The 72,089-nt window shown below is 40.4% G+C and overlaps 1 protein-coding gene across 4 annotated transcripts; it reads right to left on the minus strand.

The window, feature by feature from the left end:
• Positions 1-888: 888 nt before the first annotated feature.
• ECI2 (enoyl-CoA delta isomerase 2) lies at positions 889-33,454 on the minus strand. 4 transcript variants are annotated; one of them, XM_054191504.1, is made up of 11 exons: positions 33,327-33,409; positions 19,490-19,544; positions 15,201-15,363; positions 13,833-13,931; positions 12,094-12,285; positions 11,196-11,265; positions 9,423-9,525; positions 7,658-7,778; positions 4,423-4,512; positions 2,227-2,370; positions 889-1,407 (listed from the first exon to the last, which is right to left on the minus strand). In XM_054191504.1, the coding sequence occupies exons 3-11, from the start codon at positions 15,321-15,323 to the stop codon at positions 1,252-1,254; spliced, it is 1,098 nt and encodes a 365-aa protein (XP_054047479.1). In that variant the 5' UTR covers positions 15,324-15,363; positions 19,490-19,544; positions 33,327-33,409; the 3' UTR covers positions 889-1,251. The 4 variants fall into 4 exon arrangements, with proteins under 4 accessions (XP_054047479.1, XP_054047478.1, XP_054047481.1 ...); XM_054191503.1 differs by lacking the exon at positions 19,490-19,544 and having other exon boundaries at positions 33,327-33,454; XM_054191506.1 differs by lacking the exon at positions 19,490-19,544 and having other exon boundaries at positions 33,217-33,369.
• Positions 33,455-72,089: the final 38,635 nt, after the last annotated feature.

A 72,089-nucleotide genomic window follows, 5' to 3' on the forward strand; every position in this document is an offset into this window, starting at 1 on the left:
CCATTTATCCTTTTCTTTTCTCAGGAGTTAAATCCCGAGGGTCAGGTACCACCTTGACGGCAAAAGCCTGGATTTTAAGACCTGCTTACCATGCAAGGCAGCGGTGCCACGGCCGAGCAGCCATCCTGCACGTCCTTTCCAACAAGCAGCAGCAGCGCAAGTCACAGCACCCAAACCCGTCCATTTCTGGTGGCTCGCTGCTCTGCTCCCGCATCTCCCAGCCCCGAGCTGCACCCCAGCGCTCGCACCCGAACGAGAAAGGGGCATCCACCTCAAGTTCCTCTGCACCTGCGCCAGCCCCTCTTTGCGTTGCCCATAGGCAGCTGCTGCACCCCTGCTTTCACGTACACACCTCCCTGTGCAGGCAGGGCCAGGACCTTGTGTGTTTCTCACTGTCACCAAGTCTAGAGTACTGAAATTAAAGATTTTTTTCTGCAGCAGTCAGCTCCTTGTCATTGAGAGGCTTTTCTTGAGGAGTAACCGCTGCTTCTCCATCATTTCCTTTCATTGGTATGAGCTAAATGCCTACCTACTTCCCGCAGCACCACCCTGGCCTCCGCAGTGCCTGCTACACTCTCTACCCCAAGGCACCCACAAAGAGTGGATAAATTTTCTGTTGGAAAAATAATCGTTTTGTTAATTTAACTCCAAAATAGCTACAAGTAAAAGGTCATACTCTCTTTAATGGGATTTTTCACAGAAAAAGGGCAACACGAAGCAATTTATGGAAAAATAAGATTAGAACCATAAAGCTCACAAACATCTTTGAGAATTTTCAAGTTAGTTAAGTGAATACTTTTTGTAAGACTATTATATTAATACACCTCTGGGAACCACTTCCTGTCTCACCAAGGATGTTTAACAGAAGGAGTAAGAATCAGCACAACAGTAATTAAATATTTCTATTTATTTTTTCATTAATACAGTATTTCCTTCCCCACAGATGAATAAAAAGAATCACATGTAAGATTTATTGAAGAGCTATCAAAATATGGTGCTATTGACAATCTGCTTCAGAATTATTCAGAAACATCATTGCTGCCTACAGAATAATGAACCTTTTTTCCTCCAACCTAAATATCCATGATGGATGCAAGGCACATAACACTGTATAAATTTTATGAACTAGTTTTAACCCAGTACTCAGAAGCATATCAAAAGGTGTCAGAATTATCACTTGAAGAGAACGTTTATTAACGATAAAGGCAAATTAAGCTATTGCCAGAAGGTGAGTTATTCTACTGGTGAAGATTAGAGTTTTGATTTCTTCTGAAAAAAGCTGACAATAGCATTTATACATTCATCAGATATCCACCTCTCCTTCAAGACTTCACACTCTTTACTGTTGACTTCATGGAGCTTCTCCTTTTCCGTACTTCGTAACAGTTGCTTTGACACTGCCAAGGACTAAAGGAGAAAGAGATGAACATTAGGAAGTTATGTTTTCTATATCTTAATTTAACGTTTCAGAAAATAACACAATAAACACACTGGAATTCAAACAGAGTTGTATTAACATTGTACATTTCAGCTTTTACTCAACCTTTTCGCTGCAAGTAATTATTGCATTTAATTACTAAGACTGCTAATAAGGTGGAGGAGATTCATAGGAAGTGAAACAGCAGTCCACTAAGTGCTCATAATCACAGTAGATGGGCGTAAGTAGTGAAACCGCTTGAGCTGTCTGCAGTGCCAAATGCAACCTACGCTATCAGCAGCTGGCACGAGTGTCTCCTCTTGTCCAATGCAACATTAATACCATTGTGACTCAAGTAGTTTTGCAAAACCTAAACCAGTGAGCGGGATAAATCAATTCAGCAAAAAGTAAAGCCACCCAGCATCATCTTGTGCACCCGCAGTGCACAGAGTACAACTGACATTGTAGAACCTGCGGCAAGGCTCTTAAACCTTAACTATTGCCAAATTAAAAGGCACCCAAGGCACACACACAGAGACTGCAAGTGGATTAATTAGTTAATTTTTAAGGCTTTTCAGCCACTGAATCTCTGTGTACGGTGCGTTGTCTTAGATTCAGCCAGGGTAGAAGAGATGTTTCTGTTTCACAGCAGCAGAGGGACAGGGGCAGATCTGTGCTTGAAGGAAAATATGTTGAGCCTTGCTATTCTAATTAAGGATGAAGTGAAACCAAGTAACAAGATAGGTTTGGCAGGAGGACTCTGGGAGTGCTACAGGCTTACAAGGTGGAGAAAAATTTAAAATACTGACATTTCTGGGGAGGCTTGCATATGCTTCTAATCTTTCCCAAACTTCCTTCTGAAAAGTCCTGTCGGGGAAGACTTCAGTCACAAGTCCCTGGGCACAGGCTTCCTCTGCAGTCAGCTTTTTATTGAAAAGCAACATCTCACTTGCCTATATAAAGAAAAATAGAAAGTGTGATTCAACAAGACTTGAGTAATCCGACAGGAAAGGTACAAGCTTCTAAGTCACATTTATTTTACCCTCTTGCTCATCAATGTCTGCCCTCTAAAAAGAACAGAAAAAAGACAAGGTTGGAAGGGACCTCCAGATACTGTCTAGTTCAAACCCCTGCTCAAGCAGGGGTAGCTGGAGCAGGTTGCCCAGGACTGCAACCTGTTGGGTTTTGGGTATCTCCAAGGATGAAGACAGTTCTCCAGGGATGAAGACTTCACAGCATCTCTGCACACCCTGTTCCCATGTTTCACCACCTTCACTATAAAATTGGGGTTTTTTACGTTCAGAGGGAGTTCCCTGTGTTTCAATTTGTACCCCTTTCCTCTTGTCCTGTCACTGGGCACCATTGACAAGAATCTGTCTGTCTTCTTCACACCATCCCATCAGGTATTTATAAACGTTGGCAAGATTCCCCCAAGCCTGTCCTGTTCCAGGAAATACAGTCCCAGCTCTCTCAGCCTCTTCTCATAAGTAATATGCTCCAGTGTCTTAATTATCTTTACGGCTCTCTGCTGGGCCTGCTCCAGTATGCCCACGTCACTCCTGTAGCCAGAGCCCCAACCTGAACCCAACACTCCAGCTGTGGTCTCACCAGTGTTGAGCAGAGGGGAAAAGTCACCCCTCTCAACCTGCTGGCAACGCTCCATCTAATTCAACCCAGGATACTGTTGCTGCAAGGGTGCATTGCTGGCTCATGGGCAATGTGTTGTCCACCAGGACACACAGGTCCTTCTCCGCACAGCTGCTTTCCAGCCAGTAAGCCCCCAGCATACACTGGTGCATGGGATTATTTCTTCCCAGGTACAGGACTTTGCTTTTTCCTTTGATGAAGCCAATGAGATTCTCCAATTCCCCAGACTGTCCAGGTCCCTTTGAATGGCAACACATCTGGTGTATCAACAATTCCTCTCAGTTTTGTATCACCTGCTGAGGGTGTACTCAGTCCCATCATCCAGGCCATAATGAAGCTGTTAAGTAAGTATTAGATCCAGTAATAACCCCTAGGCTACATGACTAGTGATGGGCCTCCAGCCCCTATCGTTCACCAAGGGTCTACATGTCTTTTTGAGCAGAGATCCAATGTTGTTGCATGAAATTACCTCGTCATAAACGTGTTTGTTCACTTCTTGCAGTGACTCCAAGATTTCTAGAACATGTACTGGTAGCTTATATCTCACTGAATAGAGTACCCTTGATAAATGGATGTTTATGAAGCACTTGCTCTACTCCTTACAGGTTTAAACCCCACTCAACAAAACCACATTGTATGAACACAGGCAATAATATTGCATAAGTATTTGAAACTATACAGTTTTTTTTCTGTGGGATATCAAAAGAAGCAGAAAGGGAATCACCCCGTTCTATGAAAATTTAGATTCTGCTGTCTCTCCTTTTTTTTTTTTCCATTTTTTTTTAATCACTATTATTTAGTTTCCTTATTTCTAGAGTAGACAGAGAAAATAAGAGTATGGACAGAAGACCAACATATATTAGAACAAAATAGATAATCTAAAAGGTCTGGAAGTAAATACATAAATGGATTGCTTCACACTTGCATTTGGAAGACTCGCTGAATATAAGTTTCCCCAGGGCTGGCAGAAACCACTGCAACACTTGCTCCCTTGCCTGATAGAGGTAGCCTACCAAGACATTTCTTAGGAATGTTCTTATTGCCTTTTTTTATTCCTTCTTTACATCATTCCCTCACATTGTTGGAAGAAAGATACAACCAGAAATTGTCTCAAGAAGGTGGAGGAAGCCATGAGAAAAAAACCCCTTCATCAGTGTCGCAGCATGGCTTTAAAGTGGTCACTGTTCCGTTATGGTGCCTGTGCTGACATTGTCATTACATTTTTTGATCCTTGTTTCAAAAGATGCAAACAGGAGCTTTCTTTGAGGACTCTTGCTGTGATTCTACTTGCTCTTACAGTTGGAGGATACCAACACACAAAGGTCACATGGTCCCACATACAGTGCAGACATTCTTACCTTAGCTGATCCCATGATCTTCGGAAACAGATAAGAGGAACATCCTTCTGGGCTCTGTCCAAGTTGACTAAATGGGCTGTGAAACGTAGCCTGGAAAAAAAAACAAAACAACCAAACAAAAAGAACAAATCAAAGCAAGTCTCACAACAGAGCACAAGACTAAAGTACTAGGATTTAGTTTTCATTTTAAAGATTCTACTGTGACAGAGTTCACCAGAAATACATCTGAACCATTACCATAATAGTCTTTAAAATACTATCTGGTAACACTGCTTCATCCTCTCAATGCACCTAAGAGCTGACTTCGTATAATTCAATTCCTTTATAACGACTCCACTGAAGTTACCTTATTTGAATACAGTGCTTAGAGAAACTAATTTGCATGTGCAGAATCTGTACAGAAGAGATGTTCACACACATCTGCGCTAACAGTTATTAAATACATAGCCCAAATAACTGAAGAGGTAAAGAGCAAATTGCTTTCGGAAGACACACTAAATTTACTCTGCTCCTGAAAAATTCAAGTAATTGAATCTCATTTCCTCAAATTTTACGCAAATTTAAAACAAACCTGTGTCAGAAATGCATCATAGGATCATACAAAACGATATCCTAACTGCAAGTTAGAACTAAACTGCAGAATTTTGTTTTGACAACTTACATCAACTTAAACAAGGAAGACAAAACACTTGCTTTTATTTCCATTTAAAAATATGAACTGATACACAAAGAGTGCACGAGTTGCCAACGCAGCTTTCGCTGTAATAGTAGGTAATAATCTCTTACTGTATTGCAGATGGCCACACAGTAAGAGACATCAACAGACTTTCTGAGAAGAAAGTGACAATTATATCACTGTAAAAAAAGAACGGGCAACATCTGCCAGGACACAGGTCAGTGTAATTAGTCCTGCTTTAGCGAGGGGAGATGAACTATACCAGGGGTACAAACTGGTGCCCCAGAAACCAGAGCAAAATCCAATGCAGAAGGCAATGTTAACTGACCACCCAAAATGCTGATCTGTTGTCAGACTGGGCTGTGCAGTGTCCTCTAAGCTTTAAGTGTGGATGGTAATGATCTGCTCTGGGAATACCTGGCTGAGAATAAAACCAGATCCTGGACATAGCAAAGCTGGCCACTTCTGGAGTAGCTAGTCAATGCCTAAGGCACCCCAACCAAACTACTGAAGAATGTGAAATTAAGTTGTAATTTGGATGAGAATGATGTTACTGCATGGGAGTTCATAGTCCTGGAGAGGGAAGAATAGAGAACAATCACCTTTGAGAAGGCTTCAATAAACTTCAAGTTAATAGGAAAGTTCTCATGAAGACTAATCTAAATGAAAAGCTAAGTTAGACCCTACAGAAATCCTCAAAGAACTGTTACCCAGGGCACAAGCAAAAGCTGTCCCAGTGCAAGCAGGAAGGTACTAACAGACTGTCTCATCTAAATTATCGTCACTGACTTTAAATACATGTACCCAGAAAGTGAAAACGACATCAGACAGCTAGGTATGAAATGAATTTAAGCATGCAGAGATTAAAAAAATAGAAATATAAGGCAAAAATAAGATGCATTTACCAATGATTATGTATATGAGTAGTAAAAGGAAGTTCAAGTATGAATCTCAAAGTATGAAGTATGAATCCTTCAAGAAAGAAGGATACTATTAACAGGACGACACACTAAATGCTTATTTGGATTAACCTTCAACTCAATCTATACTATCTTATGGCTGTAGGAGATACTATGTTGAGGGGGAAGTGATAAGAATTCAAAACAGCCTTGTTTTGAAAACAGTCTCACAAAGTGGAGAGGTATGACTAAGAAGCTGCTATTTAATATGGACAAGTTGAAGTCTGGCATGAATAACTTGGTATACAGTATATGATAGGGACAACTGTTTAACTGGCAATGGTACAGTAAGGGACCCAGGTGCTACAGCAGATCAGAAGTATGTAAATTAAGTAACATTGTGGGATGTCAAAACAGAAATACAATCTGTAGAATGTGGAGAAGCTCTCCTGCTCTACTTCACATCAGTAAGACATGAGTTGGAGTGACGTGTCCAGTTTGTACCACTATGTTTAAAGAGACGCAGAACAACTGGAAGGAGCCAGAGGAACGTGACTGCAGGCAAAAGAAAGCACATGAGGAAAAACTGAAAGAAATGCAGCTGTTTAGCTCAAAAAAAGAAAAGATTGAGAGAGTGGATGTAAAACTGAGATATATCTAACAGTCTAAGTACACTGATGGCTAAGCACAGTGATGGCTATTGTAAAGGAGGATGAAAATAGTCTGTTCTTATAGTCCAGGAACAAGAAACAATAGGTTCACCCTGCAGCAAAAAAAAAATATCAGACGGGAGGGGAGGACGAGGGAGAACCCAACAATTTTCTAGTGAAAGAAGAGATCAAGGGACCGGAACAGACGGCATAAATTGCGCATATTATACAAGCATATGTCAGGAGTGACATGGTTCTAGCTAATCCTGTTACGGGGCAAGCAGAAGGAGTTGGTCCCTTGCAGCTCAATTTTCTTAAGTCTCACAGTGACAAAACCAATCCATCAGGGACTTTGAGGAAAAATGTGACACAGTGCTGAAGCAGGAACCAAAGTACCACCAATCACAGACACTTCTGCAAGCAAAAGCTTGCCTAAAATTAATTAAGACCTTGGGTAAAGTTCTGTATCTGTTTAACAACCTTATACAAATGAACAGCAGAGAATATAAAAAATAAGCCATATAACAGGATTCTCTGCTATGTCTTAATATAGCTTTTGGTTACGTATTTGGCAAGTTACCTTAAAAGGAATCTTAAGTTGAACAAATCAAAGCTTTTCCAAAGTTATCTTGGACCACAGATTAGACAAAATGCCAGTTACTGCACTTCCATTCCATAGTAAATTTTTGCTCCCCCTCCCACACCTGAAAGGGGCCTTACAACCATCATTTCACACCAGCTACTCTTTACTTTACCCACTGATACAGTAAAGAGTTTCTAAACTGGAGTTAGTAACTCGATAGCCATAACTACAGCAGGGAAATTCCATGCATGCTAACGACTGGCTGATACACCCCTGTGCTGGTAACTAATACAGGTTTTCCTTGATGTGACATAAGAAGCCTTTACATTTATGTGTCCTTTTTTGTCAGATTACCCCAAACCAAGTAGTATTTCCTACAGAAAGAGGCTTAAATACTGCCTTGGGATCAGCTATGTGATGTACTTACCCTGTCAGAAGCATAGACGATATCACACAATCCAAGGACTGTTACACAGATTCCAATAGCCGGGCCGTTTACCACTGCAATCAGTGGTTTGGGAAAATCAATAAAACAACCCACAAACTCTCTAAAGAGAAGGAAAAGCAGAATTTGAGAGACACATCCTAGTCTTTTTCATCAAATATAAACAACTTTCAAACATGTGATTAGATACTGCATAACAAAAACCATGAGCTAGATTCTACATAGCATACATTTTTGTCCCTTTCCCAAATAAATTCTGACAAAGAAAATGAAGAACTGTTTGAAATACCTGCATTTCCTTACCCGCTGAGAATCAAACATGTACATGTCAGCAGAGCTTTCCTAGTTCCTGTAGTCAAGTTATGAAAGTGCTGTCCTCTTCAGCTAGTTACTGGATACAGCTCACTAACGAGAATAGTCTTTTGCCCTGTCTATCTATCTGCCGATACATCCATCCCAACTCCAGCCATGGGATATCCATTCGCTTCACAGATTCTGTTCTGCGATGAAGCCCCAGCACCAAAATCGTGACGCTACCACAACACAAGTTTCCCAAGTATTCTTCCTGGCTTTGAGAAACAGTGTTTTGTTTCGCTTGACAGCGATTTCTCCATCCAAGAAGTGCAAAATACATTCCCAAAATACAATATTTTTCAAAAGGGAGCAGTGTTGTGTTGTAAGAACTCAACTTCTCTGGCATCTCTGTGCATCAGCTATAATGAAGTACTGTGCTTGTGTAATAGTAACAGGATAGCAGATACGGTCTTCTCACAAGAGCAAGATGAAAGACCATAAAGCACACATGAAACTATGCATCATGCTGAACACTGCGGGCAAGCTGGAACGCTTGCCAGATACCATTGAATAACTTCTTTGCAACAGATTCGGACCGCATGATTATCACTTTGTAAGGGCAACTGTGATCCACAGACAGCTTGCCTAAGTAAAAGCTGCAAAACTGAGTACTTTACTTGCAGTTCATCTTTAAAATATAAATCAAAAACATTGTTTGCTTTTCTGTGTGTTTTAGATTTTCCATCAATTGCAAGTGCTTGAGGAAGCTATCCAACTTGGAAGCATCTTTCAGATGTAATCATCACATACAGAAGTAAAAAAGACAAAATCTGCTTCAATGGGGAAGAAACATGTTGTCTGTCCAAAAAAAAAAAAAACCAAACCAAAAACCATTTCAGCCACTGTGTCAGATAATGCCCCTGATCTTCTTAGTTTAACAGGTCAATTCAGACTCAAAGATGGAACCAAGATCTTGGTTCGTGAGCAAATTCCTGAGCAATTTTGAACACTTTCATTACACCTCATCTCTATTCAAAGAGGTCTGACAGTGAAGGTATTTTGGCATGTCCTGCTAGTGCAGACACTGTTGGATATCAAAAAACACACAAGTTTTTCATTACAGCTTACAAACTATACAGTCAAAATCATGGTTTTGTCATTATATCTGCATGTACTTTGGGGACTAAAAAGAATAAAGCCAAGTCTTTAGCTTCACTGTTCTTAAAAAGATTTATAATATTAATCTCATCTCCCCATTTATTTCACACAATTAATACTACTTCTCCCACATGATCTTTGTGTTTATGCACATAGTGAGGCCTTAGACACAGTCATCCCAATGGATGTATTACAGCACAAATGGGTCCCTGCTCTTGTGTTTTCTAACAGTGCTTGCAAATCATATTTTACCCATTACAGTAACTTATGCATATATGAAGCCAAGATGCTCTACTTGAGTAATACTGCTCCATCGCTTGCCATCTTCTTCATTTCACCAGGCTGGATATTAGTAAAATTATTCAGATCATTTCCACTACTATAGTAGTCTCCATTGCCTGCAGAGAACACATATGAATAAATGCACCAATGATTTCTGAGTAGGTAAGAGAAGAGATGCTTCCATTTATTACATTTATGAAACAATTTCATTCAAGTGTCTAACATTACTAAGTAATTAGAGGGACTGTCTCAAAATATACACACTACCATAAAGGACATCTACAGTTTAAAAATAAGTTTTGACTGACAATTCACTGAAAAGCAATGGGTACAAGGCCAAAGAATATTAAATTTGAAAGATTGGAGGGGGGGGGAGAAGATTTTTTTTTTCACGCCATAACAGTGTCAGATAAAAAAATAAAGTTTTATTTCTTTTCTTTCTTTCCCTCCATATTTGCTCAGGTTTTCTTTCTGTCAATTCACAGTCATTCACACAGTAAGATGTATTCCTCAATAAGAAGGAGATAAACTGGCTTATACATTCACTAACAGGTTGAGGCAAAGAAAGCAAGGAGTATTTGAAAGCTAGACTGCATGATTTAATTGTCTAAATTATCCTGTGTTCCATGAGAACGTGGGACCTTTCACTGGTTAGCACATCCATTACTTTACGCTGCACTGCTCTTACTATGTAAAATGGAACAGAAAGGTTCGTGCAGGGGTGTTTGCTATTTACTCTTAACTATACATGTGTTAAGACACTCCAGTTGTGTGAACTTCCCTTCTCATTTTGTCAGGCTGTGCCCAGTCATTGCTACTGAATGGAAATTAAGCACCCTGAGAATACAAGGTGCTGGTAAAGAAGACAGTGGAGAAGAATATGTATGCACTTATCTCAGAAGTAATGCGTAAATGGGCTTAAGCCCAAATTCATTTTGCATCCACACTACTTAACTGCCAGCCAAAGCTCAAGCTTTGGCTAATTTCCTAAATGCACATTTATCTGCAACAAGGATGGGGCAGGCAGGCAGCACATCCCCTCGGCCATTTTTTCCCTTCCACCTGCTCTTGCCACTTTGTTGTTCAGTCAGCATCAGAGACAGACCAAAGGGTCCTCTAGAGGTTCCAAGTGACATGTCCCCAGAGCAGCTAGACTTTACAGGAAGCATGAGTTTGGGCTGCCCTTTTACGTTGTTGCTGCAGTCATCCAGCTGCACACATCTGGTGACTGGGATGTATACAGCTGGGCCAGGCTGCAGCTTGCCTGCCCAATCCTTTCCTATGGCAGCCACAGGAAAAAAATAAATCAACGTAAAGTATCATTTTTCTCCAATGATCATAGGTAAATATGCAGTGTAAACCTTCTTACTGGCCATGCCAGTGGCGGATTTGAGGGGCTTGTTTTTAGTATGTTCCAATGTATCGTGGAGGTAGAGAAAATTGACTAAACCCATACCAATGAACTTCAAAAGCAGTAGCGAAGATGCAGTGGAGCAGATATATAAGCTAGTCAAGAGTAATAAAGCCCTTAGGAGTATTCCAAGTCTATCTTCTCATCTCAGAAAGATGTTCTGATGTAACAACAAGCTTGCTAAAGATTTTGAAACATCACTTTGAAAGAATTTTGCCAAAACGCTTTGGAAAAATCTTTGGTCTATACTGGAAGAACGAATTTCATTCACTTACACATTCTATCTTAGTCTAAATACAGGTAGATAGTTCTCATCAGTACTGTACTTTGGCATAATATAAAACAAAATTAAGAGAGGCATATCAAGTGTGGTACCAGTAATAACTGCTATGGTAGAATCATCTTTTCCAGCTTCTTGAAGTGCTTTGATAATTTCTCTGTACATCTGCATAAGAGGAAAATCAAAGTACAAATGTGATGCTGCAAAAGATCATAAAAAGGAGATTCACATTGACAACAAGGAATTTGAGAGACAAATTAACTATGGTCCTTTTAAGTATGAAAAAAAATTTGCATCCACAGAAAGTTAAGTATTACACGTGAGGTATTTCTGACTACAAAGACACATGGTTTCAATACTCAAGACTTCTGATGCAAATCTAAAGGACAAAACAAGGTCCTTTGGAAAACAGACATTAACTGGGAACAGCTAGTTCTAAAAACTGAGAAGCAGTTTAAGTGGGCAAAATAATATATTAAAGAATTAGCAGCAGTGGGGTGAAGTCCTTGTTCTGGTGTCTTTGCAGTTGTGAAACAGGATGATCATGTTTCCAACAGGATGGATTTCCTCAGGAAGGCAGCTATGGGATCCGGAAGACTATCTAGACACACACAACAGTACTGAGCCAAAGTAGGCTGCACACATGCTTTGTTACACATAAGCCTACAGTCAAAATTTTTACCCACAAAACAGGCTAGTCTTCCTCCAGTTTGCCGTTTTAGTTTAGTGTAGACTGTAATCCTATAACAAGTTTGCAAAAAACCCAGACGACACAGAAAAGCCCAATCCATAAAATTTTAGCTAAGTGGTTTATTTTTGTATTGGATATTTATTCCTTAGGTTGTCAGCGGACTCAAGATACCAAGCACTCATAAAATTCAGACCATCACACTTCAGTCAGTTCTGCTAGACTTGCAGTAATGATTCTTCAAAAAATGAAGTAGCTTAAACAGGAAAGAAAAATTTATTAATCCTCCCAGTTAATTTCTTTACCTTGTGGTTGATGGCATTTTTCCTATCAGGTCGGTTAAACATTATCTTTGTGATATTGTTTTTGGTGGTAACTATTATTGTTTCATAGCCATCATGTCTGCCCTCTTCTGGAGAGGCATCTTCTTTCTGGACAGCAGACTCTGCAGAGACCAGACTTGAGACAAGTTCAGTATATTTCTGTCTGGCATTATCCTGTAAGGAAAGAAAAGAAAAAAGATCATCACAGGCTGAAATGGAAATCCATTTGTTGTGCTATTCATAAAATCGGTACTGGGAGAGGGAACGGGACTGTGCTTCAGGACAAAAGAAAAAAATAAACTCCATTAGAAAGCATTCCAATAAGGATGAGAAGAAGAGGAACACGCTGTATTTAAACACTGCAGATCATGCTTAAAGTCATCTGGAAAGCAGCAGCAATGGATCTGCAAAATAGAAGTGTATAGATGCGGAGATGATGACATTTATTTTGTTGGAGAAGTGCCCCCATCCATGCCTACAATTACCAGAGAGACCTTTGTCATATTCCCAGCATTTACACATTTCTATGGATCCTTTGTTTCTGCTTTCCAGTTGGACATTTCTCCAACCAAACAAAAGCTTTTATTTTAGAACATGTGTTGCAGAAAATAAGAGTGTTGAAATGGATCTATTGCATTTTGAAATTGCTTGAAGACACTAGTTTTCATTTAGCACAAACATGACATGCTCAGGCTTAAAGAATCCCGCCACCCTGTTTCTACAGTAAGCAGTGATTTAAAAGAATTGTAAGTTCTTGGTTGTTACAAGCTATTTTCTTGAAAGGATAATCTACTTTGAACAATTCTATAATCCATAAATCTCTAACACATGAAATTCTTTATTCCCTCTCCACTATGAAACTTAAAGAACAGATTCTTTTCCTTAAGTGTTTGTTGGATATTCCAAAAAACTGCAGAGCCTTCTCAAAAACAAAACAAAACCCAAAACACATGTCAAAAAAACCCAAAGCAGCACAAGAATATGTTATGTTCATGAAATTATGCAAAAAACAACCCCTCTGTATTAAGTAATATCTTTGACTGACCTCAGACACTACTCCTGAATAGCAAGCCTAACGCGGCAATGACACATCTGGTTTGTCAATCTTATGCTTCCTTCATTTAGTAGTAGCTGAAGAAACTGTGGTAGCTATATGCGATGTCAGACTTAATACAGTCTGCATGAAAAAAGAATGCTGAAGTAAAGACTTCTCTAAAGGTTATGAAAGATATTAAAGATGTCAAGATATACCGAGAAATAACAGAGAGATGCTCTCAATACACCACTTTTTTCTAGTCTTTTAGTCAGTGGCATAAGACTGACTTTTTAAAATGACAAAGTTATCAATACACTGGATTCACAAATTTGCTTTTTGTTGTAAGAGCTGAGAAACTCAATCCATCTTTCTTAAAGGGAAAAGCAGAATAGAGCATAGTGTGAAAACCCCAATTTTTATTGAAAGTCAACACATATGCAAGATATCTTACACTGGTACAAGCTGGTAGTAAAAACGTAGAACTAGGCTTACATAGTAAAAAAAGCCTCCAAACACTGAATCAGTGAAATGACTGTAGAATACAGCGCAAAACGTTTTGGTGTCGGAAGCAGAGTTGCTCAACAAGCATGTAATATGCTTGGACATCAGCCATTCACTTACAGACCAGGCATTTCAAGGTAGAGTAATCTACAAAGTATCTAAGTGAAATTATAGGTACTGTTACCTGAGACAAATCGCCAAGAGAATTCCACGCATCCCACTTGGCTTTCTTGACAAAGTCCAGCATACCCGGTTTTGGAGAATTGCAGGGACCTTCAGTAGCCTGAAAAGAGAGTGAAACAAAACTTATGTAAACCTTCGATTAAAGTCCAGTCAATGACTGTTAGGAATATCTATCTGATCAGGATACAGAATTCAATTCTGAGACAGATGGAATACCTAGTGGTTGGGCAATATTCAGACAGTTCACATACCATGAAGTTTTCAGTGCCTGCTATTTCCTAGTACCTCTTGTTGGGCTTTCAGAAGCACCTAACCAATATGAGACACCAGGTTCCAAAACACCCACGCATGTTAAGTTCTCCTATCTCAAAAATTGCGGAAGTTTTATATTTAAAAACAAAGTTAAAGACTTTAAACTGCATGAACAAAGAAACCATTGCATAGGATCTATTAAGCTGGATCTTACTTCAAAGTTGGCCCTATTATGAGTAAGGGCATTGGACCAGTTGAACTGCAAGAGTCTGAGCTATCCTGAAGTATTCTACAACCAGTTTTCCAGAAGAAAAGTACACTATCAGAGAGAAGTATTTCAAGTGGGAGGCAGGAAAGAAAGAATACATTTCTGAGCTTATTATTATTAATTAGTAAAACTACCTGGAATAGTTAGCTGTTTAAGTTCTATTTAAAGGAGCAACTGATTGCCACAGTCTCTACTGACCCTGCAGCCAATCTTGATCCACAAATACTTCCCCAAATATCAGTACAAACCCTGCTAAGGACTTGCAGCTATTTCTACAAAGGTCTTCTTCCATGCTGTAGTAAAGAATAACTTTCATTCTAGGTGTGGAACAGTTCCTTGAATTTAAAAAACAAACCCCAAACCCAACAAACTATACCACCACTACAATGGCCGCACAAAAAAAGAAAGAAAGAAAAAATAACCCAGAAATCAACCTTCAAATGTCAACATTTTATTATAGGCCCAGCTGCCTGACTGTAGATACAACAAATTTAAGAGGAAGCATGTAGCATACTCTTTTTTCCTAGGCATAAGCAATCTTCCAGAGCCGCATCAAGATATGCTATATTACATGGAAGGCATCACACAATTGATGTAAATTGGCTCTATTCCTTTGAATAAAGGTTTCAATTCAAAGCGTGATTTATAAGTTGAAACAGGTTTGGCTTCCCTCAGAATTCAGGCAGGGTTCGAGGGGCTGGCATTTCAAGAACAGAATTTGAGCACTTGAAATGAAGAGCTTGTTAAGACACAATACACTTGAACAATTTCTATTTTAAGTAAATATTTTACAGGTCCATCCCCTTGTATTATAAATGCCCCTTACGGAACAAAGTAAATCAAGGCTACCTGTTTAAATAAAGCGTAGAGCTTCAACTTCGTTTCATTCCCAGGATCCTTTTTCAAAAGCTTCAGTTGTTGTTGAGCTTTTTCAAAGTCTTTCTGGCTGACTTGCATGGTGGCTGCAGTCATGTGCAGGTGAATCGCTGGAATGCAAACAGCTTGCGCTTGCCTGGTAATAAGTGGAAATAAAATCCCTTTACTTGGTTTTTGAGTAAGACCAGAGGAGAAACAAATATGCTGCTTTTTAAAGACATTTAAAGTAAACATAAAATATTCAATATTTGCATCTGCGCTGATTAAAACAACAACAAAACACAAGATACTAAACATTACAAGAAAGTTGCTTTAGAAGTTTGCTTTAGCTGCAACATAATTAACCTTTGGAGAACATGACATTATCTCTCTCTAGTATGTAAAGTGCTGGATTTAATGCTGCCAGATGACAAAGAAACTATGCAGTAATACAGCAGATGATCATATACAGACCACTAAAATGCAGTCGTGGTAAACTAATGTTTTACTGTTTCTGGAATAAATCAGAGCCCTACAGGTTCTGTCCATGACAAACAAATAAGAAACACAGAACATTTTTATGAATGGTTTAAATACCTGTATGCAACATTAACAGCTGTATACGTCTATGAATTAAAATGAGCATGCAGCCTGTCTGTTTTTTGTGATCTTTTGAAGTTTGTGTGCTTCTACCTAGAAATACTTCAATCTGAAAGCCTGGTTCTCCAACGAGGACAGCACAAGTGAAGGTTAATTTCAAAACATACTGTGGAAAAGGACTACCTGTAAAACAGCCTGTAGACACTTGGCGGGGGGGGGGGAGCGTGGAATTAAAAAAAAAGAAACCGCGCGGTGGTCAAAATATTCTAAGAGAACTCTCCACTGGAAAAAAAGAAAGGTAATTCCACCAAAAAAAAACCCCAAAACCAAAACAAAACCCCAAACCCCACTCCAAAAAAACAAATGTAAGCCAACCCTATAAGGTTTTGTAAAAGCAGGTTTATGCCAGAGTTTGGAACCAAAAGCCAAGAAAGCCTAATAACTTTGGCTTGTTTTAATAAGGCAAAAACATGTTGTCTTGGCTTTCTTTGGTTAAATTGCTCTCTTGTTAAACATCATATATGTTAGATTTCATAACCAGTCACATTTGAAAAATCAATGATTAGCTCAAATGCAAACTGACAGAATGTTTAATTATTAATTTAATCTGTTAACATTTCAGTTACAGAACCATCATTTAAAAATCACACCTAACATGAAAATTCTGCCTTTTTATACACACCTAATGAAAATTTTAGAGAAATTCTGCTGCCTACTTCAAAAACATCCTCATTGGTCTTATTCCTTAAATAAAATTTATTTTCTGTCACAAGTCTAAAAGCTGCAGGCAGGAAGTGCGAAGAATGCCAATCATGTCCAGCTAATTTTATTTTTCATTTCATGAAGATAGAAGGTTTTGGTTGTTTTGTAAAAAAGTTTGTAAGATTTATTGGGTTTATGTCCTATTTTACAGCCCTTCTCTATTAATAAAATCTAAGTCCCTGGTATTTTATGGCTACTGAGTTTGAATGACAGAAATGGAAAGAATATTTTCTGTTATATAAAGAAATTCTTTCAAAAAGAAAGAATTCCAGAATCTGCTTCAAAATCTTATGCTAGTAAAAAGAAATCTATCTGAACAATACAAGATGGAATAGGCTATCAAAAAAGGCTGCAGGAACAGAAAGTCTTCTTACTTAAATTGATTGGCTGTAGCCCTTTATTAACATAGCAGTGCACCCAGACACATGTGGGTTAACCATCTGCCAGTTTAACCAATATTCAAACTGATGTGTTCAGAAGACTGTGTCAGAGTTTAACAAGTTTCTACAACTGGGAGGCTATTTAGCCAACTTGTGGACTTCACCTCCAGCATCCGTAAGTGTCCTTTGACAGGAAAAGCATACGTTAAATGGATACAGATACGAGTTTTTTTAATACTGAGCTCCTTTGATTATTCTGTCCTGGAGTCACAGAACATGATGCTCTCTTTCAGATCCTATCTCCCAAACGTGTTTTGAAAGTCACATTTACAGGAAGAAGAAAATGAGAGTGCAGGAAAGAGACTAGTGGTTTCTGTTGGTTTGGGGATTTTTTCCTCCAATCTTGATGGCCATCTTTGGAACTACTTGAATGCTGCTGTTCCCAAGACAATCCATGTATCTGGTACTAATTTTTTTTGTCAGTCTAGACAATGACCATACTGAAGTGGATTCAATGTTTAAAAAGGGAGATTTGGGTTTACAACATGTTCAACAATATGGACTTCACTCCAGCTTGGCTATGGTCAATATCATAAACAGGCTTTAAGAGTCTCTTTTTATATACAATTTGATAGTGACCATAAATTAACAAGACTTGAGGATGGGTGGCTGGTGAGAGCAGAACGGCATCACAGCCCGTCTGAAGGTATGTACACACATATGTTCCGGGTTAAGGGTTTTTGGCATTTAGCAGGTCACCAGTTCTCTTCCTTATTAAGGATGCAAAGTGGACAAGTTAGAAGAGGATGAGAAAATTAGGTGAATAAAAAAAAAAAAAAAAATCATCTGTCTGGGGAAAAGTGGAACGATCTTTCAGTAAGTCCACACTCAGAGCTACTTGCCTTTGCTGTTTGGTTATACCCAGTTTTACTTCTTAGCTACAAAAATGTTTGGGTAAAATACATTATCTATCCACTTACAAATACTCTCAAATACTTTAATTCTTCTTTTCCTCCTTACCTACTGCTTTGTAACAGGAGACTGTGCAACTTTGCTGTTTACTGAAGTCTATAAAGTTTATACGAAAAGGCCTCTTTAGTTCTTCCTTGCTGCTTGTAGCTCAGTCCTCTGCAGGATATCTATGATTCACTCCTTTCTTTCTGCCTTCTGATCTCAGAGGACATTTACTATACATTAGTGATGATCACCAGTCCTCAAAATGCTAAGGCTAAGCTGACTGCTACTATGTCTCTATTAAAATAACAAAGGATGAAAACGCAAAGGAAAAATTAAGGTATTTCACAATTTATTCATCTTGGGCAGGACCTCATTCTTCTGAGGGATACAGGAATAGCAGAAGCAGAGCTCCTTGACCCCAAGTAGATCACATAAAGAGTGAAGAGAAGATGACTTGCCATCTGTAAGCACGTGCAATGGCACTGTCATCTCTGGGATCACACAGGTATGTCATGCCACAATCCCAAAGACCAAGGAGCAGGAGAGGCTCCCCACTACGACAGGACTCGCTCCCTCCATCTGCTGCTCCCTTGCTGTGAGCACCGAACCCTTCTTACTCCCTCACTGAGCAAATCCATGCCCCATTTTAGCGGCCACGCTGAAACCACACAAGGCAGGCAGAAAGCCTAGAACTTGACCTACAAACTACTGATGAACCTGCACTTGTTTCAATCTAAGCAGAAAAAGAAGCCTGGGAAACGCAATCAAAAAATCCCCTCCATGTTCCCCGTTCTCACCTACTCACTGCAACAAAGTCAAATGATTTCCTTTGCAAAGCTTCCTCTTTATTGCCCTGCACCTTGTGGGCAATTAGCTGCCACTGTCCCACTGCTACAAATTATCTTTGTTGTACCTACACCCACGAAGAGATGTGAGGGCCCCGCAACCTCCCCCAGCTGGGTAAAAAGCCAGCTCCCACCAGAGAGAGAGAAGCAAGAAGAGTCACAACTTGGCAGAGCAGTCAGAGTCCACGACAAATGCCTGCACACTTCTGTAAGATCATTCACTTGGTACTTTGCAAGTTGTACTCTCTGAAAAAAGAAATAAATCCTGGGCATCACTGCCTGAACCTGAAACACCCAGGCTGACAGTCATTTCACATTTATTCCCTTGCCTCAGACATCTCTCTGTTGCCATTCAGGATATCTTGCAAGCCAGCCATTCATCCTATTCACTCTACCTGTTCACATAGATGTCTCTTATCGTGATAAACATTCAAACATAAGGCTCTTAATTAAGACTTTAAAAGTCAATTACACTGAAAGCAGCTTCTCACTGTTTAAATTATTAGCAAAGACTGCAAAGCCTGTTAAAGACAAGGCCTCTCACTACAGTGTAGTTCTGTCACTTGCATAAGGACTTTTATAGAGTTAAATATGACAACTTTTTGTAAAACGCTGTCTGTTCACTTTCTAACTTTTAAAGCAACTTAGCAGTTTCCTAATTAAGACTAAACAGAAGTGAAAAGATCTTTTTGCACAGGAAACATCAGACATGCTCAGCAAAAGAAAGGGACATATATACCTGAACTCCGTCTTCCATTTACTAATAAAGGTTTTCTTTTAAACATTAGTAGATCCTGGGAAATAAAGCACAGACAAAAGCAGTTAAAAATCCTATTTGGATTAAAAGCAGCGGGTGGTGCTAGAAACACATGGGTTTAAAACTCTTGACAGAACTGGAAAATGCTCATTTTGCATTACTATAACTAGCTTTAGAGAGACAAGGAAGAAAAAAAGAACAGGAAGTGTTATCAGACAGAAATACATTAAACTGCCACTCAGATGAATCCTGGAACATGTGTTTTAATAGAAGATGGGGATATCGTTTGCACATTATGTGTCATACTCCAGATAACGCATACGACATCTCTTCTTTGCGATGATCGCTATCTCAAGGTGCTGTGATCTTTTGTGCTGCTCTTTCCAGACGTTCCTCATGTACGACAGTGAGCAGCACAGTAACTGCCCCTTGCCATTTCACACAGACCTGGTATTACAGCACCATAAAGTGGCAATATTTCTGCTCATGTTCTTTCCACCTTAAGATAAAATTAGATAAAATCAAACAAAATACTGTTTTGTTTCTGCCACTGTAGGAAGAGTTGTATGGGTTGGTTTTTTTGTTTAGTTAGGATACAAAAAATCGATTCCCACAATTTCAAGGCACCAAGTGTTTGTTTATGACCTAAACCAAGCTTCTAATTTTGTGCCTCTCCAGGGTCCCGGCAAAGAGGAGACAGAACGCATTGCCCAGCCCAGCTCATAGCCACTTCTGAGGTGCCAGCCAGAGCCTCAATTGTTCTAGAAGATTCAGGAGTCCGAAATTTATCCCAAGCACTTCACTGGGTCCACTCCGGCACAAGCAACCACTGCTCTGAAAGGCTGCTCCAATGCCAAGCAGTGGAGCAACCAAGTGAGACCTCCTCACTCCCTGTCCTCCTGCTGTTGGGACACACACATCCACAGTGGAGGAACAATAAGCCCTCTCTCATGGGGTGACCGTGGTACTCCTTGCCTGATGGTGCCTGGGCACGGAGTATTCCCACTCCAAGCAGAGTCTCAAGCTTCAGTCCCCCTCTTTCAGTAGCACTTCTCCCATTTTGATCCTCCCTCAAAATTATCCCGATTTTTCCTCAACAGAAGAGAAAGAAAGGGATCTGGAGAAGGAATAGCAGCCTTTGATCATTAGTTCAGCTACATCAAGGGACGCAGGAGCAGAGTTGGCGAGAAAGGTTGCCACCGTTGGCAACTGCAGCAACTGTTAGGAAATGAGGCATGTGAGGGGAATAGAAACCAGTATTTAAACTGTAACCATGAGAAAATAAGTGGACCATCTCGAAAAAGAAATTCAACTCGTGAACCAATTTATCTTATTTTTTTTCCCCCCAAGACTTCATATCAGAATCTCTAAAAAGAAGATAAAAAAAGGAAAAAGAAAGGTTGATAACCAAATAATGACAATGAGCACAGCATTAGCAGTACCACTATGTCATAGCTTTCTCGGTAACTAGGAAAATAATGTTACTGTTTTCCATATTCACTTGCAGTATTTTCTGCATGCAATAAATTTAAAAGTTGTACTTCACTTTATTTTGCTGGGTGACATAAGCTACTGTTGACTGAGTGACAGTCTATACTGTTGACACAAAAATCATCAGAAATTTTAATCTGCAGGTTGCCCCAATCACCACTCATCATGCCATCGGTTATATACTACTGAATCCAAACAGAAATTTACTTACACAATAATGTAACACTAAGCATGACATGTAAGAGCTTTCTGCTTATAGCTGAAGGTGGAGAGGGCTAATGTCAAATTTCTGCTGTACCTCTCAGTCCTCCAGTTATTCTTTCCATACAAGCTACCTAGAGCCAAGCTGGGAAAAGAAGGAACACTTGACAGTGCTAAAGCAAACTGCGCAGCCTGTGGCATGTTTGGAGCAATCATTCCTCCCTTGATGCTGGAGGAAAAAAAGGAGTGGTGTGGATAATTACTTAATACAGGAATTCTGGGTGCAGGTTCTTCTGTCTGTAGAAGTAAGCAACCTTCTCTTTCTTTATGTCATCCTATTACAGGCTTCTCTCACAGAACTTTAGATTGTTTGATCCCACAGTATTTCTTGTCATACTCTCTTTTCAGGTTGCTGCTTTTTTTTTTCCCCTCATCGTTTTTTTTTTTTCCCCTGCAGAATTATTTTGTTTCTCATGAGTGTCTATCAAATGAATATGATGTCTGTTACAATATCTTGTCAGACTTTTAGGTGGAAAGCAGCAACTGTTTAAGTTGTACAGAGACTTTCTTACTGTGTAGTAGGCGGTGAATACTAAAGAAACCTCAGCTTTGCAGTTTTTACACTAATAAAGTCAAATTACTTCAGATGCTAATTTCTAGTCCTGTCGTTTTAAGTTTCTTCTCTTAAACTGGGAAATGTGGAGTAACCAAATTTGACACATGAACAGCCTGCATTTGTTTCCGCAACCATCCCATGTGAAAACTTACACTTCCCTTTATTTGTATGCACCTCTTTCAAGATCCTCTACCTCTAGTTTCTTTTTTAAAACTAAAACAATTCTGAACATGGGCAGATGAAATTCAGTCTTCCTTCAGAAGACAGAGAAGCAGAGACTGCCTCTAACAATTTTTGTCTGTTGAAATTTCAGTAACTGGTATATTTTCTAAATCTAGCAACTACAAAAGAAGGTAACTGCACACAAAGCAGCTTGTACTCTCCCCACTTAAGTTCACAGGCTCACTCTGTTAAGCCCTGCTTCGCTATTGACTGCTAACATGCACCATGGCAGTAGGTTAGTAGTAATCCAAGTTAGTAGGCCACAGCAGGTTAGCAGCACGTTAACACCAGCTTAGCAGCCAGAGTTGCTTTACTTCTTTGTGCAGTAAGAACTAATGCACAGGTCTGTTTGGTAAAGCAACACTGCTGTTCACCAGGCTCCTGCACAGACCTATTGTAACAAGCACATCACGTCTTAGACAAAAAAACAGTAGCCTAAGAAAGTCTAATCAGCACCAAGGTTTTTCTCTAGGAATCAATGGATTTGGTTCACTTGGGGAAATACAAAGTTTTATTAATCATGGTGATAACATGGAGGTGTTGATGACTCTAAAAAACATAAGAAAATAACTTTCCCTCCCTGTTCTACCAGCACAGTCCCTGGCAGTACCCCATTATACTGTAGCTAGTGCAGAGTAACTAAAATGTACTGCTATCGGGTAATAGAAATGCTTCTATTATGGTATTTCCAATATATCTAGCTAGCAGAAAAGATCAATGCAAATACTCTGTAAATCAATTCACTTACTGCTGGCTTTAATAAACAGAAAGAAATAAAAGTCAAATTATTTCTTCCTTTACATTAGAACATTTCAATAGTTGTTCTAAACACAACTTCGGTATACAAATCCTTATCAGCTTTTACTATTTAACACTCCTACGCTGTTTTGACACGTAAGAACTAGAAGATAATGATGTGTCTGTTGGCAAATTGAAGTGCTGAATCACTGTTGTTTAGTTTAAGTGGCTCAGCTGTGCTTGATAGGCTTGTTGGTTGTTTTTTTCCAATATTAAAGAATAGCTAAGAATCAAAGATCTAGATTACCATTCACTGAGATCTGACGTGGTCTGCTCTTCGTGCTCTGTGCAGCCACAGTTGATATTCTCTCATCACAGCTGCTGGGAGGAAAACTGGGATCATCTCCTGAACTCTCTGCAAGAGCTCTCTCTTTCCAGCAGTCTTAAGTTAACTGGAAATGGTGAATGACTAAAGCATGGGAGAATTTCCTGTACATCCTCAGTCCATGTAAGACATCTCTGCAAGCAGGAAGATTTACAGACAGATATCCTCTGAAGCACATTCAAAACTTACAAACGTGAATGTTAGCAAAAAAAACATTGAGCTCCGATACTCATAAATCTGACATTTGCTGAGAATAACTAAAAGTTTATTGTAGTATTTGGAGAACAAAAAACTCAAATAGGTTCTTTATACATCTTTATCTAAGGTGACTTTAACAAAACAGTTATGAACAAATACTCAAACTAATTTTGCTGCTAATGGAGAAAGGAAAAAGCCATTTTTATTTGGCTTCTGAGGACAAATGCTGCTGACTGTATGGAGAGCAAGAAAGTACACTTTGATGTTAATGGCTTTTGTCCAAGGTAGGTAGGTTTCTGACAAGGATGCAACCAGCTGCTGGAGCTCCCATCCACATTAGAAAACCCACCAACACTCCTGCTAGTTCAGTTGAACAAGTGAAAGGAGATAAACAATTTGTCTGAAGCTTACTTTCTCTCCTGAATCCATGACACCTAGATACAGGGGGGATGGACAAAAAGAATACTGAACAAGCTAAATGACAATACCAAAACAGTATCTGTCAATGGCTTACCCTGTCAAAATCCAGAATTCTTTCAGATAATTTAGAATTAAACAAATTGAGTCTAAACACAAAGTAACACACTGCTTTTAGGTTTGGCACTATTTCCAGCACCCACAACCAGACAAACTTACAGATGTCCTGTAAAGACCTAGGCCAATTTACTCTCTAGAAATCTTATGGTGGCTTGTTTCTTGATGGTTTACTTGTTTCTAAGCACAGTGATAATTTCCATTTAATCTTTGATTAAATTAGTGTTCATTCACTGACCAGATCACAGAAGTTTCCACTTGGTGTACTCCACGTTACCAGAAAAAAAGATAGCTTTCATATACACAGCAAAACAATAACATAACAAAACATTACATAAGTTCTCTCTGGCACAAATAAAGTCTGCCTCCCTACTGAATTTACTGCCATCTACTACTGTTATCCTTTCTGTAGGTATCTAGGTCAACATGAAAAGTCCGTAGATTATTAACAAAATTATTAATTTATTAGCTCATCAATAATACTTACGGTCTCCTTTCCATGGCTGGCTACACTTAACAGTGTAACTTAACTTCTGTGGCTTACTTAACAGTGCTCATATTAAAAGCACCAGCTGATAAAATACTATCCTGAAAACTGTGAGAGTGACTTTTTTTCTTTAATATAATTGCTTTCAGTGACAAAATACTACTGCCAGGATAATTTAAAAACCAGGATGTTGGCAAATTATCACGTTGCTACATTTTAATCACTGCCAGACCTCTCCGAAGCCAAACAAATAGCACCACTTATTCCATGACTTAAAGCCTGAGTTCTGATACAAGAAAAAAGCCTTCCAGAACTCATTCCAAGAGAGCTTTTGCTTCCTCTTTTCTGGTGGAGTATCTAGTACCGAATTACTTGGCAATGGTTTCTGTTCCTCTGTGAAATAAAGGATGGTTTAACAAGACCTTTAAAGTCTTACCTCACAGTTTTTGCTGGAGTTTACTGATTACAGTCTACATTTTATTATAATGAACTTCAAGAGAACCTGAAAAATGTTCACTGTAATCAGTGGGCTCATCACAATAGAAAGGCTCAATCATTTACGACCTCAGAATAATGAAGAAACATGCAATCTGAACTGAATATCTATATATAATAGTTTTAAGGCAGACTGTTTCACACCGATCAACATTTAAATTATTCTTCTAAAATAGAACAGTCAGGAAATAGGGAAAAACCCACAAATATTCTTATGCTGAATACAACAATAAAGTGGAAAAAAGAAGAGACTGACATAACTGGTTCAATCTCCTCTATGTGTTCACTCTCACAAAGTTAACTACCAGTAAAACCTCTGGGGTCTACTTTGGCATTACTACAAATGGATGTTACTTGTAAACAAGGTTCATTGCAGTGAATTGAGTCTGCATATCAAGCCCAGGTAGAATGTCATGTTTTGCACTATGAATTCTGAATTCCTGACATTCAAGCGTTTTTCATTTCTTCATACGTGCCATGTTCCAAAAAATTTGCTAAATAGACCAATTTCCATCCTAATGAAGACTGCTATGTAAGAATGAAGTATAGTTTCCTTGCTCTCTTCACTAGATCACAGCTGCAGACAGAACATAATCTGCACAGAGGGTGAAGTAGAAGGAAAGAGAGAAATTAGTAGCTCCTTAGAATTATTCAGAGACAGTATCTTTTACCCTAGTAAAAGCTCAAAATTAATTCATAGCACCATATTAAATTTTAAAAACCCCAAACATTCAAAAACTTATTTACATTCTCCACAAGAAACTCATAACTAACTTCTGATGGAGAGAGAAATCTTAAAAAGCAAGAGCAGAAACAAACTGTGGTTCTTCATGTCAAGTGGAAGCTACTTGAGAACCCACTTTGGAGAGAATAGCTGTTCAAGCCTAACAAAATTCAAAGACAAAAAGTGTAATTAACCACCACCTTATCTGCATTCACACTATCAGATTCTTTTGAACTCGGCAGCAAAGCTGCTACAGAACCACCTAGTGATCACTGAGTTAAGCAGACAAAGCTGACAAGGTCACACTGACTTCAATGAACAGCTGCTACAAAGCAGATTAACTACAACAGAAAGCTGCGTTCTAAGCAAATACATCTTCAGGACTTCCAGACACCTTGGCTTGATATTAGCTGTGAACTGTCGAATCTGACTCAATTACATACAGTTGGCGAGCTTGCTGCTCCAGATTTCATTTTGTTGATTTTAACTGCTGCGTGTATTACTGTTCAAAACAGTTTAAGACAGTGCTTAAATAAGGACTTAAGTTTATTAAGGTGCTTTTCTGGACAACTGTTCAGTCATTTCACCACTACCTTTTGTCTTTTAAGTCATATTGGTAAATCAGCATGCACAAACAAGATGTAGTAACTCATGCAATTAACATTAGTATTTGCAGAAAAAGCCTCCCATGAAGAGATTTAACTGTTTATTTTCCATTGACTAGTTAAGCTCAGTATTCAAAAGACAGTGGAGGAGTTTACTCTGGTGGCTATGTTTCAGAATCCCAACTCTTAAAGGAAAAGAGAAATTCAAGATTCTTCGGTGGTATGAAGACCCTTTCTGAAAGACTCTGAAAGCACCTTACAGTCACAGTGCTGGGGGAACCTGATTTTACCAGTATTTCACAAAAAGTTACTGTGAAAGTCAAATTGGGCAAGGTTTCAAGAAAGGAAAGAATGTGATTTTTAAATTTTTTTTTTAAAATATAGATTAAAAGAAAATTATTACTATTTAAAAGGTAAGGGAAATATGATGAGCTCTCTAAACTTTTTATTGATCTACACCAAAGCAGAAAAGACTAAGCTTGGGAAAAAAAAATATGTATAAAATCAAGGCAGTTATGTGCTCTGCTTGCTTTTCTGGTGGTCAGGAAAGGATCTGTGGTCCACATTAGTCAAAGGTTAGGCAAGACAACTTGGGTCAAAAGCATCAACTATAACTAGAGGCCTGACCTACTGAAGGGAAGTTTGAGAAGATAAACACAGTTATCTCGAGCAGGAGGAGCAGAGCAAAGCACCTGAGACCTACAGAATCCAGCGTAAGCCAAGGACAGCTGATAAACAGAAATCTGTCACAGAGAAATAAAATGCTGACTGGCTGAAGAAGGAAGTTTACAGTAAGTGGAAGAAGGGACTGACCACTTGGGAGGATTACAAGAATGCCACCAGAGCGTGCAGGGATGAAACCAGGAAAGCCAAAGCTGCCTTGGAATTAAACGTGGCTAAGGATGTCAAACTCAACACGAGGGGCTTCTACAAGTATACTGCAGGCAAAAGGAAGACCAGAGAAGTTGTGGGCCCACTGTTGAATGAAACAGGAGCCATGGTGACGGAGGATGCGGAGAAGGTGGAGTTACTGAATGACTTCTTTGCTTCGGTCTTTACTGCTCGGCCCAGCCCTCCAGAGTCCCAGACTTTGGAGAAAGTAACAGGGAGAGAAGAAGACTTCCCCTGGGTTGAGGAGGATCGAGTGAGGGATCAGTTAGATATTCACAAGTCCATGGGTCCCGATGGGATGCACCCAAGACCGCTGAGGGAGCTGGAGGAAGTCATTGCAGGGATGCTCTCCATCATCTTTGGAAGGTCCTGGAGTGCAAAGTGCCTGAGGACTGGAGGAAAGACAGTGTCACTCCAGTCTTCAAAAAAGGCAAGAAGGAGGACCCAGGGAACTACAGGCTGGTCAGCCTCACCTCCGTCCCTGGAAAGATGAGGGAACAGCTCGTTCTGGGTGTCATCTCAAGGCATGTGGAGGAAAAGAAAGCTATCAGAAGTACTTAACATGGATTCACCAAGGGGAAATCATGTCTGACTAATCTGATAGCCTTCTATGATGGCATGACTGGATGGATAGATGAGGGGAGGGCAGTGGATGTTGTCTGCCTTGACTTTTGACATGGTCTCCTACAGCATCCTCATAGGGAAGCTTAGGAAGTGTGGGCTTGATGAATGGACAGTATGGTGGGTAGATAACTGGTTGAAAGACAGAGCTCAGAGGGCTGTGATTAGGGGCACAGAGTCTAGTTGGAGGTCAGTGATGAGTGGTGTTCCCCAGGGGTCAGCACTGGGTCCAGTCCTCTTCAATATATTCATCAATGATCTGGATGAGGGGATAGAGTGCACCCTCAGCAAGTTTGCTGATGACACAAAGCTGGGGGGGGGTGGCTGACACAGCAGAAGGCTGTGCTGCCATCCAGAGAGACCTGGACAGGCTGGAGAGCTGGGCAAAGAGGAACCTTATGAAATTCAACAAGGGCAAGTGTAGGGTGCTGCACCTGGGGAGGAATAACCCCATGCACCAGTACAGGTTGGGGGCTGACCTGCTGGAGAGCAGCTCATCTGAAAGAGACCTGGGAGTCCTGGTGGACAACAGGATGACCATGAGCCAGCAATGTGCACTTGTGGCCAAGAAGGCCAATGGCATTCTGGGGTGCATCAAGAAGAGTGTGGCCAGCAGGTCGAGGGAGGTCATCCTCCCCCTCTACTCTGCCTTGGTGAGGCCGCACCTGGAGTACTGTGTCCAGTTCTGGGCTCCCCGGTTCAAGAGGGACAGGGAACTGCTGGAGAGGGTACAGCAAAAGGCTACCAAGATGATTAGGGGACTGGAACACCTCTCTTACAAAGAAAGGCTGAGGGATTTGGGTCTCTTCAGTCTGGAAAAAAGACAACTGAGGGGGGACCTTATCAACACTTATAAATACTTAAAGGGTGGGTGTCAGGAGGATGGGGCCAGGCTCTTTTCAGTGGTGCCCAGGGACAGGATAAGGGGTAACGGGCACAAACTTGAGCATAGGAAGTTCCACCTAAACATGAGGAGGAACTTCTTTACTTTGAGGGTGGCAGAGCACTGGAACAGGCTGCCCAGAGAGGTGGTGGAGTCTCCAACTCTGGAGACATTCAAAACCTGCCTGGACGCGTTCCTGTGCAACCTGCTCTAGGCAACCCTGCTCTGGCAGGGGGGTTGGACTAGATGATCTCCAGAGGTCCCTTACAACCCTATGATTCGGCATAGCAAACAGCTGAGCAAGGCAAGGTAGTTCAGCCTGAGACACAGCACTGAGAGTCATGACTTAAGACTCGGAAACCAAAACACAAGAACCCACGTAAGACAGCAACAGGGAGTAAAAAGCATACTCCATGGGGCATCCCTGGTGTACGATCAGGGCATGCATTTTTTGCTGTGGGTAAAACACAGCCCTGTACATGGACACATTCCCTGTGCCAACGTGCCAGGATGCATTCCCACGCAGCTGCTAGCAGGTGGGAAGCTGGTGGGCAGATGTTCAGGAGGCCGCAGGACACCTGCTGCCTATGCCATGCTCAGATCAGGAGGGAAAACATATCCAACTCAGGCAAGACCTAACATATGGGCAAAAGTTTCAGGCATAAAAGCAACTTCTTCTGCCAGCACCAGTGGTTTTGGTACAGACCCACAGAACAGTGTTAGCACACAGGGTTTTTAAGAATACAGTCTGATATATTACTTGAGAGAAACACTACAAAATCCAGTCCTCCTCCTTGTAAAAGGGGGTTGGATTGGGGGTGAGAGCGGGCAGTAGAAAAGAGAAGGAAAGCAGCAGCTGCAATACAGAAATAGGGCCTGGCAGCAGGAAAGTGGGTGAGAAGTGAAGAGGGAATAGTGTCCTTTTTGATCAGCCAGCATGAGAACATCAGAACAAAGCTATTAAAATTTGTATGTCCGTATCCAACCACAGCTATCTGAACAGGATTGACAGAAAGGACTAGACGTTTCCCACTACAGCGATACAAGGCAGATTCCCTCGGAGGCCGATTAGCTCCTCATGGCCAAACCTGGAAGAAAGAAACAAGACAGAAGAAGGAAGACTACTAAACTTATTCGTTATCTCCAGGATGATGGTAGCCTCAAAGAGGTTTTCCACAAAGCAAGGCCTACATGTGTTTCGGGTGTGCTGACATCTGCAATTATTCTCAAATGCAGGAAACTTCATTGCATATCTGTAGCAGTGGAAGACTGTGTTTCCATCCTCCTCACGAGTTAAAAACAAGCAAATGAAAACCCATGATGCAGTTGATAAACCTTTAACAGCAATAAAGAAGCATTTTCAGGGAATGACCTGGAATACCGACCTCTTCTCCCTGACAGAGGCCCAAGAGCACAGCTATTCGATGAAGCCAGAAATAATCTCTCAGCTGCAAGAGACCAGTTCTTCCTCCATCCTCAACAGAGGAGTTTCCTCACAACACACACAGTTCCAGGGCAAAGACAAACCCCCTGGGCCCTTTCACCTGACCGGCTTAGTGGAAGGGAAGGCAGAAAAGAGCTGCAGTCAGAGACAGGAAAAGGAGTAGATGCAAGGGTTATAATGTCCTGCTTTGCCATAAATGTATCAAAGGGCCCTTGGTATAACGAACAAACAATTCAACTGTAGCACCAAGGATATGCAATGCAGGAGCAGGTTCAATTAATTCCCAGGCAGAAATAGAAAAGGGCTGGGGAGACTGAATAAGGACCGTTGCATATTGTGCTGGGATTTAATAGCAACAGCCCCAAACCACGACACTCCTGCTGTGTGGCTGGGCTGTAAACATGCAGATGTCTTGTCAGAAAATGCCGCAGGGAAACCAAGAAGAGATTTGAGACACTGCTCAAGAGCCAGGATGGCAGTGAACCTGAACACTTAAGATTGCTGCCTCTCAAGCTGAAGAGCAGATACTGTAGTACAGACAGACTTTTTCTAAGCAGGAAGTATTCCAGGCATGGGCAAAGACCAACAAGGCCACCTAAGCAAGGACAAGCCAACAGCTCAAGGGAAAATTAACCATTTTTCAATCCACTTTAAATAAAGACCAGCATTTAAGAGTGCTCCTCTGAAAAAGGCTCTTCAGAGCTGCTGAGAAATAAAAGAGTAGCTTATGGAAAGATCAGTCTTTGATAAAATCTGACCTTTAAAGTTGCTGAGATAACTGTACCAACTAGGAAGTTAGGGTGCGACTATGTTACTGTCTTAGTTTGGACCAGGAGAACGCTCTCGGAGCAAGTCTCTAAAATGACGCTAACTCCATCTCCCAGTTTGTGCTGCAGAGCTGTCTTGGCACATACGAGTTAGATCCCTTCCAGATTACATCAAATCAGGAGACATCCTCCAGCCACAGACAGGCCTTCAGTGCTGGGATCATACTACAAACAGCCTGAAGAAAACCCTCAAAACAAGGGTAGCATGGATGGAGGTTTCCCAGCAGCCAACGTTCTGCTCCAAGAGGTCTGACCTGCCATAAATGCAAATGCAGCCTGCCTCATAGCAGTAGAGTTGTGGGGGGCTCCGATCTCAAAGAGCTGAATGCAAAGACTGTTGAATAGCTACAGTCCCAGCAAGACTCTTCTAAATGTGCATTTGTGTCAGCGTTCCCACCCCTTGGGCAAATTTAAACTTGGAGAAATTACATATTGCAACAGGGCAGGACAAGAAGTAGGTATGTGGGAGAAGAGACCATGGAACTCACAGCTCCATGTCTGAAAGGATTAGGAATATCTTACTTAGGAAAAGAAAAAAAAACACCACCACAAAACCAAAACAAAATAAGAGAACTGTTGCATTTTGTCCTTATATTTGTAAGAGTCTTCCTCCCCCAGTGCTCCATGGATATGCCTCTTTTTTTCGATTTTGGACTGCAAAAAAAAGCTTCCTAAATTCCTTGGTGCAGCAAGACTGCCAGTGTCTTTGATACAATTCTGCTAGTATACTGCTGATATAGAAAATAAAGCCCACCTGTCTGGTGTTCCACCATTGGAAAAAATTGCACCATTTTCCTGTATTATATCTGATTATATACTAAAAACATTAACCCATTATTAATATTGATTTATTACCTTATTCTCATATAGAATCTTGCTGTTTCAAATACATCTAACTCCACTAGCCTAATGATGTCCATCAGGCCAGCCTTTTACATATTTTCCAATTTAGAATTGCTTTCCCTCCAACGGTAACAACTTCGCTATATTAAATTATTTACCTGTAGAAAGCTTGCCTAAAGAGTTATTTATTTAAATGAGGGCAGAAGTCAGGCTTATCACACAATTTGTATTCTCTGTACATGTACATACTTCAAATAATTTCTCACAAAACTTGGGGAGAAAAATATTACAATTTAATGCATAAATAACTACAGTTTTCTGGTCAAGATGCAGTCATGCCTAACAGATACTTGAGTAAAAGCATTTCACTTATGAAAGTGTGCATTGTAACAGTTGAATTTGCATGTTGTTAACAATCAAAGTATGAGAGGTCTTTAATCTATTGGTATGATGATGCCTGCTTCACTATTTTACTTAGGAACTTGCTTACCAAGTATACTTAAACCACCAAATGCTTACTTTTCTTTAACTGTGTATTTATTAAGCTACTTTTGATAGGAAGAGGCAATTCTACAAACTGGCATCTTTTCTAACTCTTATTCATACATAAGCAGTTTTACAGTGCAGCTTCCAATTTAAGCTTTTTCAATAAAAACAAAGTGTTAATCCTGCAACTTTAAGCCTACTAGCAAGTCAATCCATCCTTTCTGCTTCCCACAGCCCAACTCCCGCCGAAGGTGCTCTGCTGCCACAGTGCGCACTACAGCATATGGCACTTTATTTGCAAACAGCTTAAAAGTAGTATGCAATAAAGGCACACCACAGGAGATATTACATCGATCACTATTTGGAAAGCCGGAGTAGTCTTAGCAAGAAGGCTTAATGACCTGGACACACGATTAAGTTTGTGTGACTGACAAGGCAGGGAAAAAGAAAAAAAAACAAACAGGAAAACACATAATCACACTTTCTTCTCTGTATTTCAGTAGTGTTTTGGATGCCTTATCCCCAGCCTAAACAACAATTTCTTCACTGGTTATACATTTGCCTCAGGAGACCGAAACACGAGGGTTTAGGCCGTGTTTGAGGAGGGCATGAAATGCAGGTCTCCCCCTCCCCACAGCACGTTCAGTCACCCCGAAGGCAGGCGGTATGGCTGGAAGGGGCCCTCTCCTAAGCAGGAAGCGTTCTCCTTCGTCTTAAGATGAAAGCAAGGTTTCGTCCTGCCCACTAACCCCGGCAGGTGCGGGGCCATACAGAGACAGCTAACCCAGCTCACCGAGCGGCACAGCCAAGAAGGCAGCCGATTTCCAGGCCGTGCCCCGGCAGGAGGGAGATGGGGCTGCTCAGGCCTGAGGCAACGGCCGGGTCCTCCCGCCGCCCCACGGCGATTACACCCCCGGCCCCACCGCTGCCTGCTCCCCCGCCCCCCCCGACCAGGGGGGCCCCGCCGGAGGCGCGCGGCGGCGGGAAGGCCGCCCAGGGCTCGCTGCCGACCACTCACCCCGGGAGCGCGGCGGGGAGACGGCCGTTCGCGGCGCGGTCCCTTCCCCAGGGCAGGACGGCGCCGGAACCCCCGGCCGCTGAGGCGGTGCGACGGCGATGGGGGCTCACCTTATATCGCGGAGTGGCCGCCAACACAACCTCCGGACGAAGGTCAGGGCCGGGGCCGCCATGACAAGGGAGAGTGAGGGCGGGAGGAGGAGCAGTAGGAGGAGGAGGAGACGGCAAACCCCGCCCCGCTGGAGCCGCCGCGCCCTCAGCTGAGGAGATGGCGCCCGCCCACTCCCTCCCCAGGCAGGGTACCGTCTCCAGCGCCGCGGGGAGGCTGGGCTGCGGGCGGTGGCTTCGCTGGAAGCTGCTGAGGGGGCTCGGCGGGGCCGGGGCGGGCTCCGGCGGGAGCTGTGAGGCGGCGGTGTGGGCCTGCGGCGGCGGGTGCCCTTGTCCCGCGGCTGCGAGGGAGCGAGCAGGCAGGGCTGTGTGGCGGCGCTCCGGAGCCGTGCCCCCCAAAAAATGCACTTTGTGGTCAGAAATGACACGGGCGCCAAAGTCGCCAGGGTGGTCTGACGGAACGGCCATTGAAACCAGAACCCCTCCGTGGGCAAAAGTCATGGACTCGGCTCAGCACCCCCACCCCCCGAGTGTCTTGTAACATACATCCCATTATTAATCAGAGCTGTTACTTATATTTCTATTTGGGCATGCTAGGTAGCTCTTAAAAACGTTTGCGGCATCGTTTTTCCACAGGAATCACCCGTCGGGCTGCTGACAGCCCCGTGTCTGTACCTCGGTAGGGTTGGTGTCCTGCTAAGGTGGAATAAACACTAGTGTCTACCCATCTAACTTAAAATATACCACTATTTATTGCTAAGCTTTTGTGTTTTCAGCTTCAGCTCCTGAGGGTATATTTAATTTTTCCTTGCTGGCGTTAACTGCTCTGTGTAAGTTGTTTCTGTATTTGGTCAGGTGCTGGGAGTATCTTCACAATTCAGGTACTCGGCTCTGTCAGTCTCCATTCAAAACACAACCAATAAAATAATCTTTTAGTCATGGCTTGGGGGGTTTTGTTTGTTTGTGGGTTTTTTGTTTGTTGGTTTGGTTTTGGGTTTTTTTTCCTTTTTTGCTTCTCTCCAGAAGTAAGTGCATTTAAGACTTTGAGTTCTCCCTCAAGGATAAATGTTTCCAAGCCGTTAATGAACTGTGGGGTTCTCCTTTCTTAAATGTTTGATTACAGTTTTCTAAAAGTGTACATAACTGTTAGAGCATTGATCTAGGATGTTAACAAGCAGGGCTAGCAACTAGGACGGCACTTTTTTTTCCTCATACTGCCGAGGTCACGATGCGTGACTCTGGCCAAATCACACGTAGCTGACTTTTTCTAACACAGCCTTGGATTTCAAGTACAGCTGTTGTTCTTTGAAGTTGAAACACCTTGAATTTTAGTTACAGTTCCAAAAGCCTAGCACTTCTCAGTTTGAGACACAACCTTTACTGGTTTGTACCTCTAGCTTACCTACTTAAAATAGGCATTCATTTGTGGTTTCGCCTCTCAGTGGCAATTTACAAACAGGGCTGTGAGGTGAAATTAATTCGTATTTATAGAAAACTTTGAAAGTACATTCCAGAAGGTGTTATAGCAAATGCTATTTGTTGTTGCATATGTATTGTTTTTACTTAGCCCTAATAAAGCAAAACCCGTGTACCTTGTTAGACACAGTATTTCGAATGCATAAAACCAAACTGTAGGCTAAGTTTTGCTCTGAGATACAGGAGCGAGGCCTTCTGTGAATAAGAAAGAAGAGAATTTGGCTCTCAAATGCTAGCATTTGTTTTGTCAAATAATAACACTTTTTTTTTTTTACTGAAAGCTTATGCACACAACAGTTTTAGTCTTGTAGCTTGAAAAAGCCAGAAAAATCATTGCAGAAATGTAACATAATGAACATCAGTTGAAAGTTTACTGTAGTAGTATTGTTAGCACTAATGTAATGAATCTAGAGAGGACTCCCTAGAGAACTCATTTGGTAAGTTTCTTCAGCTTTATTGTTTCACAAACAAGTCTCTAATGACAATGCCCTCTCTAGCATTTTATTGTTAGTGGTAAGATGAAGGGTTTTTCCTGGCTGCATTTTTATCCTTGCATAAAATTCTCCTAATCTTTCCTTTAGTTCAAAATAATACAGCTTCACATTTTGTGCTACTGTCTAGAAGCTACATGAGGAGGGAAAAAAAAGTGCACTTCTTTGCCTTTAAATTATTACCCACTTAAAAATGTAAGAGCCTTTTATGTATGTACCTAGTTGAAGATAACTAATACTAATGAAAGAGACCCATTAGACCCAGATCACCCATTTCAATTCCAAGGCAAAATAGTCTCTTGCAGTATGTTTTCTACTGCCTCTATGCAGGTGAATACAAAGCACAGCAGCTGTGCTTTATTTGGGAGCTTCCTTCTCACCGAATTCCACTTGCAGAAAGCTTTTGCTGTTAAATATCTGAGATTAAATAGCTTAGATTTTATTTTTCTTAATTTCTTTCTTTTGAATGTATGTCAGTTTAAATAGGTTTGCCTTCTTAATAAATTCACATTGGAACTTCTGAGAATGAGTGAACATTTTCCAATTTTACCTGAAGACAGCAAAAAGGCATCTCTGGGTTCATTCAAAGGTGGATTGTATGCTATAGGAATTAAATACAGACACCAGCAGTATTCAGCGCTCACCAGAGAGGGTCATAGAGAAATAGTAACCCCAGTGAATACTTTTTGTCATCACCTCTCTAAAGTACATATCACAATCCATGTATTGTGTTTACAAGAGTGCAATTTGGTGTATGTGTCTGTCTTTAGAAACCTATACCTCCAGTTGTCCTTCCTTTTGTCTTCTCTCTCTCTTCTTTTCTTGTCTTCCTTTGAACTACTTAGCTACTTAGCATTCATCTGACTGCTCAGGTGAGGTAAAATATTTAAAAAGCATTTTGTGAATAGCATGTCACATAAACATCTTTCTGTTCTATTGGTGGTGTTACCTTTCCTTACATACATGATATTACTTTCGTATCATGCTTTTAACCATTTCTTCTTTGCGATGTATTCTTACTACCGGAAGTGGGATCTTGGGGGAGCAAAGTCACATACCTCACAGAATAAGATTTAAATGTGGCTTCATGGTACACACTTTTGTTCTGGCCCTTTGTATATGTGCATGAGTGCATCTTACCATGCATGTCCTGTCATAATAACTATAAACTATATGTATGCTAGAGAAACTGTTGTGCCGTTATTGTGAAACACTAATCACACAGTAAGTTTTAAGACCACTGAATCCTGATGTTTTGGTTGCAGAATGAGTGGTTTGGCTGTTGTAATCTATACCTAAGTGCTATGTGTTTCAGCATAATTGCAGGTTCTTTGACATGCTGATGCAAGCCTGAACAAAATGTGTGTTGCATAACTTCACAGTGGAAGGGAGGAATGATGCTGATGTCATGGGAGCTGATTCTGATACATCAAGGCGATCACTGTATCATCCGTGTCTCTGTTATCTTCAAGACTGCAAAATACAGTCTGACCAGCACAATCATCTATTTTTTCATCATAATGATAATTCTTGCATCTTTACAATAATTTTGCAGTCTTTATGTCAGGTGTTTGCCAGATTTTCCCATAGATTTTCTGAAGGATGCTTTCTGTAACATCACTGAACTGAAGTTGGTATTAAGAAGTTGAATATTTGTCATCCTTTACCATGACAAGGCAGCTGTTCTCTGATAGAAATTGTTTATCCAGGAAGCAGATGTGTCGGGTACTTTATTATTCAGAACTTGATTTCCATGGCAAATGATTTTGCATTATCACTACAGGGAACTTTAATACATATTTAACAGAAAGTTATCTTGATGGTTTGTTCACCTTCCCCTGGAAAATCAGTTCAATAAATCCTGCAGGACTTACTTGTGTGATGATGTTATGTTTTTTGCACTGATGATGACAAGCCATTTCATACATGTGGGAAAGAGGTTTTCATAGTTTTGCTGCAGTGTATGAAGCAGCGTAAGAACGTACAATGTTAGCAAAGTGCATTGATCATGGATGCCTTGGAAGCCTGATTTTGGAAACCTCTGGTTATGTGGACCATCTTCTTACCTGAGCATGAAAGATATGCTTAGTTCCCGACACCCAAGAAGAAATTAGACTTGGACACATTTACTCAAGCAGAGATTTTTATCTACAGAGAAATATAATCATGAACTCTAATGAGGAGCCAGCTAATTATACAGTGCTCTACTCTACTTTTCTTGGCTGGATTGCTGGTTCATTCTCAGGCAGTCAGTTATTCTGGAGGAACAGCCTTTTTGCAGCATTGTTCCTAGTCTGGATCTAAAATACCAAGTTCTTAGTTCACAATTCTCATTAATCATCTCCACTGACCATATGGTGCATGCCTTGAACTGTCTGTGTCTTCTCAGTCTCTGCAATAATGTTCCATCCAAAAGCATCCTTGCTACTCCAAATCATTGCAGTTCTTTTACCACAAGTGCAAATTAATTCACCCCATCTAGTTGCAGATTATCCTCATCTAATAAAAACATAATCTCTTATATCTTGAATTACGAATCTTTCCAAAACTCTCAGAATTCAGTTGGACAACAGGTATCATTTTTATTAAAATCATAGGAGCTGGACTGCAAGTTTCGGCCTACCTCACTGAAATATTTTCACAAATGAGGATCTGAAGGGCCAAGCCTCATGTCTGCAAAGTGCTGTAATTATTTAGGCACTTTGCCACTATTGAAGGACTTGCCTCAAGTGTGCCATAAAGTTAGCTGTCACATTGTATTTTTATTGCTTAGTCCTCCTCTCTATGTACTGTACTGTGTCTCAATATTTTCTCTCAGTATTTCACTGTATAGTCTTTCTTATCCCTTTACAATACAGCTACAGGAGGTGTTGTGCAGGGTCCAGTACAATTCTTCGTAGAACATGGGCAGATTCCTATTTACTTCAGTATTCACCATTTGCTTCCATTATTCAGACAGGAGAAGGCTATATACTCTGCAGTTGTAATAACTTTTGTGCTTCTTATCACCAGCACTAAGATGCTCTTACAAGTCACTGTTGCATGTTTAAAAAAACTATTAGGTAATTTTGTTTTGAGGCTTGTCTCTGTAACTAGTGTGTTGGTGTTCAGAAATTGCTACACTTTCTTCAGCAGGTTGCTCAGTGTATTGACTGAACATTTAAACTGCATAGGAATATTATTCTTAAGATATTTCACCAGAATAGAAACAAAAGTGTAATTAAAAATAATATTTTTTTTGAGGAAATAACAAAAAAATTTCAAAGGGATTTTGTAGAGGATTACCTGGTAACCACCAAGTCTTTACATTTAGCTTTTTTAAGACCTGTTTTTAAATATGTTGTAGATTTGCAACCCCTATTCTGTCTACATATTAAGTGCACAACCCCTATGTGTATATTCTCATCCCGCTGTTCCAAAGTGCTACAATAATTTGTGAAAGGTTACATATCATATCCTTTTTGCCCAGACTGGCAAGATATCCACTTAAAAGTAATCTGTGAAATACAGGAAATGAGAAAGTACTGTTTGAATGCAACTAAAGTGGTATGTTGGGTTGCATTGGCTTTTCACACTAAGAGCACCTGTGAAAGAAACATTGGCAGGAGTTCAATCGGGAGATGTGGTTACAGGGGTCTTATTTTACATATGAATCAACTAACAACAGAATTGTTGTTAATTAAAGGAATTGAAATCTTCCTAAGCTGGAGTCCTTTTTAGTTTCATGAACCATTAAATGATGCAGGTGTTGGCTGTGGGCTCATCAGACTCTTCTGACAAAGAACTGGTGCTCCTACTTTTTGTACTTTGACTCAAAAAAAAAAAAAGAAAAGTATTTGGGGCCATCATTTCACAGTTTAAACTTTAAGCCAGCATAAGCAAACACCACTACTGAAAGGAGCAGTCTTTCTATTTTCCACAGTCCCTCCTGGTTCACTCCCATGCCTTTTCCTGCTGACAGGGCTGTTTTCGTGGCCAAGCATTGAACTGGTTCAGGGAATTGATCTGAGTTACAATTAACCAGGCAAAACCAAGTAAGTAAATGAATAAAGGTTAATTGTGACCCAGATCAAACCTCTGATCCTTTTCATCACGCAGCTGAATGCGTGCTCGTATCAGTGCCAAGGAGGGAGATGTAAGGCAGCCTGACAGGCGGTAGGATTGCTTCTTTCAGCAGCAGTGCTTTGTTACGTCAGCTTATGACATTAAAGCATTAACCCATTGCCACTGAGGGATTTGTTTCACTTTCTGTCATAGCCTCTGAGGGATTTGCTACGCTTTCTGTCTTGGGCTGTTTATATTGCTAATATGTTTTACTCTCATATCGCAGAAAGTATCTCTATTATAAGTAGGTATAAATGGGGCTGTTAGTGTGCTCCTCTAGGAAGTGAGTTATAAAGCAATAGTAATGTGCATCTATTAACATGTTAAAACCAAAGTTGACAGTGGGGTAGGGGAAAATATTAAGTCCCTACAGATTTTCTTGGCTGACAGAGGAAAGTGTAACTATTAATGCTCCCAGCAAGCAAAAGACTGCAGCACGAGCTTCACCCTTTATCAAACAATTGTCGTAGCAAACATTTTTCTCATGTGTGGGATTCTCTGGGCCATGATGTATTGTAAATGGCAGCAATCTCTACCTCTGCATGTTTGTGTTCACCCTTGCATAGCCTGTTGTGCTGTGCCAATACCAGTATTTGTGTGGGCATTCCGTGAACCAGATCAGAGAACTGACCCCATTAAAAAATAACCTGCCCAATAAAACCCATCAGCTGGACTAGTTTCCCATTTTGATTTACTCACTACACAAAAACAGTGGAGCTGACACAGCTCAGAGCATAGTCACTATTCAAGATGGCATGATTGCCGAAACGTTTATATTTGGATTACAGCCCTATCTGTAGTAAGACTTAGTTACTCCACTAGGTTAGTATAGTTCACTTTCCATAGGGTGACCACAGTCTAACTGGGATAGATCTCTGCCTGGCTTTATTAACGTGACCATTAGTGAAAAAGGTATCAACTCTCTAATGACTCCTACCAAGCTGCTGAATACAGGGCAGCATAAACTTACAGCAGTTAAACTATTTAAGACTTAGGTTTACCAGTGGTGGACTGCACTACCTACAACTTCAGCACTTAAGCAATCCCAGTTTGGCCCAGTGGGCATCCAGACTGCAGGATGTAAGTGGTGCCTTTTGGCTGCTCAGTGTGTAATTTGCTTTGCAGGCTGCTTGTTGTGCAGGACTGGTTTACTTACCAAGGGCAGAGTTTTTTTTCATGATGGTCTCAATTAAACTGCTAAATAATTCAGCATGATTTTTGTCTGCATATTCCCAAAATACTTCAGCACGTACTTAATATATGCTTTTGCTAAGGGAGGATTTCTGATCTGCCTTTCTTCATCTAGGGCAATTCTGTTTCAGTAAAGACAAAATTAATTTCAAAACGTCCCTTGTGGATCTTTTAAGATAGTCATGTCCTTCTCATTTGAGGGAGGGCAGACCCTTTTCTCTCTCTCTCTGTATTAGCTTTTAGTAGGTCATAGGTAATCACATTGTCTCCTAACAAAGTTTGACTGTTGACATTAATCCAAGCTGCAATTTTGCAATCTAGCAAAATGTATCAATGTTGCTTTGATCTTTAGTATATGCCACTATCGCCTTTTCTGCCCCCAAATCTAATGGACAGTTACTCATTTAGATCTGTTACAGTGCTTTCCTGCAGTTTCTCACTGTTCCTGATATAAGGCTTGGATAATACACTCAGAGAATTAATCTACATTGAAAACCCAAACTTTAAACTATAAAATAATGTCACTTCAGTAAACAGGTTTCATACTGTGCTCTGACGATTGTTCGTTGATACCTACATTGCACATCCACAACCCTTAATCTCTCTCTGCTTTTGTCTAGACCAGGATATCACCAGGATATTCACCTTCCTTGATAGCATCGCTCCTGCTTTCTTGTAGAAATGTTTTTCATTGAACTAGGCAGGCAAAGTAATCACAAACAACGTCTGTGAAAAATAATTAGTGTGAGTTATTTTGGATTTTTTTCAGAAAGAATATTTGTCAGAATGTTTTGGTCTCATGCGTTGTGGTGCAGCTTACTGGAATCCAGGCAATTTTATATTTATTACTTAGCAATGGTCTTGATTGGTAGTAAATTTCTGGTTAAGGAATTTTATTTTTTTTAAATGAGGACTGGCGTTCCAGCTGGCATTTTCAGATGACCGTGCTTATACTTTTTTTACATCTTAGGATTTAGGTGGTTTTTAATTACTCCTTGATTTATTCAGGTACATGCTTAAATCATCCCTTATGGTCAATACATATGCATGGTTTAGTTTGCATTTAGCACTGAACAGCTCTGAATTTCTCAAGGGGACTATGCAGAGTATTCATCTTTTCTGGAGGGCTGTTAAGCCCAAGTTTTATTTCTTTGTTGTCTAATGCTTGTCTTGTGGCAGCACGAGTCATAGGCCTGCTCCACATAGTGATAAGTTTTTACAGACACAAGTCAAGAAGACATTCCATGTCAAAAGGAGTAAGGTTTGCAGCATCTTGTAAGACTGTAAATCAAGAGACAACACACCAATATGAATGAGAGAGACAAGACATAGCTGTGACACTGGTCAAAGGATCAGGCAATGGTCTCAGCATGTCAGGTACTTCCTATTTTCCAGGTACAAAACAGAGTATTAAAATGCTTATATTTTGTAATTTTTGTAGCCTCAGTTTATTTTACATTGAGAACTGGATCCATTCTGAGGTATACTGGCGATGATACTAGGAAAAGTTAGTAAAACAATGGTTCTGAGGAAGTGGTGGTAGATATGCCTGAACTGTCATGAATTTTTAACCAGACGGAAAAATAAAAAAAAAAATGGACAAAATAAATTCTAGGCCCTGATCTTCTAAAACATTTTCAGCGGAAAAGCATCTATAACCACAGTCATGGTGGCATACAAGTCTATGTACCTGCTGATAGGTTCAGCATCCAAAAGTGGCATGTAACTTGCTTTCATTTTATTTAAGAGATCTATACCTCAAAAGGATTGAAGTGCCTCCTACTGTTGCCCAACTTTTAATTTCCCATGCACTTGTACAAGAGAAAAAGACCTCGGAAGCGTGACATTAAAACTTAGCTGCTGTTACGGAGCTGCCATAAAGCTCACCCACATGAATTGCTAAGTTCGTGGGAATGCTTTTGGTCCTGTTTCTCTCAAGAGCTGACACAAGGTTGCAGACAGGATCATCTTCCAATGAGGGATGATGTCCATAGGATTCCCCCAAGGGTACATACCCATCTTCATTTCATGAGACGATTTTAAAGAGCTTGTTCTTATTTTAACATAGGAATGAAGGAAATGGCAGGGAAAGAGGTGGGGCTTTGCCCATCTTATACACATTATCTACAGGTGAAAGCACACAGCCAGGCCTTGAGAGGCTTAGGGTCAGGCCTATATCTCTTACTAAAGAGCCTTACATTTATTTAAGTATTGCTTTACTTGCATTCTGCAGTTTCTACAGCACTTAAGTCATGTACAGGCTGTCCTCTTAACAATGATTTTAATGGCAATTAAATTAGCATAGAGCAGATGGAAAAGAGAACCAGACAACTTTGTATCTTGAGGGAGCTGCAAATGCGTTTTGAGCTGTCCTCTCAGCCCTGACTTCCTCAAGCTCCCTGCCTGCAGTGAGTGGCTGGTTTCTGCAGGATGCCTGTGGCTACTGCCCTGGCTCCTGCTGGCTGATTACTGCTGCACCTGTGATAAATTAAATTAGCCACAGCTGGGCTGGCTGGAGGCCATGGCAACAAGTTGTCAGGCAGTAATAGCTGGTTCAGATTTGGCCTGGGTTGCAAGCTCAAGACAAGACAACTGTTATTTGTTTTCCTTCCAGGTAAGGATTTCTATATTCATTAAAAAAATCAAAATTGCCACTAGATCTTGGTTAATTCTTTTTTGTTGGAAGACACCAGTCTTTCCTTTTGATTATCTTTGTGCTTTATGCTCATAATTTCCAACTCATTAATTTTCCTAAGTCATCAGTTCTGTAAGGTATGGAACTGTAACACGCTTTCTATTTTTGCAGATCTCAGTGGTACTGCTCAGCTGAACAAAATAAAATACATGTGTGCTGGCAGCATAGCAGCCTTGGTATATGTTTATTTAAGTGCTGTTTTGCAATCATGTTTTCCCATTCTTGTTGTTTATATTAATATCAATATTATATATATATATATTTATCCAAAAGTATAAGAATCACCTTCTAGTATAGGGATAATTGATCTTCCCATGAATAGAGCCATGTATCAAAATCTTCATAGAGGTAAGAGGTAGAAGACAGATATCAGCAAGCTAGGGAAAGAAGGAATTTTAGCAGTAAGTCCCAGCTGGTTTGGAGATAAGTGGGGCAGGACATTCAGCTAGGATGAAGACTGGCTTCTGCTAATTCATGTCATCCCACAGCCTGGGGCAGACTCCAGGACGCCACAGGCCTGTTGACAAGGGTATGATGTAGGTCCATGCCAGGAGCTGTGCTTGAACTGCTTGCAAAGCTCAGGTGCCAGATGTTGGTCACCCTTCTTTAAATGTGAGCTAGTGATTATTTTTTTGGTGTTGATGATGTTCTTGGAAGCTACCCTAATACATAATTTTTTTCCGTTGTAATTCTTTGCATTTTCTTTTGGCTTTAAAACAAGTTTAGTTTTGAAATGCAATTTTAGCCAGTATATACTAAAAATACCTCTTAATTATGCAAGATTGATAGAAATTACAAAAAAAAACCCTGAATTTGTAAGTATATAGATAAATATATATTTGTTTGGCATGTTTTTTCTAAAGAGTCATAGAATTGTCAAGTTTGGAAGGGACCTCTGGAGATCATCTATTCCAAGTGCCCTGCTCAAAGCAGGATAAATTTAGAGTAGGTTGCTCGGGACCCTTTTCTTCCCTTTATCTTGTTTCCTTTTCTCAAATTACCCTCTCAGTCTTTATTCTCTTGCACTCAGCCCTCCTCCCTCCCCAACCTCAGACTTGCCCCTCTGTCACTAGTTGTTTTACATCAATTCAGTTAATAATAATCTAAGACAGGGTAATCCACATGGTGGAGATGCTTTTCTTAGAGGGACGTGTCTATGAAAATGCCTTTTCCTAATTATGTTGTAGAATATTTTGGTTTTGGTGCAAATCCCTGGCTGCTATAATCATGGCAAAAACCTTTAAATCATAAAGTAGTTGTAATGGAAACTGAGGCATTTACCTGTAGTTATCCATTTGGCAGTGAACTGACTCTTCATTGCTACTTTCCTTTCTGTTGCATGGAATCACCATTTATGAAATCAGGGGGATCTCATGACTATGAATGAAGTGAGAAGGTGGGCTCCAGCTTGATTACAGAATGAGCTGGTGCGATCCTGGGAAACTCTACTTCTCATTGAAAGAACCTGAGCATCACCAGTAAATGGCCTTGAGTTGTAGGTGAAATGCAAGGCAAGGCTACTCCTGCTCAAAAGGGAAGCCCAAGCTGCAGGAAATGGATTTGGCATAGCTGGGGGTGGAAGTTGTTAGCATCTTTCAGTCTAACATCACCTGTTTTGTTCCAATAAGCAAGACTGTTTCTCAAACAACTGGGTAAAATTTGCTGGAAAACACGATGCCTCCTTTCTGCACATATGCACTCAATCTGTGCATCCCGCCAGTGCTATAAACACTGTGAGCCATAAGCCTTTCATCATTCTTAAAGGGGCAAACTATGCCTGACAAAGCATTTAGTGTTGTTGCAAGAGGTCAGTAGAATTTTACACTTTGCTGTGGTGGAAATGCTTGGCTGAGGAAAGGATAATGTCATACTTCCTCCAATATACAGTAGATACCCTTTCATTGTCCAGCTCTAAAACGTGCTTTTACTCATGTGTGGAGAATGTTTTCCAGCTATTTGCCTTAACATTGAACTATTATTTATTCGGAAGATGCAGTGCCATAGTATGCCTCTCAGAAGATTTGAACTGATTTATCTTTGGAGACCCTAAATATATCTGTTGTAGATTTTGTATTTTTTTGGGAATACACAAAGAAAATGCAGTGTTAGTTTGTTGAAAGAGTATGTGGTGTATGCAGTTATATTCATGACAGCAATGTTTTTATGTATAGCTCGAATTCATATGAGGGCCTCAGCAAAAGCGATGAAAGCTATTAGTAAAACATCTCAGTGGTCCAAGTTGTCCTGTTTATTATATCCCTGAAAGTAAAATTGTAAAGTTCCAGCAATTAAAATAAAAATTAATTATTGACTGAATGTCCTGGGGTGATGTATTTGAACAACATGTCAGGTTTGGAAATAGGGATTTCTCTTGCAAAGTAAAATGCAGTCCTAAAGAGGCATACAATGGAATTAGATCAAGCTTGCATCTAATTCCTAGCAAATAGGTGTCCAGATCATACCCGTCACTAGCACCTGTTGTCATGCTGGTAGACAGCAGCATGCAGTAGAGAAGCAAAAGGATGAACAGACCTGAGGAGTGAACTGATTTCTACTGCTCATAGACATTGGGGGAAAGAGAATGAGAAGGAAAGGTTGAGACAGAAGAAATATCAGAAAATGACTGAAGTATCTAATTCAGAATAGAGAGGGCTAGATGCTGAAACACAGAAAATAGTATGAAAAGAAGAAGGATATAGTGGTATTAATTAATTTATATACTTATTCCCTGTTAATTGGTGAAAAAATTATGATAATTTTCTCATGCTTTTCTGCTTCATAAAGAAATGTGTCATTAATCTGAGTTAGGGAAAAAAGTTTAAACATTTCAAAGTATGGTTGGCTTGTAAAATATTTGTTATGACTATGGCTTTGAATAGCGTGTTCACAGTATGCTCTTGGTGTTTTACATCTCTATAACTAAATAGTAAAGCTGCTGTAAAATTGAGCAGGAAATAACATAAAATTCCATAGATTTCAAAAAAAATTCTTGACTAACTTCTCCTCTGGGATTTAAAAATTATGTGTACACTAAATTTTTACAAGACATTAGAATGTGATATATGCTAATCCATTTTTCCTTCTTCTCTGGAGACAACTCAGCCAGTTTAGTATAGGCTTCAGTTTGTGGTAGACTTGCCTACTTGAAAAAAAAAACCCCATCCCTCCCGTACAGAAGGGACTTTTGCACACTCACATGCATGTGACAATGCATGAATCCTGGTGCTAGCAGTTGGTTCCGTTCATCCTGCATTTAGGAGAAGAAGTGGAAGCTAGGAATAATAGCTATCTCTTTTTATTAGTAACCTCAAAAGTGTTGGGTTTTTTTTTTAAAGAATTGAAATTTCATTGGGTAATTTTAGGAGACAAGAGTCTAGCATAGCCTTTGATTTTGCTGTAAGCAGTTGGCTGAAATACTTGTTTCCAGTCGTGTCTGACTCTGGAGCAAAGGCTTGCTACTTGTGTGTTCAAAGATAAATTTTCCGATAGTTTTCTACCTCGTTACAAGGCACCTTACAGCTCCTCCTGGTGGTAAAGCATTGCAAAATGAGAACAAGGAAGATGTTAAGGCAGTATCCTTTGTACTGGAGCAGCACAGATAATCAAATACAATATATTAAAAAACCCTAATCAAATGATTCATAATCTGTCAAATCCTTAAAGTAATTGTGTGTGGAGAAGTGTGTTGTATATGCTTGCTTTCAAGTAGAATAGCTTTCAGATTGCAAGCTGCAAAGATAGAAACATCGTCTTCTAGAAAATGCAGGGCTGAATGCGACCCCAGTAAGTAAACATTAGCAACTGGTAAAATCTGAAGCATAAATTCTAATGATAGTATCTGAAAGTATATCTCTGTGTCCAGGGTTCAATAGCCTTTGGTAACCTGGCACATAGCAGCATTGATGTGTATTTTTAATGACATTACCCTCCCCCTAGCTGACAAACACAAGTTGTGATGCTTAAGCCATGCTTCTTTAGTAATTAAAGTTTCTAACACAGTCTATGAAATATAACACATACCCAGATTTTATAAATAGATGCAGTATGTTTCTTCTTGGATAAAGGCCACTAGATGTACTGTAAGTTAATTATAAGGAATTAAGCGTAAACTTGAGACAACCTACCAATTCTGTTCCCACCAATCCATTTCAAAATGATCTTTAGCACCCTCTACTTCACTGGTCTTTTGAACAGTGTAAGTTTATAGCTGACACAGCTCTATGTTCTAGGTCATTTGGGGCTACCCAGCCAGTCAGTTGTCTGGAACTGACACCATGAGCCAATATGGCAGAAATCTCCCAAATCCAGCTTTACTTTTGCATAGAGCTGGTATAGGTAGCTTTTGCACAGCAGGAGCTGTCAGGAGTAAAATAGCAGCTTTTTGGAGCAGAAGAATTGCTAATGGCTTTCGCTAATATCAATTGCTGCACTTCTAGGGACATATAGATGCCATGTGAATTCCTGTAAATTCTGAGGCAGACCTGTGAAAATTCCAGACTTGCCCAAGCCCTGAAGAGGTCTGCTGATAAATTCACCCATTTGCCAAAGCTACAGTGTTTTCATTTTTCCCTTGCACTGCTGATGCAGGTTGTAAACATGAATTCTGCAAAGACTGGTCACTGATTTGCATGTATTGATTCCAAGGGAGGGTACTATCTTATCAAACTTTGGTTTGGTTTTCCCACTATTCCCACGTTTTCTGGCATGTTGTGCAGGATTTCATTGCTGTGCTCCCCCGGTTAAGAGTATAAGGACGTTTGTGTCTTCAGAAATGACTGATTTGTTTGTACCTACTGAGAGCAAAATAATAGGAGCGCATCTCTTCTCCATGGATAATTTGAGGATTTAGGCTTCCTCACAGTGATCTTTGGCTAGCTTAAAGCAGAGGAACTGCTTTAAGTATTATTGAAGTATTACAGATATCTTTGTCATGCGTATGCTTGCAACATCTTTTTAACGGTCTTTTTGGTCAAGCATTTGATAAAATGCAGTTTATTGATGAAGCTATGCAAAAAAGTATTCATCTATCACGTTGTGATCTGCAACTGTGTTCTTAAAACAAACACTTTTGTAAGTCTCTGTTGTACCTGTCAGCACATTTTATTGCTATGCTCCAGCATGCATGGATTACCACATCAATTCTAGGTTTTTGCACTGTTTTGGTTTGCCAATGACCAGATGCTTTCCACAAACTCTGCAAATTACTATTAGCAGTGTTTGTTCTTTGGCTCAGACTTACGCCAGCAATAATACCAACCTGGCCTAAGGCTGGTTTTAGCATGTCTTGTATTCTTTGCTGCTCCTTTTCCTGAAGTTTCTTCGTTCTGTTTTTTTAATCATGATCTACAAAAATTGAGCCTACTATGGTAGGAGGAGGGCAGTTCTCAGAGCAAAAACAGAAAAATAGGACATTAAAGCAACACTTAACATGGTCCAAATAAACCTGTCTTGTTTGACTATAACATTATTTCCCAAGAGCTCTGCACCCTGTTCTTTCAGATGAGATCCAAAACCATGTACAGTTCTAGTAGATATATTACTATGACATTTCTCTTTTTTTATCAAGGCAAATCTGGAAGCTGTCTTCTCTTTGCTCCTAAGAAACACATAGCAGGACTAGTTTCAAGGGCTGACAGCCACCTGATCACTGTTTGCTGGATCCGTCCAGTTGTTCTTGAGTATTTTGAGCAAGATCACAACATCTTTCTGATGTCTTTGAGTCCTAGGCCTCTGTCATCTGCAAGAGTTTGGATTAATTATTCAGTTGTATTGTGTTTATCCAAATGTCTGCATACAAGTACTCTGGTGGTCAGCAATTCTGCGATACTTAGTCCTCTCATAAAACTAGATCCTTCTAAAACCCCTGACATAGGAGGAGCATTATTTACCACCTGGATTAAAGGAGTACTTTCAAAAGGGCTTTGAAATACAATCTGAACAAAATTCTTCTATTTCAATATGCACATAGGCAACCGGATAGCTAGCTGACAAAGGTATTGTATTTACATTGTAGACAAACAGGTATCGTGAGTAGTTCAGCTTGCCTGGCCCTCTGTGCCTTGAATCTCTGACCCTTTAGTAATTACATTTGTAGCATCCAGTTCTTTTTATTAGATTCCTCCACTCATATGGACATGATGGGCATTAAACAGGAGAAACATCCAAAAAACTATTGCATTTCCATTACTATGATGGGTAAGAAAAGAATGCTTCAGTAAATGTATGATTTGTGAAAATTAATAAGTCTGAAAGATGGTATTAAATTTTTCTTGGTAGATGTCATAATAAGTACTGCTGATTGGTTGAAGTGCCTACTTCAAGTAGACAGTATCAGCGAAGTGGTTAATCTTTTGTGATTCCTTCGTGCCTTGAAGCATTTGTTTCTTGTCTGACAAAAGAAACATTCCACTTCTGTACTGTTGTTTCGCATGAAATTTGTTTCTCGCTTCCTAATAATTTATTTCTAGCTGGAATTATATCTGCCTTGCTCTTTTGACACAATAGTATTGATCACTTTTTCACTGAGAGCAGGGTTGCAGCACTTTCTTGAATCTGTTTACAGAATCATAGAATCTTCATGGTTGGAAAGGACCCTTAAGATCATCGAGTCCAACCAAACAACCTACAATCTCTGCCACTAGAGCATGCCCTGAAGTGCCACATCTAGACGTTTCTTAAACACCTCTAGGGATGGTGACTCAACCACGTCCCTGGGCAGGCTGTTCCAGTGTCTGACCACTCTTTCAGTAAAGTAATTCTTCCTAATATCTAATCTAGACCTCCCCTGCTGCAACTTCAGACCATTTCCTCTGGTCCTGTCATTATTCATCTGGGAGAAGAGGCCAACACCCACCTCTCTACAACCTCCTTTCAGGGAGTTGTAGAGGGCAATGAGGTCTCCCCTCAGCCTCCTCTTCTCCAAGCTAAACATGCCCAGCTCCCTCAGCCTCTCCTCATATGACCTGGTCTCCAGACCCCTCACCAGCCTGGTAGCTCTCCTCTGGGCACGTTCCAGCACTTCAATGTCCCTCTTGTGCAGAGGGGCCCAGAACTGAACACAGTACTCGAAGTGAGGCCTCACCAGTGCCGAGTACAGAGGCACCATCACTTCCCTGCTCCTGCTGGCCACGCTATTCCTGATACAAGCCAGAATGCTGTTGGCCTTCTTGGCCACCTGGGCACACTGCTGGCTCATGTTAAGCTGGCCATCCACCAGCACCCCCAGGTCCTTTTCTGCCGGGCAGCTTTCCAGCCACTCTTCCCCAAGCCTGTAGCGTTGCTTGGGGTTGTTGTGACTGAAATGCAGGACCTGGCACTTGGCCTTATTAAACCTCATACAGTTGGCCTTGGCCCATTGATCCAGCCTGTCCAGGTCCCTCTGTAGAGCCTTCCTACCCTCAAGCAGATCAACACGCCCACCTAGTTTGGTGTCATCTGCGAACTTACTGAGGGTGCACTCGGTCCCCTTGTCCAGATCATTGATAAAGATATTAAACAAAACTGGCCCCAAAACTGAGCCCTGAGGGACACCACTGGTGACCAGCCGCCAAGAGGATTTCACCCCATTAATCACAACTCTCTGGGCACGGCCATCCAGCCAGTTTTTAACCCAGCGAAGAGTACACTTGTCTATGCCATGATTCACCAGCTTCTCCAGGAGAATGCTGTGGGGGACGGTGTCAAAGGCCTTACCAAAGTCCAGACAGACAACGTCCACAGCCTTCCCTGCATCCAGAAGGTGGGTCACATGGTCACAGAAAGAGATCAGGTTGGTTGAGCAGGACCTCCCTTTCCTGAACCCATGCTGGCTGGCCCTGATCCCTTGGCTGCCCTGCACTTGCTGTGAGAGCTCACTCAAGATGATCCTCTCCATGATCTTTCCTGGTACCGAGGTTAGGCTGACAGGCTTAATTTAAGTCTAGTTCAGGTGTTCAGGCAGCATGTGGATTTACAATATGATTGAAGTTTTGGGGAGCTGTTAGGAGAGTATCCCATGAACTAATGCTTTGGAATAACACTAGGTGGACACCTGGACCTTCTGAAGCTGTGGGAATTTTATGTTACATGTTCTCATTTAGAATGGTATGCACTAGATCCTCCTTCATTGCTACTTCCATACCTTTGGCACTTATCCTTTAAACGTGCATTCAGTGTTATTGTAAACAGCATAAATTACTTGCTAGTATTATGGAAATAATTGCAGTACCAGTAGCTGGAGGAACAACACTGTTTGCTGCACTCAGTGTTGATTTCCATGAGTATCTCAGAAAAGCTGCTCATATGGAAAAGCCATCCTTTATACCGTAAGGCTCTGGTAACCCCTACAAATAGACTTGGCACCACTGGCGATTCATTGGACTTTTATCACCCTAAGGGGCTTGATGTTGGCTGGGAAAAGGCAGCACAGTCTTCTGTCTTGCAAGATGTTCTAGTATGGCCAGTACTGATGGGGTGAGGTAGAAATTGTTGCTTCATTAGTCTCTTTCCCTTTGTGAGTCCTCAGCTGAAATATGTGGAGTACTGCAAGGTGGTAGAGATGTAAGGGACTCTCTTCTCAGTGTAAAACAAATAAGAAAAGTCAGCCTTGTAAGATGCACAAGGATCCTTTGCTGTTTGCAGCACCACTTAAAAATGAGCTCAAATTATCTAGCTGCTGCTTTTTCACATGCACTAAAATAAAGTCATGTCTAAAGTAAAGTGGTTATTATGAGCATCTCAGAAAAACTAGCAGACTTGGGAACAAATTATTAAATGATAAAAGAAACAAACTCTGAGAGGCAGACCTTAAATGTTTTGCATATGCAGGCTGCAAGAGCTTTACAGCCGTACTTCAGACATAATGCCGGTTCCTTGGTTCTTCAAGCTTTGATAGAATTGCATGGTGTAAGGTAAATGTGATGAATTTGGCTCAGGAGTTTATTACAAACACGTTTAATACCAACCTAAGTAGCTGAAATCTTAACAGATTCATGTGGCATAAACCCAGGTTTCAGAGCACAAGAGATACTCTCAAGAAAAATACACACAAAGTACAAAATATTATGCAAGTCAGGCTTCAAGAAAGGTCAGTATTTAGTTTTGCAGTTGCTTAGAAGAGTTGGAAATTTATTCACATAGCTGAAAGGAGAGACTAATTTATTAAAATCTTGCTCAGAATAGATAGTCACTGCTGTAATAGAAAGTTGTTCCACCCAAAATACCACCACAATGAAATGGTTCTGACATACAGACACAAATGAGAATATAGAGTCATTCAGCAGCATTCCTGAGATCACGTGCTATTTCGATTATATTTGAATAGACTACATAGCTGTAGACTCTGTTCTTAAACACGGCAGCTGTTGGGCTGAGAGTCACTGTCAGTAATGAACCGTTTGAAAAACATGGGTCAGGTGTCAGGTAGTTGAACCACCTCTCTGCTGACCTGAGTAGTGTCATCTCCAGAGGCAAGAGGTATATATTTTGTTGCTTCTCCCCAGCAGGTAGTGGTGTTTTAGGTAGTACTTGCTAAGCTTTGGAAGGAACTCAATTTACCAATTAATTATAGAAGGGACAATGGCTGTACCTGTGAAAAGGAAGACAGAGAGAATGGGGAAACGAAGCTTTTAAAGACAGACTGGTTTTACTTTCTTCACTGTCCGTGAAATTTGCACCTATGCTTGTGGGGAGTGTGTAAATTATTTTTTTAAAGGTGAAGTTTATTCTTGCATGACTGTGTGTCATTCAAAGCATGACAAAACACTGGTGTTTTGGTGTTCCTTTGCTCTCGGCTTAAGTGCATACTGTAAAAACTGAAGTACAAATATGCCAGTTCTTCAGTGGCAGTCAATGAGAACTCTCTTCCTCTCTCATGAAGAACAATATCACGTTCTTTCCAATTTGTCTTTCTGTTATTTTTGAACAAAATGACTCACTGTAACAAAGATTGTTTTGCACCCTCTGGCAATAGCAGCCCATAACTTGGCCATCATTTTGTGCCTCTGTCTCTCCAGAGAGCTGATTACGTCTGTAGATTACATATTGGGCAGTATTTACATTACACATATTTGAAGAAGAGCATTTGGAACAATCTTCTGCTCACTGCAACTGAAACCACTGTCTCTGGGAAGATGTGTGTGGAACAGTTTCTGGACTTTGTCTGAGCTGGGTAAAAAGGGTCTAAAATGTCACCTATATAGATACAAAAATAGAAAAAAAATGGATGAACATGCGTTGTTTAGTATCATGGTAAAGCTTAGGAACCTCACTCCTCATTGTGCTGGGTGCTGTCCAAAAAAACCCACCACAAAACAATGAACAAAAGGCTCTTCTGCCACAAAGAGCTTACAATTTAAGAGACAACAGGGTGGAGAAAGACAGTGAAGCATAAAGAAATAAACAGCTGCCTCTGAATTCATGGGAGACTGGTACAGTTGTCATTGCTGGGCATTTAAAAGAAAGTGGATAAGAGCACAGCTTCAAAATCACCCAGTGGCCTATTCTATAAAGAATAAATGTATTTATGTGACATGTTGGGATTGATAACTGTATCTTGTAAAAGCTGATATGAATTCCCCGAAATAATGAAATACATACATGTACACAGTACAGCCTTTGCCATTTCTTACATTTTTTAGGAAGGAAAAGAAAACAAACACATTTTCTGCTGCACAAGGAACCTTCCTCTGCAGGTGTTTTGAGATCTGGGACTTCGGCCTTACAGGAGTGATCTCTATTACATGTGTTGTAGGACTGAGTACTTCAGCCCTTTGAACACTATGATCTGAGATGATGTGCTTTGTTGATGCGATCAATGGCAGCCTTGTCCTTAGTGACCATGGAACAGTGATGATCAGAATCTTGAGTGGGGGAGGTAGGTGAAGAACAGGGAACAGACCCTGAACTTCAGAAGAGCAGATTTTGGCTTATTCAGGGAGCTGGTAGGTGGGATCATGTAGGAGGCAGCTCTGAAGGGCAAAGGAGCTCAAGAGAGCAGACTGACTTTGAAGATCTTCTCCTTAAGGAGTGAAGAGTTGTCCATGCTAGGACTCGGGGAAATGAGTATACATATCACAAAACTGGCTTGACCAAATAGGGACCATGTGACTGAGCTCCAATGCAAAAAGAACATATGTAAGAGGTAGAAGCAGGAGCAGACTACCAAGAAGGAATATAGAATTTGCCCAGGCTGGCATGGGTGATAGTAGGAAAGCAAAAGTTCAACTAGAGCTGAAACTGACAATAAACATCAAAAGCATGCGTATCACTACATTAGAGTAAAAGAACAAATGAGGAAAATGTAAGCTCATGGCTAAATGTGCTGGCTGTATTAGTGGCAGCAGATACAAGTAAGACTGAGGCACTCGAGTCTTTCTTTGCCTCTGTCTTTAGCAGCATCTCCCATGCCTTTGTGCCTGGAGACAGGGTGAAACAAGAGAGGAACTACTGCTAGAGCAAGAGGATCAAATCAGGGTTCTATTGAAAAATCTCAACCAAGACAAATTCATGGGACCAGATTGGTCGACCTCGCTTACGTTCCTAGGAAATTATATTGCAAGTTGTAGAATTATAGAATAGTTTAGGTTGGAAGGGGCCTTAAAGATCACCTAGTTCCAACCCCCCTGCCACGGGCAGGGACACCCTTCACTAGACCAAGTTGCTCAAAGCCCCATCCAGCCTGACCTTGAACACCTGCAGGGATGGGGCATCCACAACTTCTCTGGGCAACCTGTTCCAGTGTCTCATCATCCTCATAGTAAAGAATTTCTTCCTAATACCTGATCTAAGTTTCTCCTCTTTCAGTTTAAAACCATTATCCCTCGTCCTATTGCTACACTTCCTCATAAAGAGTCCCTCCCCATCCTTCCTCTAGGCCTCCTTTAGGTACAGAAAGGCTGCTATAAGGTCCCCCCCTCTTCCTTATATATAGTCTGAATCTACCCTCTTTTGGTTTAAGGCAGTTACCCCTTGTCCTGTTGCAACAGGCCCTGCTAGAAAGTCCGCTAGAAGGCCACAAAAATGATCAAAGGGCTGGAGTACCTCTGCTATGAAGAAAGACTGAGAGAGTTGGGGTTATTCAGCCTGGAGAAGAGAAGGTTCCAGGAAGACTTTGTTGTGGCCTTCCAATACTTAAAGGGCGCTTATAAGAAAGACAGGAACAGATGAAGAAATTTTTTATGACAAGGGTGGTGAAACACTGGAACGTGTTGCCCAGAGATGTGGTAGATTCCCCATCCCTGGAAACATTCAAGGTCAGGTTAGACTTGAGCAACCTGATTTAGCTGAAGATGTCCCTACTCATTGCAGGGGGGTTGGACTAGATGGCCTTTAAAGGTCCCTTCCAACCCAACACATTTTATGAGTCTATGATGTAACGATGTGAAATAGCTTACTCTGTCCTGGCTAATGAGTCGTGCCCCCTCGCCCCCCTGCCCCACTTAGGGTAGATAGTTGTGGTCTTTTCATTTTTTTCCCCCTGTTCCCTTGACTTTTTTTCTGAGTTATGTCATTATTATATTCTGTCGTTCTTCTCAGTGTTAATTCATGCAACACTTTTATCACATTGGTAGCATGCTCTTCTGTGAATTGTCTTCTAGTTTCAATATCACTCTTGTTGTTGAGTTACCAATTGTAGTGTTGATTTATTGATCCTGGATAAATAAATAATCCAAATTTCCCAGTCCTTAGAGTCATAAAAAATAGTTATGTTGCTCAAACAGCAATGAGACTCTTACCTTCTGAGGTTGTTCCTCCCTACACCAGTATTTCCACTGATGCAATACTGCTGACTTAGACACCTTGATCTTGATGTATGCGAGTTTGTGTCATCTGTATAGGCAGAAACACCTATGAAAAAAAATCTGCAGTTTCTGAAAGTCCTCTCTGCAAAGAAATGTCAACAAAACATCTCGGAGTACATAACATTCATATAACAAACAGATGATTCCATGGCCTAGTCAGTTTGGAGGGGAGCTTCATGAGTGTGGGTCTTAAGTGGGCTGGCCACTGGAGTTCTCATGGAATTTTAACCCAGTACTGCAAATACCTATGAGTGCTTAAACTTAGATTCATATTCACTGGTGTGATTCACTGCATATTCAAGTTTTGTTGCAATGGTGAATTTTTTGCCTTTTATCTACTTAATAGATGCATCTGAGAATTCATTTCACTTTGCAATTTTCCTTGATCTTAATTCACATAGTATAAAGGAACAAAATATTCATGAATATCTTAATAAGGCTGGTCATAAATTAAGATTGACTTATATTTTAGTGTAGCACAGACACTTATAATAATTTATGCATTATAGAACAAGATTGGTTTTTGAAGAAAACAGTTCTCTTGTGAGAAGCCTTTACCATAAAGAAAAACCAGTATTTGTATAATTCACAAATGCCTCTTTAAATGGCCTCAGCTTTAAAGGGTTTTCACATTTCATTTTCAATCTGAACTATAGCAGCATCCACCCTCATAAATGTCAGCATGAATTTGTCTCCTAAATTAATTTAATTATCTAAATATCAAAAGTAATTTCACACCTGCAACTCTTATCTAATTCACAAAAGGCAACATAACTATCCTGGCTGCAGTCTTCCAAATAAACTGTGGCTCCTGAGTCCAGCTAAAAGTATTACATTTCCCAGAGTTCATCTTAGTATTCCTCTTCTTGTCTAAGCAAGTTTGGTGGCTATAAAATAATGTTGCTTTAACACCTGAAAAGCATGTTTAAAACATACCCGTATCACAGCATCTAAAGGAAAGAATACTTTACCAGCTCAAAGTATATGAGTAACCCATTTGAAAAAAAAATGGTTGGCAGACAGAACAAAAATTGTGCTAATTTTTTGCCGCATCCTGAAAGACCAAATGCAGAGATGTATCACATCACTGTCATAATGTATCATTTTAATTGTGGTGCTCAACAATGATGTGGTACTGTTATGACTGCACTATAAAAGGTTTTTCTGGTACCTTCCTATTTTTAACTTTCCCTGACATTTGAAGAAAATTCTAATTTTTTTTAAAAAACAACCTTTTTAATAAAGTAAAAGTGAAACAAAGGTCTTGACTATTTTGGTTTTGTCTTAAAATTTTTGGGGAGAGAGGAAGGCAAGTATAAGAACTGGATTTAATTAGGTAAAAGGGTTGCTTAAATAAAAATGAAATAAACATCTTCCTTTATCTACCTTTATTATCAACAAGCAACGTCTTCCTGGTCCTGTCCCAGGAACAAATGGGTATATAGTGGCAATCAATAGAATAATCTTGCTGTTAGCAGGAATGCCTTAGCAGGGTACTCGGATGCATTAACTTAGGATGTTCCATCTAGACCTGTGTTTCTCTGCTAAAGGAGATGAGAGGTTACTGTCCTCTTCCTGTCCTAAAAAATGGTGCTTCCCCTTCCTCATTTCCTTCCTTCCCTCCCTCCCTTCATAGTGCCCCGGAGCCTCTCTGCTGCTGTAGCTGGTGCAGCGAGAACTTGCCCTTCCTCTCTCAACTTTTGTGCAAAGAAGTAAGTCACAACAGAAACAGGCTACCTCTGAACTCATTTTGGGTGGCTCGACACTGTATTTAAATAAAGATTTGCAGGACTCTTAAAATCTTATTCCATGTAGGAAGATCCTTGTAAGCAGACTAAAAACTTATTGTTCCTGAAAATTGTTATTAGAATTTTGAGAGTTGAAAAGAGTGCAAAAGCCTTCATAGGAGTCTGAGATGCAGTAAAATGAGGCTGGATACATGAATAATTAAGATGAGTAGTGGGAGGAGATGCTAAAAAAGCTGCAGGACTTGTGTTGCAAATAGACCTATGTAGGGACAGTCCTGTTTTCTCCTGAATTCTCATAAAGCTTCCTAGAAAAAACTATTGTTGTCAGCTGACTACCACTGTGATGGTACAAATGCTCTTTCAAAGTCCATCTGTATCTGTCTCAGAACAGTGCCCATAGCTTGCCTATATCACAGTTAACAACACAGTGTTCTCCAAACTAGTCCCCTGCGCCACTCTGTAGGCTGTAGCTCAGTGTAAACTAACAGATTTTAGCTGAGATCTGGAAATAGCGTAGCTGCACTAGCAGAGGTTTTGTACCAGGGTTTTTTGCTGTCTTCGGTGGTCTTTGGCTTAGGTTCTTATGGACCAAAGTGTAAAAATGTCCTTTCTTAATTTGTTTACTCACCCTCCAAATTTTCTGCAAAATTGCTGTTGTTGTTCCCACGACAGCAGTAATTGCCACTTCCTGAAACAACAACGAAGTCTCCTACACACACCAATGCAAACTGATGCTGTTCATAAAAAGTGGCATTTAGCCACTTTTACAGCAGGTACAGCCTGATGATGGAGCCATGTCTGACAAGCATGAAGGAAGTGATGGGGTAAGGCATTCAGATCAGCACTCCTAGCGGTGATGAGATATAAAACCGGGCTCAGCTGGTTTGTATTTTATTTTAATCAGGATTCCTTCAGACGCTCACCTTTGGCTGTCAGTAACACAGTGTCATGGAGGTTGAAGGTGCTCTGAATTGTAGCAGAGGTCATATACATTTCCCTGTTTCCCTTTTGTTACTGGCCATGGTTCTCTGCAGCCCCTGCTTGGTTCCCCAATAGCCTGGCCTTTAATAGACTTGCCCTCTTTTACAGGCTTACCCCTTCCTGGAGCTGCTTGTTTTACTATAGAGCCTGTACACGTGAAGGTGGGAGGCAGGAATGAGGAGATGATCTGATGTGTAGTAACCTGGTCAGTGCAAATTTGGCAGTAAATGCCCACAGAGAGATTCAGGAGGTGCAAAAGATCCAAGTATTCAGCTCCCTGCCTAGTTTTCTAATCTTTGAAGCTCTTTCTGAGGGGCTTTCCATGACTTTCAAGGCTGGAATATTTCCAGGGAAGTAAACTCCTTGCTTTCACACCAGCTTCCTCCTGCTGTAGTTTTGACCTGGTAGATTGGTCTGTCCTCCTCTCGCACATGCCAAGGATCATCTGATCTTTCCTGCATTACATCAAGGCTGGCTAAGAAACATGTGAAATGTGATGCCTGTTATGACACTTAAAGCTGAACTGTCCTTGGCAGCTTCTCAAAGTGCTGTGTAATTTCTATGTACCTCTGAGGAAAAAGAGTAAAAGAGAGAGAAAGAAAAAGAGAGACCATTTTTCTGCCAGGATTTCTAGGAAGAAAAGTGTAATGTGAATCAAGGGGAAAAAACTTTTCTTTTAAATAAAAGCTGTGAAGAGTTTGATACGGGACTCAAAAGGCACAATTGTGGTCTCGCCTACTCATTTTACACTGCCTCCAGTTGAATTACACATCGCTGGCACTGATAGAAGTGTAATCATGGCCAAGATCTTGAAAACCATCAGACTTTATTATAAATGACCCCATAGTTTCAATCAGATTACTTGGTTGTTTAGAATTCCAGGAGTATTAATATTTTGAATAAATTTAAGGCCCAGTTCTTTGACTTCCCCAGTTCTTTGACTTGCCCTTAAATACAGAAGGATTCCATAAATATGACTAAATAGAACTTGGCTTGTACTCAGCTCAGCTATTGAAATCTGTCATAATTGTATTTGATATGAAAAGTTTTATGAACAAATCATAAAGCAATTTATGCCTTTCCGTCCTTTTTGAGAAAGTGGGAAACAGAATATCACAAGTGTTAAGGTATTTGTGCCTTCCCTTAAGTCAATTTCAGATATATTTGAAGTATAGTAAATTTGATTACTTTTTCAAATGCATGTTATTTTGTCTTCCCCACCATTAGTTGGCAGTGAATGCCTTCAATAAAAACATTGTGAACTTTAGTTACTAAAAGTCAAGTGTACTAATGTGTTGTAAACCACAGGATTGATTTGAGAAGCCATTGTTCTGAAAATGAACTTCACAGCCTGGAACAAATCTCCTATCTATAATTACAAAACCTGGTGTTCAATAATAAGGTGACTTCAGTCAGTCCCTTGAGTATCTTTAAAGATAAATCCATAGCCTCGTATAGGATCCAAAATTTGATACTCCTCAATTTTACTGTAAATTTTACTCTGCTAGGTGAGGTTTAGGTGTTCTTTTTGATGGAACCCCACTTAAATCAGTAAGTTTGGTGATAAGGTATTGTTTGCATTGGTAAAAATGTATAGCTACATTTTAAGGGGAATTCTTGGAAACTGTTGTGTTTAGTGTTTGTGTTGTTTGACTGTATCTCTGCTTCATATTTACTTATGAAAGTGCAAAACAGGAACAAATTACACTTTTTTTCTTTGGATTAGAACAAAAGTTCAGTGCATCATTTCCAGTCTTGATCTAGTCGTGCTCCTGGTAGATAGCATACACTTGCTTAGATGTGCTTCGTTTTGTCCTGATTACACTTTTGTTGAAATCAATGGATGTTACTGGGATCATCAACTGCTTTTGGCAGTCTTTCAAATAGATCTTAAATTCATTGCACAAGCGTGGTAATCTGTAGTTTACAGTGTATGTATTACTCAGTGCACCAGAAGATTGGTATCATTGCTTTTTCTGGGCAGTTTGCTTTGGTTTTGCTGTTAGTGGTAAGTTGCAGGAGTCGTCCATTTGCATTTATGATTATCAGAGTCGATGTCTTCCTGAATGAATGAGTTCAAATTATAAACAAGATAAGAAAATTAGGAGGGATGTCATTTTATAGTTAAAGGAAACTCAGTTCCAGTAGAATCCAGCATCAAACAGATGCTTTCAGTCAGGCAGTGTTTTGTGTCTGAGCTTTTTCTTTAGTGCATATCTGAGATAGAAAGCCAGCAAGCAGACCTAAAAATGCAATACTTCCCATCCAGAGTGTCTTCCACAGTAGTTTTCAAATAATTGGGAGGTATTTGTTGTAAGTGTTATTGTAGATGACTGTGTTTGACTTGAAGGAGGTCTTTGGGATTAGGCGCATAGACTTCAAGGCTTTCTGGGTGCGTATGGCATAGAGGAGTTGCTAATCCACTGCACATAATGTGTTTTTTCATGAAGGCTTAGGGTATGAACAAGCAAAACTTGCAGCGCTCCAGCACCATCAAAGAGACCTACACAAATGAATAGACTACAAGCTCTTCTATGTTGAGGTCTCTTACGGTGGACAGAAGCTGAGAGGTATGTGCCAAGAGGTATGCCCAGCACCATCTGTCATGCAGAAATCTCTCATACAGTTGCCTTCTATTCAGTCATGGCAGAGATTAGTGGAAGGCATGAAGTATCTTTTGGGGTTGGTTTTTCGGGTTTTTTTTAAATGCTTTATACTTAATAAAAAAGAGTGTATGCAGGCAAATTATTTTCTAGTTTTTAAAAAAAGAACTTTATCAAAGAGACTTATTTCACAACGCTTATATTAACATTCGAATTAACATCTCAGAATACTATTCCCTTATTTAAAGAGATGGAAAAATGGCAGTAAATCCTTCATATTTGTATATACAGTATACATTCTTAGACGGATATGCTTTGTCACTTGAGCTGGGACTAGGGAAGTTAAAAGAACCAAATATGATGCCCTGACTGGCATAGCAGAGTGCCAAGTCATATTTAGAAAAGTTCAGGACATCTGTAGTTGCCCAAAAGATTGGAGAAGAGAATATTCTGACAAGTAAGAAAAGCAAAGGGAAAGTGACAATTTCCGTCTAGCTTCTGGAACAGAAACACGTCATAACAGTGCATGAAATTAATATGAATTAGGCGCCTAAATTGCATATTAAAAATTTGAGAGGTCTGAGACATTTTTTATGAGTCTACCTACCCAGAAAAAATCCCATCCTGGAATTTTAAGCTTATACCCACTGAGGCCATTTTCTGGAATTCAGTAAGGATTCCTAATTTGTAGCTTTAAGTACTTTAACGTACCCTGCCTGATAGTTCCCTGAGATCCCAGTCACAGCTGACTCTTGAAGCTGCTTCTCAAAAAAGCTAAATAGTAGGTTTGTTCCCTAATCTGAAGTGTCTGGGCAGATGAACAGCAAATAAAGTGAGGTCAATATCAAGCAAGTTCAATTTTTACATATTGGATGTGTGTTGCTATGTTTTATTATGCAATTGCTATGTACACTGTCTAGTGGCCCCAGTCAATAGAATTATACTAGGACTATGTCCATTTCCAGTCTTGAGGCTGTATGGCTGTGTGAGCTGATGCAGGCAGGACTCAGAACCACCAGAAAAGTATAGATGAAAGACAAAGAACAAGTTTAATCTCGATACCTCATGGACTGGGGAATCTCCGAAGCAACACCCGGGCAGAGGCATGCAAGCAGGGGATGTGGGCACTGTAGAGTGAGAGAGTCCTTGTTAGCAAGAGTCCTTGGCAGCAAGAGAGTCCTTATTAGCAAGAGCACACACGGGCTCCCTGTTCTCGCTGGTATTTAAAGGGTTCAAACAGGCATAGTTTTCTCACTGTATTTTGATCTTCAACAACAGACCAGGATTCTCAAGCGGCTAGATAAGGTGTCCCTGAGTCCATTGCAGACTTATGTTATCTAAGTGCAAGTGTTTTATGTGCAGCACCCAAGACTGAACAACAATGAGTGTGATATATGGGTTTCCCAGCACCCCAGGTGCGAGTCCCTTGAGTGTATTTACAATCCTCCTCGCCGATCTTCTGTTGCTTTTCCGCAATGGCCAAGACCACCTCCTGTTGCTAGTAGTGTGTTGGTAATAGACAATGATTGGTTGTGTCCTGTTTGTTAATGCGGATGTTAAGCAGTACCAGTATCAGCACCAAATCAACACTTTAGAAACATCACCAGTAATTGACGGCCCATTGGACGTTGAGCTGTTTGAGGCTGGCAGTTCAGCTAGTTTTCTATCCATACAAGGCCCACCTTCCCAGCTAGGCTGAAAAGGTGCTTTGGGAGACTGTGACAAAAGCCTTACTAAAGTCACGGCACATGACATCCACTTCCATCCCCTTGTTTACTGAATCAGTCATTTCATCACCTTCGTCTCCTTCATGCGTCCAGAAACGTTCAGGAAGATTTGCTACGTGTTCTTCTCGAGGACTGATGTGAGAATGACCAGCCTGTAGTTTCCCATATCTTTCTTCATGAAATAGGAGCGATGTTTGCCAAAACAGCCTCCTGCCATGCCTGCTCGACTTACCACACATCAGAAAGGACTGTTGTCTATGTTTTGAGTTTGCCCTGGAAGGTCAGCAATTCTTCTGTTCTCTGTCTTGTTAGGAGACATAGGAAATACTATTTTGACTGTAATCCAATTAAAATAAATGAGACTGTTCTCATGCTTAAAAATTGGACAGGGTATTAAATATATGTTCAGTTGAGGTGGTGAAGCACTCTCATTTCTAACTGGCAACAGTTAGAAACAGGCATTAGCTAAAAGGTATCATGTTCAAACGTCTGATTTTGTGTCTCATTTTCAGGAGTCAGAAAACAAATCAGAAAACCAAACCCAAATGTTTGCCAAGTTTTGAGGAATATTGGTCTTTGGAGCCAGGCTTTTTTCCTTAGGTATGTCCCTAGTCAAGTGACCAATTGGTAATACTCAATTTCTGAAAGATATAGCAGTGGGAAAATTAGTTTTAAGCTGTTTCAGACAATCCACTAGGCTTTCCCGAACTGGATTATTTGTATCAGTGGGAGACAGGCCTTCTTGAAATCATACAGCCAATATTTCACCCTGAGAAATTTCAGTGGGAATAGTGCAAGGTTTTATCCCATCTAATTCCAAATTTAATGCATTCTTCTTCTAATTGCTGATGATACTTCCTGAAGTTGCTAAATGGTTCAAGAGCAAATATTTATAGCTACACAAAGCTCCTGAATGTTCATAAAAAGATCAGCAATACTCCTTAGCAAATAAGAGTAGACTTATTTAATTTTATAAAATCTCATTCTTTCAGGACTTCAGAGAATGAAAACAAAATGCAAATGAAGGAGTCCCTAATTGATAAGGGAACCATGTATACTATCAAGGATGAACACTTTGTGTATTTTACATGCGGTTTATTTAAAGTATATACAGACATTGGTCTTCTCCCTGGGTGCTGTCTAATGCATGTGGAATTAAAATGCCATCAGAAATTTTTGTTTGTGGCTGGTTTGCTTTTTCATTCTGCTTCCTTTATTGATCACAGATTTCACACTTGAGTACCTTTTATCTTCAAACGAAACGTTCCCTGAACCTGATGTAAGGCATCACTGTTTTGGAGCTTTGCCAGTTGCAAAATTGTTTCCATCTTTCCTGGATTTAATCAACTTGTTTGGCAATGGGCGTTTGGCTTATTTCAGCTCAGTTGGTCTTTCTCCTCTTTTTCTTGCCTTCTCTTTGGTGTATTCTGTTGAAGAGCTCTGCGTTGTGGTAGTGATTGTCTCTGTGCTAGACAAGATGTCTTTCACAATCTTATTTCCTTCTCATCCTGTTGTGTGAGAAGTGATGCTTTGAGACTTAGCTTCAAAATGAGATAGCTTAAATGTATATTTTTCAATACACGAGCCAAAGGTGCAGAGTTTTATACATTCTATATCAGGTCAAACCTGCCGGAAGTGTTGGTTTTCATCCAAACCTGAAACTATTTGAAGTTTATCTGATTATCTGGAATGCTGTCATGGAGAACCTCAGATTGTTTCAGCCATTTTGAAATCAGTGTGCCGTATTGTGATTATCTCCAAATTTAAACTAGGAAAATAATTTTATACCTAGGCATAGTGCATGTCTTTATTATTGCTATCATTTAGAAAGCACGGTCCTTAGTAAGTCTTGCAAAAAGCCACTTCTTGAAAACTTTTACCTATTTCTCTCACTAACATTGCTTTGACCAGTTAGACTACAAAAACCTTGTTCCAAAATCTGTACTCTCAACCTCTATAGCTTTATTTTATTTCACTTTAGATATCTGTAACACAATGGCAATAGTCTTTCCAGGCAGCTGATTCCTTGTAAAGAAAGGTGCTTTTCCTGGAAGAAAATTTTAACGAAATAAAATTATACTTTAGATTTCTGGCTGACACCGTATTGCAGTATAATTCACACTCCTGCTGGAATATTTTGTGGGTCTCTAACTAGTTACCAATTTAGTTTTTGCCTGCCTGCTTGCTTCTTTCAAAGAAATTTGGAAGAGTGGGAACCATTTTCCTACATTAAATTCCAGAGGACTCACGTGGTTTTTTCACCAAAACCCTCAGAATTTTTGGTAAAAATGAATCAGAAATTTTCCAGTGGTGCAATTTTTTCCCCCCAGAAAATGTCAATTCTGTGACTTAAACGTTTCATTTGGTAGAGGCTGAGTTCATCAACCATATTTTTGATGTACCCAAGACAGAGTTTACCAGACAGAGCTCATGGACTCTGAAGCCCCAGCCCCTTTCTCATGGAGGGTGCTCCTGCTGGGACACTGCCATGCTGAAGACCTGGCTGGGCTTGGAGGCCTCCAGCTGCGGTAATGAGCCACAGAGCAGCATGAAGTCTCTTCTAGTCTTCTTGAGAACAAGATCCTTGTTATTATGCCAAGCTGTGAATAAATGGCATGTTCTCATTTGAGGGAAACATCTCTTCGTTCTACCTTCTCATTCTCTTCTTCACCCCTGCCCGACTCCTCCCATTTTCTTAAGAAAAAAAGGGGTTTAATACTAACCTGGTAGGAATCAATATTTCAGCATTTTTTTATGAAATCAGAAGCTCAGATTTATATTTTACTTTTTTTTCACAAATGCTTGTAAACAGTTTTCCAAAGGGTGAAGTTGACTTTCATTCTCCCTTCTTTGCTGGTCTTTCCAGGTCTACAGAGCAGCTTTAGAAAATATATTCCAGTTTAGAAAGTGTGCTTTAATGTCTTTGAAAAAGATATTTCCTCTCTATTTCTGGGTTGCAAGTGAAGGGATTTGCAAGAAGCCTTCAGCAATGCATCTGTAAAGCATAGACAGGACAGCTTTGGGGCCCGATGTTTGCTGGTAGTCTGAAGTTCAGTGCTGAGGACCAGCCCTATATATGAGCATGGGAGCAGAGCAAACAGGCTTATCTGGAAGCCTTCATGAACAGCAGACTACATAAACGTCCCAGAGACCATTCAGTGGTACAGACTTTGTATCCTCCCTAAATGCATTTGTAGGAAACTGTGTTGTGATGAGTCAAGCAGGAGGCACCTCCAGCAGCAGGTGGAGCTGTATGTTATACTTTATGCGCGTGGCCCAAAGCTGGTGTATGTCAACATCACCAAGTTGTTACAGGCGAACACTGAAGTGATTTGGAACTTGGTTTTTGACCCACGAACACACACGTAAATATAGATGACGCCTGTGCAAATCAGGGAGATGTTCATGGGGCCCTGCTGGAAAATTGTCTCTAGAAGAATGCTTAAAGGAAACAACGTTAGAAATGTGGTCAAAAGAAGAAACAGAGAGGAGTAATGAAATTGGCAAGATGTAACAAATAGAACTAAGAGAAATACAAATAATTTTATTTTAAAAAACCCCAAAGCTTCAATACAGTTGCCAGGGTTATAGCCTGGTAAATGAGGAGCTGCCAATAACTTTTCCCATAACACTCACGTGAGCAGGACTGGGGCATACATACTTCTGTGACAGTGGGGGAAGCTTGTCCTGCTTCTCCCTCTGCACTTGTTTGTTTGTATTCCTGTTCTTCAGAGGATTTGTACATTTTCCTTACCATAAAGTAGTACCACTTTGAGTGCAGATGGTTTTCAGCCATCCAAACTTACCAGCACTTCAACTAGCTGTCTATTGTTCCTTTATTACTCCACAGAGTAGCTGCTGTCAAGCACATGCAAACCATCCCAACCTGTCTGCTGTTCACAAATAGCTTCCAGAGGTACTTCCCAATCCTCCTCCTTTCTTTCCTGGTTCATCTGGAAACTTCATCATCAGTATCTAAAATGCCTTTCAATGCAGAAGTTGTGGTTTTGTTGTTTTAATTTCAGTTCTCATTCTCCCTCCTAACTTATTTTTTGACCTTATCTTCTTTCCCCTCACACTAATATGCATTTTCTCAGCAAAGAAGAACTCATTATAACACCACTTCATTACAGACCATACTCTATGACATTATGATTTTCTTCATGGCTGTGTATAAAGAAAACAGGCAACAGAACACATAAAGAAAAAGTTTTAATGTTAATTAGGCAGATTCCATCCTGAGAGGGGTGAATCAGTGCAGTTCTGCAGAAGTTAGTGGAGATTCACTGCCCGTGTACTTCTGAATGAAGTCTGTTCCCTCGAGCAGTGGGCGTTACAGACTGATCTATTTTATTGCCTTCACCATGTTATCAAGTGGTCTCCTTGATAAATTAATAATGTGGTTTTTAAAGAGCTAATTGATATTACTGTACAAGAACCACAATTTAATTAAGAATACTGTAATTGCTTCAAGAAAGATTCTAGTTCATGTATTTAAAACATGAACTTGGAAACTATTGTACTTATAGGATATAAATTTCAAGGACATATATTTTTTATTCAATTTGAACTGTGTTTTTTTTAAATACACTACCACTTTTTCTACTGAATCCATAGTTTTATGTTTCTTTCTTCTTGTTCCTCTTCCCTCTTCCTTGAAGTATTTTTGGTTTTATACTCAGACCTCCTCAGCTAGACAATGAGATGAAGGCTGATAATGTTGCCCTTCCATTCCTCAGTCACTTTAAAAGATAGAATGGTTCTGATGTAAAAACAAATCAGAAAATCTACTTTTGATTTTAAAGGCCTGATTGCAAAAATGTGTTCACTAACATAACTTGGAAGTTTAGTATAGATGGAGAACTCATGCTTAACATGTATTTAAGTGCCCAGAGTGAGCTGTCAAGATCCATCTTTCACCCATGTTTTGTGAGTCCTCCAGATTAAGACCTCTGCTTCCTAATTGTAACTTCTGTTGTTAACATACAAGGTATTCCCTGATCTAACTTCAGAGGAGAGAGCTCTTAAAATAGCTTATACTATTATGCAAAAGGAGTAATATACTGCAGTCACTTACTGTAGCATGTAAGTATCAAGGGAGAGGGGAAACATCTTTTGTTTAATTTTGCATTGATATCCATGATGGCTGCACTAAGGAAACACAGCCCACTGTAGACTCCCCGGCCATACCGAACTGCAGTCCTGTTGAGCATAACAATGCTTTACAGTGGAGCTTCCCAGCAGGCTCCACCGCCTGATTAAAATGTTACTGCTGCTCTCTATGTTATAACATAAATTGGGGTATTCCCCCTTGGTCAGAGTGCCAGGAGCCTTTGCAAATTTTGTTTGACAACTGACCCATAGGAATCATTCAGCTCGAATAATCGGAAATGCCAACTTCTGTGCATCTTTGGAGTACTGAACTATTTTGGTTGGACAAAATATAGAATTGGTAGCTGTGCTCTGTGTGTGCTGCAATATAGTTTATTTGCAACAAAGAGGTGCAGAGCGGTTATTTTGGGTTTTTTTTGCAAATCAGTAGGGGCAGGAGGAGCTTTGGTTTTCACTTGTAATGAACAATGCTAACTAGACACGCAGACAGAATTTCAACATGCTGAAACAATGCACATATACCCAAATCTATTCATGGCTTCAGTAGTTGTCATGAGACCTGGGGACTGAAACTGACTGCCTTAATATCACCACATGTAAAATGAACTTGCCTGGAACCGTGCTTTCAATAACATAGTAGAATTAAAGTAATTAAATATTCATTTCCTTATTGTTAGAATGCTTCATGGATTAGCGCGTTTGGGATTTTGGGGAAAAGGTTGTCTTTTTCAAAGAAAAATGTTAGAAAAAGAGAAGAATAAAAGAGAGTTGGGTGTCAGCTGGTCTATGACTAATTCCTAGTGTAGCGTTGTCCAACCAGTGTTGTCCAACATCACTTATGTCATCCTTACTGGTAGTTTCAGAAGAGAGGCCAAAAAAAGAGTTGGCTTGGGGAATGAACTGCGTTCTTGTCCTACAAAAAGTGAAGAGGAGGCAATTTCTCAAAGAAGGGGAAGGAGGGGCAAGATGCTGAATGACAGAGACTTAAAGGGACCTGCTGATGTGTAGATACGCAGGGTGTTGAAGGAGGAAGAAAGGATTAAGAGCAAATTAAACAATAAGAAGGTATCGGTTAAATCACATGTCCTAGATAGTGCCTCATTCTGAAACCACACTGGGTTTAGGATTTACAGTAGGATAGTGTTGACTTTTTGTGTTTGTTATCTGTAAACCCTTTACAGATTGTCACAGAAAACAGACATTTTTTCCTGATCGTGGCTTGCAGATTGTTATAGGTACAGCCTCTAACAAAAGTCCATGATTTTTGTGTTGCGCTACTTAACATAAGGGACATGATGATTAACGTGTATTAAAAAAAATGACACATGCTGTCAACATCAAAAGAAGCTGATGGGCGAAAGGTCACCTTCCTGGTCCTTCTTCAGACTATCAGTAGAGTATTCCTATAAGAAGTGATCACCACAGGGAGGAGTGGTAACCCCCTGCAAAATGTAAACGTAACGCTTCCAGTCTGTGTTAGCGCAAATGTATTGCAGACAGAGGTGTGATTGCTGTTAACTAGGAGGTATCATAATGATACTCGTTAGTATCCACCTAGCTTGGGAGAGCACCTGGGAATCATGACATGGTTTGGACACCCCAGACGAGTATTCATGAGTCTGGACAGCATGGGCTGAGATGACAAAACATCTCTGTTGTTGATACATAAGGTAGATTGAAATTAGCGTTGGTGGGTCCCTGTACGGCGGAAATGCCAATCGACTGTCCCAAAGATGTATTTTGTGATTATACTGTAGTACTTAATCTCCGAGGTTTTCAGTTCAGCACTTCTCTCAGACATTACTATTTTTTATTTATTTATTTAACATGGCAATCAATAGTCTGTGAAGATATCTTCTCAGCGCTCAAGCACACTGCACTTGAACATTTTGTACCTGCTGACATGGCCTAAATGACATTGCGCAGAACCTGGCCCCCTTACTGCCCAGTGTGGACACACAAATGACTTCTGCTAACTCACCTCCTGAGGTGATAATCCTTGGAGTTACTGCTGTTATCTCCACTCAATGTCTTGGCATGACCTGTTTGGGTTTTTTTTTTTCATTTGCAAAATTTTGGAAGACAATTTTCTTTTTTGTCATTGTTTTACGGCAGGTAGAGTTGACCGTGCCAAACTAGCAACAGATACTATATAAGTGTGTTGTTATTTAAGGTACTGTCTCGGGAGAGACACTTTGCCTCTGAGTGCTAGGTGCTGTCATGGTTTTTCACCTAACAGCTCGTTCTGTCATTTGGCAGGTTGTGAGCTCCAAAGGGTTAACAGAAAGTCAGCAGTGATGCTGTAATCCTCCAGGACTGCCAGCACGCTGCACTGTTGTTGTGTCAGATCAGGGGGGTTTGAAGGAAGCTGTGCTGGCTCCAGCAGCTGCCTCAGTCACGTCTGTCATTTTGGGTCTCTGCTCTTAACAACATGGCTGACGTAGCAGGTAAAACAAATGACTCCCATACTGGGTACGAAACTATATTCTTTCACTCCCTACGGCACCCAGGAAATGCACGGCCTCTGAGAAAGAGCCGTCACTTCCTCAGAAAACTAATGCAGCGTGTCGAGAACGTGTGCCCTTCTTGAAGGGGGGGGAAAGCAAAAACCCCTGTTTGACAAACAACCATCATCCTGACTGTACTGGTGAAAACAATGCAGGTAAACCCAACTGCCCTCTGCCCTACTTCTCCTCTGCTGTAAGCAATTAATTCTCCAGCAAAATAACCAGAGGGAGCACTTTTTCCACAACATTGCTATTTTCTAAAATCTGCATTGGCTTCGTCCTTACATTGACATTGCAACCATCTGGTATGAACGGTTTGATATGAAATGGGGCAAATCCACACTCTAGCTTCTAAAGAAGTGCTCTTAGTGAACCATACTAGTTTTCTCTTTTATTTTTAAAAAGACTAGATGCTTTAAATTGGGGAGAGCAAATGTGATTTGGAAAAGTCAGAGCTGGACTTTACGGCTCCATTTGCAGTCATGTATAAATTCAGTTATTTTTATGGTTCCTCTCTCACTTGTTATTAAAACATCTGGCATATTTAGCCACATAAAACCCTTGCAAGATTGAAAAACAAACCAAACCAAAAAAACCCTACCCCACCATTGTTGTTATCTTCTGGTTGGAAAACCAAGGCACAGAAATGGGCGAATCCAAAGTCACAAAAACATCTGTGGCTAGGTTATCGCCCTAATCTCTGGATTACTCTTCTATGCCTGTCTCTCCCAAGGTAGTAACACCCATGATAGGAAAAGCTATATTTTCTTGGTAACATAGGTGGGTTTTTTCCTTTGTAAATCTCTGTTGCACAGAATATACTAAGCTTTGGGATAATCACCAAATGAAGCATGTAGCAGGCCAAGGGCAAAGCTGAGACGGTGACCTATATATTCTGGGATTCACCATATGCATGTAATGAGTCAGAGCGTTTGCTAGTGCCTTGGAGCAAGGGGTCTGGTGTGAAGTGTCCCACTGGCATTCCTTCCTCTGGGAGGCTCATTGAAGAAAAAACAGAAAACCCACAAAGATGGCCCCACTAGATGAGACAGGAAGGTCAGTTTTCAGCCTATTAGAGGGGCTGGTAATGGATGTTTAGGGAAAGATAATAAACAAGATAAGTATGCTCTTCCTGCGGTATACCTTTCCATCTTCTAACAATAGGTGGTGAGGGATTTTTAAATTTGTGGCTTATATCCAGACCGTCACATTTAACAGGGCTCAGTAGACCTTTCTATGAATTGGTCTAGTCCTTTTTAATCAGATTTTCCTTTTGACCTCCACAACATCCTGTGTCAATGAGTCCCACTGCTTCATTTTGCAGTCTATGGAAAAATACTTCCCTTCGTGAT

The sequence above is a fragment of the Rissa tridactyla genome, chromosome 2 (genome assembly GCF_028500815.1).
Source record: "Rissa tridactyla isolate bRisTri1 chromosome 2, bRisTri1.patW.cur.20221130, whole genome shotgun sequence".
NCBI classification, from domain to species: Eukaryota; Metazoa; Chordata; class Aves; order Charadriiformes; family Laridae; genus Rissa; species Rissa tridactyla.

Coding starts and splice junctions, on each gene's coding strand:
- ECI2 (XM_054191503.1), bottom strand. CDS start 33,388: ATGGCGGCCCCGGCCCTGACCTTCGTCCGGAGGTTGTGTTGGCGGCCA. Junction 15,364..33,326: donor CGGCCACTCCGCGATATAAG/GTGAGCCCCCAT, acceptor ACTTATTACCAG/GCAAGCGCAAGCTGTTTGCA. Junction 13,932..15,200: donor TCTACGCTTTATTTAAACAG/GTAGCCTTGATT, acceptor CTCTCTTTTCAG/GCTACTGAAGGTCCCTGCAA.